The sequence below is a fragment of the Syngnathus acus genome, chromosome 15 (genome assembly GCF_901709675.1).
Source record: "Syngnathus acus chromosome 15, fSynAcu1.2, whole genome shotgun sequence".
In the NCBI taxonomy this organism is placed as follows: Eukaryota; Metazoa; Chordata; class Actinopteri; order Syngnathiformes; family Syngnathidae; genus Syngnathus; species Syngnathus acus.
Window position 1 is genome coordinate 12,661,381 of NC_051100.1, and position 72,089 is coordinate 12,733,469.

The 72,089-nt window shown below is 43.7% G+C and overlaps 2 protein-coding genes, 1 long non-coding RNA gene and 1 other non-coding gene across 4 annotated transcripts; 2 read left to right on the forward strand and 2 right to left on the reverse strand.

Annotated features, from left to right (window-relative positions):
• Positions 1 to 11,559: 11,559 nt before the first annotated feature.
• On the reverse strand, positions 11,560 to 12,570 carry LOC119134800 (microtubule-associated tumor suppressor 1 homolog A-like). Its single transcript, XM_037271856.1, has 4 exons — positions 12,190 to 12,570; positions 11,938 to 12,040; positions 11,751 to 11,824; positions 11,560 to 11,673 (listed from the first exon to the last, which is right to left on the reverse strand). The coding sequence occupies exons 1-4, from the start codon at positions 12,331 to 12,333 to the stop codon at positions 11,560 to 11,562; spliced, it is 435 nt and encodes a 144-aa protein (XP_037127751.1). The 5' UTR covers positions 12,334 to 12,570.
• A 13,597-nt stretch (positions 12,571 to 26,167) lies between these two features.
• Positions 26,168 to 41,031, forward strand: LOC119134801 (centromere-associated protein E-like). Its single transcript, XM_037271857.1, has 6 exons — positions 26,168 to 26,310; positions 26,386 to 26,536; positions 26,623 to 26,719; positions 26,790 to 27,024; positions 27,102 to 27,143; positions 40,471 to 41,031. The coding sequence occupies exons 1-6, from the start codon at positions 26,179 to 26,181 to the stop codon at positions 41,029 to 41,031; spliced, it is 1,218 nt and encodes a 405-aa protein (XP_037127752.1). The 5' UTR covers positions 26,168 to 26,178.
• A 6,874-nt stretch (positions 41,032 to 47,905) lies between these two features.
• Positions 47,906 to 48,024, reverse strand: LOC119135280. The gene has a single exon (XR_005100533.1). It is a non-coding gene; the product is annotated as a 5S ribosomal RNA (ribosomal RNA).
• Positions 48,025 to 64,692: 16,668 nt separating this feature from the next.
• On the forward strand, positions 64,693 to 70,287 carry LOC119134989. The gene is made up of 3 exons (XR_005100465.1): positions 64,693 to 64,913; positions 67,314 to 67,318; positions 70,209 to 70,287. It is a non-coding gene; the product is annotated as an uncharacterized LOC119134989 (long non-coding RNA).
• The last annotated feature ends 1,802 nt before the right edge of the window (positions 70,288 to 72,089 follow it).

A 72,089-nucleotide genomic window follows, 5' to 3' on the forward strand; every position in this document is an offset into this window, starting at 1 on the left:
GGGGGTTTGAGACTTCTCGGCAGTTTGAGTAGACAATGCAAAGTCGTCCCGGAAATGTTGAACGCCGCCGTGCCGGTGAAAGCCGCGAGGACAACCGTTTGCTTGGAAATGTCGGCCTCCTCAGCCAGCCGTGGTAGTCTCTGCAGTATTTTGGTAGCCTCTGCGTGGATACACTTGATCAGATGCGATTTGCCGGTCCCGGCGCCACCGTTGATGTGGTAGAAGAACTGCTCAGTCGGCTTTGGGCTGCACACACGTTTTATGCACCAATCTCTGACCTTGTAGAAGACGGACGCTTGCTTTTGGTTCAGGTTACGATACATGTCGCGTAACACTGCGGGATCGATGGCAGCGGCCTCTGTCACGATGGACATTGGTGTTGTTTTGGACCTGACGTTATAGTCCGGGACATTTTCCTGCACGTTGTCATTCGGGTCCTGTCTCGCGTTGATTTCCTCAACGCATTCGAGTCTTTGCAACTCACTCTCGGGAGCCAGGTGGCACCATTCGTTTATGACGAGCCCACTGTCCTCCACTTGTTGGATGGCATTGTCGATGTCTCGACTGTATTTCTCGTACCTTTCTCTGTTCCTTCTGACAATTTCGCACACACGCTCCACAGAGTCGTTATATGGTAACTGTACACAGGCGTGATCGTGAAACAACTGATACGAGGGACAGCGTTCAGATTTTAACTGGCAATCAGCACGATGAGGCAGGTACAGCTTGAGCAAGGAGCAGTAATATTCCTCCGGATCCTTTTGTTCAGAGTATTTGCAGTATTTGATGACCGCGTGTTTTTCTGTTCTTTTCTGGACAAACCCCATGTCGTTCAGCAGAGGCAAAACATTCTTACCTTTGACTTGTTTGCCATAAACAATTCTGCACGTTGATGCAAAATCAGCCAAGCACATGACTTCGAATTCCTCCGTTTGAGGTCTGCATTTGTATTTGTCCGGCAGGCCAGTCATCCACACTTCATGAGATTCCTCCGTTTTGCCCTCAAGGAGTGAGAGAGGATAACTCATTTTCAGCGCATTGTCACTCGTTTGTACAAATACCACACTGCGGGAGGACTGTTTCATATGCAAGCCGCACGCGCGTGCGACACATTCCTGAGCACTCACTTCTCTTTTCTTGCAGTACGCTTGCATGATTTGCTTCATTTCATCGCTCTCGTTGACATTTTCGCTGCGGGAGTTTTCAATAACCGATTTCAGGTATTGGCTCAGACCGTGTTCAGCTTTGCTGATGTAGCTGCAGATGTAGGCGATGCAAGAGTAGGCATTCAGGATGTATTGGATGTCCAGGTTTCCATCCCACGCAAGAAGCAAATGGCGGTTGTAGTTGTTGACCCAGCAGTCCTTCGGTTCTCGCTTAAGCACCACGGAACTCGACGAGGCCGTCATGCGCAAACAGTTCATGTACTCGTCACCGGTGAGCTTACATTTAGCCAGTAGCTGAGGCAAAGTCAGGGATGACGTCTCAGGCTCATTCAGCAGACTTAGCACGGGAACAAGCTTGGCATTTGACGCCGACCGATTCTCCTTGTGTTGATCTCGACTGTCGTCGTCAACGGGCGCAGGTCTGACGATCATGGTTTCATCGCACGGTTGTTTGGGGAATCCAAAGCGGCAATTCGCACCTTGGTGTTTGACACACGTTTTGGAGTGACTTTTGCTGTGCATCTGAACCTCTGTGACCTTTTTGTACAATTCCGGTTCCTTCTGCGGGTCCGGCAGCTCAGCCGAGATGTAGCGAGACACAAAATGACAGATGGCTCCATCTGTGGCTTCCTCAAATACAGGGGCACCTCGAACCCAGATGAGGCAATGAATGTGAGGACTTCCTCTGTGTTGAAACTCCAGTCGGTAAAAATAGTCGACGACCTCGCCAATCGGTCGCGCCGGAGAGAGGATCAAATCTCTGAACAGAGCTTCCACACGCTTGTCAAACATGCGCATCGTCGTCACAGGATTGCTGCGTAGAATCTCACACTTGGTCGCCCAGTCAAGTTGGGCGAAATTCACTACTTCACCTTGTTGCGCTTTGATGGCAGTGATTACCTCTTGCCAACGCATTTCGGCAGCAGAAAATGTGCAGAAGAACGTGGGTGTGCCCAGCTGCCGGATCATAGCAAAAAGATCTTTGGTGGTTCTCTCCCAATAGGCCGGCGTACCTCTCAGCGGCGTCATGAATCGGACAGCATGTTTGCTGCGCACCAATTTCTCAACTTCACGTTTGTCCTGAAGCATGGCATTGTTTATCCTTCGACCATCCCTGGTAAAAGGCTTACCTTTGCGTAGCTGTATTGTCATGCTCGACGTGGCCTGGTAGATTTCAGTCACAAACTGGGCAAAGAACAAGTAGTTGGTATCTCGAGCAAAACGTTCGTCCACGCAACACAGACGCGTTTTGAAATATTTGCTTGGTGTGAGTTTTATTGCTCTCTGTTCATCAAGGGTGTTTTGACCAGTGGGAAACTGCACTGGAAAAGCCATGGCCTCAAGTTTGGGAGTCTTGAAAAAGCTTACTGGGTTGTTTCTTTGTGCAGGAGCAACACAATAAATGCCCTCTGTAAAACTCATAATTTCCTCTGACACATCATTCGGTTGGAGACATGATTCAAGTATCACTCCACCATTTGGTTGATCACCGTCTTCCGCATTTTCTGGTTGCTGTTTGTTACCGCTGTTGTCATCTTGTGAGTCGCTGTTCATCCCACACAGAGCATCACTCTCAAATCTGTATATCTCCTCCAGAGCTTCCTCATTGTACTCACTGTCGCTCATTTCCGCTTCATCGGAGCTGCTCTCATTGTCAGTGAGGGTTGGGTCGCAAAGGTCCGCATCGTCGCGAATAGTGATGTTGCTGTACTGTGGATGAACTTGTTTCAGTTTAATCAGAGCACTCATTAGCTTGGACCAAGTGACAGTTTGAAACAACTGATGGCCTTTGTAGCAAAGCCGTCTCTTCAGTTTCACTCTCAACATCTGTGACTTACTTCTTAGTCTCGGCAAGACATTGACCGTCTCTTGTACTTCGGATGGCACGCACACCACATTTCCACGAATGGCTCGTTGTTGACCTTTGGGAAGAGGTACGATTTTGGCAAATGATATGCATTTTGAAATGAGGTGTCTCTCCAGTATGTTCAATCCACACAGTTCCTTTGGAATATAAGAGAGTGTGAGATTGTTCGCAACAGCAAGTGCAGGCATTTTACCATCTTTGAGGTGACTATAGCAAGTGTGACATATCCACTCCAGTTTTCTTTCAGCCGGTACGCTGCACGAGGCCTGACATTCATCATCGCAAATATGGACAAATTGTCCCGTGAGACAACTTGCAACAACGTGTGTGTTTTTTTTATAAAACCTACGTTGACAAGGGCGTACTGGGTTCACAAACAATGCTCTGTGGCAAACAGTGCAGACAAATGTGGGGCCATTCTTAATTTGGGCTTTGAATAGCTCAACAGCTTTCATAATCACACAGTCATTTCGCTCCCTACAGAGTTGGTTTATGACTTTGTATTTTTGTAAAAGCGTACTTGCTCTGCGTATTGTTTTAGTCCTCAGTGAATCAGATTTTGTTTTCATTATGCGCCTCATGATTTCCTGATGTTTTAATCGGAATTCTGGGTTGTTTAAATAACGGCGTGTAATGTAATAGCGCTGCCTGTTTCGAAACCCAACATCGTCACGGTAACGTTTTGTGATGTACGAACGCTGTCTGTTCTTAAAGCCAACATCGTCACGGTAACGTTTTGTGATGTACGAACGCTGTCTGTTCTTAAAGCCAACATCGTCACGGTAACGTTCTGTGATGTAAGAACGCTGTCTGTTCTTAAAGGCAACATCGTCACGGTAACGTTCTGTGATGTAAGAACGCTGTCTGTTCTTAAAGCCAACATCGTCACGGTAACGTTCTGTGATGTAAGAACGCTGTCTGTTCTTAAAGCCAACATCGTCACGGTAACGTTCTGTAATGTAAGCCCGTCGTTTCATCGTAAAACACTCATCTGTCCTATAACGACGTGAGAAACGGGAACGGTTTTTCTTCTTAAACTCATGATCCGTCTGACAACGTTGTGTAAAATAGGACTTATGTTTGGAACAAAAACGCTTGTCCTGTTGATAACGGGTTGTAAAATAAGCCAATTTCCTTTGTCTTACCTCGGCATTTTGACTGTACTGTTCCTTCTCTTTAGAGTTCTTCATCATTCTCTTTAGTTCCTGTTTTTTACGTCTCACTTCAGATTTTTCTTTTAACTTTTCCTGCGCTTTTATTCGTCGTTGGAACTTTGCCCTACAAGATTTTCGAATTTTGGACACATTTGGCAGCTGTTTACCTGTTGTTGGGACAACCACTTCACTGTCATCGATACATTTTTGGTAGTGACGTTCACCTGAACACGGTGTAGTCTCGCTCGTCTCAACACATGAGACAATCTCAGCAACAGGTCTGCTTGCGGCAGCGTCGATGTTCATCACGGGAGGTAACCGTGTACATGGCGCCATCTCATGGTTACTCACGGGAACGTCAACAGGTTCAAAGCAGATCGGTACAAGCTCATACGGCTCATTACCAAAGCAGTTCAAGCTTGTATAAACCTCCGTCAACTTATCGATCAGGTCGGACACACATGTGAAGAGCATCATGACCGCTGTGCCATTGTCAGCATGGAGGCCATCTCGTCCTCTAGAGTGGGGATCAAAAAATCCATACCTGCCTTGGCGGTCTCGGAAAACAGCAATGCACGTTAGCCGCATAATCAGAAGCGCATAATTGACCTCAGAGGTCAAGCACTGGAGTCTGTCACGAAGGTTCAGAAAGAGCTCATCTCCGTAGAAAGAGGTGAACAAACCACCCATTGACTGACTCTTTATTAAGACATGCTGCTTAGAAAAACCACGCACAATCCCTGGAAGTTCATCAGCCGTCAGAAATCTGTCCAAGAAGCATCCTTGGGCTTTCAATGCAGCAACAGTACATGTATACAGTTCATTGCCAACATTAAGAACAGCATCAAGGTCAGAGCTGGTCAGGTGATTGAACTCCTGCAAGAAAGCCAGAAATGTAACAGAGTTAGCCACACATTGACTGTTTCTGAATTCTCCATATCTCGGATGAGCTTGGCTGTGAGATGCCAACACATACGTTACTAAATGAGGTTGCACAGAAGCCGTGGCTGCAGCGGGAATGTCAGGCCCAGTGTTACAGGAATCGGTCTCAAATTGTGCAATATTGGCACGGTGATGATCAATCTCAAGATGTGCATCAAGGGCACGTTCAGCGGTTTGACAAAGTGGATCATGGCCACGTTCGTCAGTTTCAAAGTGCGGATCATGACCACGTTCAGTTTGACAAAGTGGATCATGGCCACGTTCGTCAGTTTCAGAGTGTGGATCATGACCGCGTTCAGTTTCAAAATGTGGCTCAAGGCCATGTTCAGGTTCAAAAAGTGCAGTATTGGCACGTGCGAAGTCATTATGCCGGTATAGGTAAGGTTGGATCACTGCATGTAACTGGCGGCGGGGAGCATCGACGTTTGGCACGTCGCTCCCAGCTCAACTTTACAGCCTGGGATCGCCTTCCTTTCCTCGGCATGTCAAGTTATCAAGGATGTGAGATAGAAGGAAGACAGAAGACAAAAGATAGAGCAGCCACAAGAGAGGGTATAGGGGGTCAGCCGCTACAGACAGAAATACAGGTCCACGGAGCGTCGCAGAAATACAGGTCCACGGAGCGTCGCAGAACCACAATTCACAAAGCTCTGCAGGAGAAAAACAACAAATATCAATAAGCCACAATGTAAGTAGTCATGCTTTCAATTTACAGCTACCTCAAAGCAAAATTACATTATAATTGATTAATTTATTTATTAAAAGACATTACATGAACATTGGAAAAATCAGATGCATAACTGTTTTAACTGTAATTTTATCTTGTATACGAAGAGGCTTATTAGTGAGAAGAATTTGGTCCAAATGAATTTGTGGGTGGTATAGCACATCGTGAAAATATTATGGCACAACAGTTACAATAGCAGCAAGGAAATACAATGTAATGATGTACAGTGATGGGCACAAGAGAGGGTCCACGGAGCGTCACAGAACTACAGGTCCACAGAGCGTCGCAGAACCACAGGTCATGGAGCTCTGCAGGAAAAAAAAGAACAAATAGCAATAATCTACAATGTAAGTAGTCATGCTTTGAATTTACAACTAACTCAAAGCAAAAGTACATTTTAATTGATTAATTTATTGATTAAAAGACATTACATAAACATTGGAAAAATCAGACGCAAAACTGTTTTAACTGTAGTTTTAACTTGTATACAAGAGGCTTATTAGTGAGAAGAATGTGGTACAAATGAATTTGTGGGTGGTATAGCACATCATGAAAATATTATGGCACAATGTAATGATGTACAGTGACGGTTTTTATCGCACTAGAGTTTATGAGATGGAGAAAATGAAACTTTGATTATGGCGTAAGCATGTCTAACTTACAGTATACAATGTAACCTCAATGGAAATGGTACAGTGACCCCAATTATAACGTCAAAGAATGCTAAACTAATAATTTGCTCCTGGATGATTCTTTTGTATCAGATCAGGTATAAGTAATTTTGGCATCTGGCATGAGAAAAGAGACCTGGATTTTCAACTTCAGTGCTCAGTACTTAACCAAAAGCACAATAAAAAATACATGAGCAGAGTAGTCATAATTAAACAAGCCATTGACTAAACAAAGAAATTGACTAAACACTGAAAGAGTGACATTGAGTGACCAAAAGTAATCACTGTTTCAAAACTATCATCACAGGAACTACAAGTAGAATCGCTTTATCATGATTATAACATAAAATTGATTGACTGAATCATTGTTATATGACCACAGTATTTTTAAAAGCCAGAACATGTCTACTTTATATCTACATTTAGACATGAGTTTTAATCTCATGACAGCCTCAAATGTCAGCATGATGCCATATGATTACTTTTAATCCCTTCATGATTTAAAAACATCTATTTGTGGAATCTAAGTGAACGCGAGGGGGAAAAAAACTACAGTATGACGTCATATTTGGTCGCCGATTTGTGGCCTACAAGTAAACGCGAGGGGAAAACTACAATATGACGTCATATTTGGTCGCCGATTTGTGGCCTACAAGTAAATGCGAGGGGAAAACTACAATATGACGTCATATCCGGTCGCCGCGCGCCACCGTAAAAATCCCAATGAAATAACGACATTTATATACATATTATTGCGATTATTGAAAGAATCAAAGTTTGATATAAAATATTTAATTCGACACAGCAACCGCCTCTTATGTTGAACGTCTTTACGCCTATTGAACTCCGGAGCCGTTGCTATTGGACGTTTAGCTAATGCTAGCTAGCTAGCTAGCGGCGATGCTTCACTGACAAAATAAACCAAATAAACGACTTCTTATGTGAAGCATCGCCGAAGCTAGCAACCAAACGGCGCACACGCGAAACAATCTGGGATCAGACTAACAGCACAACAGTAAACAGGAGTAACACTTAAATGGCAATACTCACTTTTTGGCAAACACGCACACAATCACAGCAACAGCCTCTCTCGATAGCCGCCAACTGTGACTGATCACTGTGCGCGGGCTGCAACAATCGCGATAAGCGGATATAACTCACGCGAGACTTGGCATGGTGACGTCACTTTCCAACGCAACAATTTAACCCCAAAATGCACATTGATTTTTCAACATAGGACACTGAAACACAACCGGTTGTCAAGATGCGTTGTTTGTCTACTAAACATCAAAATTTATTTATTTTACAGTATGCTTAAGAATAGTGAAAACCATTGCGTTCGATACATCCAAGTAAACGCAAGGGGAGAAACTACAATATGACGTCATATCCGGTCACTTCCTGCTTGCCTAAGGGCACTTCCGGTGTGCCTAAGGTCACTTCCGGTTCATTTGGGGTCACTTACGGTTTGATTTGGGGCACTTCTGGTTCATTCTGGGTTCATTGGGGGCACATCAGGGTCAATCCAAGATGGCCGCCACACTGGAATTGGGGGTCAAGGGTTGAATTGTGGAAGCATAGTGGAAGTGGGGGTGAATTTTATTTTATTTATTGTTTATTATTTATGGTTTGTGCCTTCTTGTTTTTGTTTTGTGTCGCCTACTTGTATGTCTCGTCACCGTGGGATGGAGGAAACGGAATTTCGGTTTCTTTGTGTGTCTTGACATATGAAGGGATTGACAATAAAGCTGACTTTGACTTTGACTTTGAATGGGAGTGAATGTGGGAAGCATAACGTGAATAAAGTGAATAAATGTGGAATGGGTTGAATCGGTCAAAAATGTAGAAATTAGAGTAGCAAAACAAAATTGTAGAGAATTTGGTTGAATTTCAAATTTGAAAGTTAGGAATTTTTGGTAAGTGGGAAGTTGTGGAATAGGTAGGCAAAAGATGAAGAGTTGAAAGTTGGAATGGGTTGAATCGGTTGAAAAATGTAGAAATGAGAAGGGAAAAAGGAATTGGGTGTCAATTTCAAAATAAAAGATGTGAAGTTTTTGGGAAGTTGTGGAATAGGTAGAAAAATGATGAACAGTTGAAAGTAGGAATGGGTTGAATCGGTTGAAAAATGTAGAAATGAGAAGGGAAAAAGGAAATATTGGAGAATTGGGTGTGAATTTCAAAATAAAAGATGTGAAGTTTTTGGTAAGTTGTGGAATAGGTAGAAAAATGATGAACAGTTGAAAGTTGGAATGGGTTGAATCGGTGGAAAAATGTAGAAATGAGAAGGGAAAAAGGAATTGGGTGTGAATTTCAAAATAAAAGATGTTAAGTTTTTGGGAAGTTGTGGAATAGGTAGAAAAATGATGAACAGTTGAAAGTTGGAATGGGTTGAATCGGTGGAAAAATGTAGAAATGAGAAGGGAAAAAGGAATTGGGTGTGAATTTCAAAATAAAAGATGTGAAGTTTTTGGGAAGTTGTGGAATAGGTAGAAAAATGATGAACAGTTGAAAGTTGGAATGGGTTGAATCGGTGGAAAAATGTAGAAATGAGAAGGGAAAAAGGAATTGGGTGTGAATTTCAAATAAAAGATGTGAAGTTTTTGGGAAGTTGTGGAATAGGTAGAAAAATGATGAACAGTTGAAAGTTGGAATGGGTTGAATCGGTTGAAAAATGTAGAAATGAGAAGGGAAAAAGGAATTGGGTGTGAATTTGAAAATAAAAGATGTGAAGTTTTTGGTAAGTTGTGGAATAGGTAGAAAAATAATGAACAGTTGAAAGTTGGAATGGGTTGTATGGGTTGAAAAATGTAGAAATGAGAAGGGAAAAAGGAAATATTGGAGAATTGGGTGTGAATTTCAAAATAAAAGATGTGAAGTTTTTGGTAAGTTGTGGAATAGGTAGAAAAATGAACAGTTGAAAGTTGGAATGGGTTGAATCGGTTGAAAATGTAGAAATGAGAAGGGAAAAAGGAATTGGGTGTGAATTTCAAAATAAAAGATGTGAAGTTTTTGGTAAGGTGTGGAATAGGTAGAAAAATGATGAACAGTTGAAAGTTGGAATGGGTTGAATCGGTTGAAAAATGTAGAAATGAGAAGGGAAAAAGGAATTGGGTGTGAATTTCAAAATAAAAGATGTGAAGTTTTTGGGAAGTTGTGGAATAGGTAGAAAAATGATGAACAGTTGAAAGTTGGAATGGGTTGAATCGGTTGAAAAATGTAGAAATGAGAAGGGAAAAAGGAATTGGGTGTGAATTTGAAAATAAAAGATGTGAAGTTTTTGGTAAGTTGTGGAATGGGTAGAAAAATAATGAACAGTTGAAAGTTGGAATGGGTTGTATGGGTTGAAAAATGTAGAAATGAGAAGGGAAAAAGGAAATATTGGAGAATTGGGTGTGAATTTCAAAATAAAAGATGTGAAGTTTTTGGTAAGTTGTGGAATAGGTAGAAAAATGAACAGTTGAAAGTTGGAATGGGTTGAATCGGTTGAAAAATGTAGAAATGAGAAGGGAAAAAGGAATTGGGTGTGAATTTCAAAATAAAAGATGTGAAGTTTTTGGTAAGGTGTGGAATAGGTAGAAAAATGATGAACAGTTGAAAGTTGGAATGGGTTGAATCGGTTGAAAAATGTAGAAATGAGAAGGGAAAAAGGAATTGGGTGTGAATTTCAAAATAAAAGATGTGAAGTTTTTGGTAAGTTGTGGAATAGGTAGAAAAGTAATGAACAGTTGAAAGTTGGAATGGGTTGAATGGGTTGAAAAATGTAGAAATGAGAAGGGAAAAAGGAAATATTGGTGAATTGGGTGTGAATTTCAAAATAAAAGATGAAAACGTGAAGATTTTGAATTTGGCAAGTTTGGGAATGTCCCCAATGTGATTTGAATGTGTTGAATTGTGTGAATTTCAAACTGGAACAACGTAAATGTGAAATGTTGAATCTGCCATTAAGAATGAATGGGGTAAAATTCGCCGTAAATTTGTGAATTTTGCGAAAACGGAAAATTTTTCGAACGAAAAAAATGTAAGCACCCATGCCATGAATATTTGGAATAAGAGAAAAGTGGAACGGAGTGAATCGGTTGAAGTATGTGGAACTAGTTAAGCGCCAAAGAAAGTTAGCGGAAAGCTAGCGCAAAATGTTGTAGAATAACAATAGTGTGAAGGTCTTCACACTAATAAAGGACAACAATAACAATAGTGTGAAGGTCTTCACCTTCACACTAATAAAGGACAGGAATAACAATAGTGTGAAGGTCTTCACCTTCACACTAATAAAGGACAGCAATAACAATAGTGTGAAGGTCTTCACCTTCACACTAATAAAGGACAGCAATAACAATAGTGTGAAGGTCTTCACCTTCACACTAATAAAGGACAGGAATAACAATAGTGTGAAGGTCTTCACCTTCACACTAATAAAGGACAGGAATAACAATAGTGTGAAGGTCTTCACCTTCACACTAATAAAGGACAGGAATAACAATAGTGTGAAGGTCTTCACCTTCACACTAATAATAGAGAATGGAGTAGAATAACATATGTGTGAAGGCCATCGCCTTCACACAATTACCTTGTTGAATTTGTCTGCTGGTCACTGTTGCTAAACAGCCTTCCTTTGGACAATGACAGTTTTCCACACAAGTTTACAGTCGATACAGTCTTGTAGGGTGAGTGGCGCAATGGATGACACATGACGGCATGTGATGAGAATCAAAACAACAGATTTAAGAGACCCAAGGTAAATTAATTCAACCCGTTTCGTTTCAATTGACAGCCCATGTGACATGCACCTCAGATGAAATGGGGCTAGTTGATCAACAGCAATGTTTTAACGAAGGGATCATCTGGGAGTTGAACCCCGGACCTCTCACACCCAAAGCAAGATTCATACCCCTAGACCACCGGTGTTAAACTCGATGCCCGGGGGCCAGTTATTTTTGTGAATAATGTTTGTGCCTTGTTTTTATTTTGCGTTGTTTTACTTGTATGTTTATCGTGTACTGTGTCTCGTCACCGTGGGATAGGGGAATAAACATCACGATGCACAAAGCAGTACCTGTCCCACCGCCAGCTCTCTCCGCTTATTCTCTTCTGACGTTAGCTTTTCGAGCAGGTCAACGTTTTCCTGAGTCAGCACTTGAATTTGTGCCTGCAGGAAAAAGGCGGGGTTTCTTTAAAATACAGTATCACATGCATTCGTATTGGGAGAAAAACTGTTCAACTTACAATGAGTGCCACTTCTGAATCCTTCGAACTTTCATCCAATGACTCCAGTTGCTGAGTGTGTAATTTCTTGAGCTCTGAAGAAGTTATGGTATAAGATGGAAGAAAACAATTCAACTCACTCAACACACCTCAACTCACTTCACTCACACAACTCAACTCACCCACCTCACCCACCCAACTCACTTACCTTCCAGTGACTGTTCATGTTGTTTAACACATTGCAGCTGTTCTTCATGGCTCCGCTCTAATTCCAGCTTCAGAGTGTCATGACTTCCTTCAAGTTGTTCCATCTTTTGGTGAGACATGGGAAACCGATCAATTACTAGCTCATCCCTATTACTAAAAAGATGTGCATTTATTCACTATTTATTATGAATGTTTTTGCATTTAGTCACTGGAACCCTATCGGCTCAAGACACATTTGGTGAAGGGGACAAACCTGCGTTTGTAGCAGAGCTTTGTACTTGTCTGCCTCGCCCTGGTAACCGAGGTGGACCTTGTCCCACTCAGCCTGGGAGAAGGCCTGCAGTCTCTGCTCCATCTCTTCCAGGTCCTTCTGGTGCTGCTCCTGCAGTCTCCGCATTGCACACTCCAGAGCATCCTGCAAGTCCTGCTTCTCCTTTTCCAGCCGTTCGGATGAATTGACTGAGCGCTCTGCAAAATGTAAAGTGTGTTTAGTACTCCTATTCTTGAGCTCGGTGATGCCCGGCGAGGTTGCGTAGCTGTAAAATGTGAACCTGGTTACCTTAGAAAGGTTGTCATAATTGTGTTGATGTACATAAACAACTTCAGAATGGGGCCCTTACAAAATGTGTTTAGGATGACAAAGGTGGCACTACTTTTTCATGAATGTCAAAGAAACACATGGGTACACTGGACGACAGGATATCTGCCAATTACGGCAAAGTTATTTATGGCCAGAGGTTACATATTTTCACATTGTGAAAACTGGACCATGGGTAAAAGATTTCAGCTGGGGCTCTTGTACCTTTTGAACAATGTTTAAGCAGAGGCGTTAGCTCAGCTTCTGTCGACTAGTCAAACTGTCTCAACACAAGCTGCTCAAGGGTAGTTGTTATTAGTGAGTAAATCTACAATGCAGCTTTCATCAAAGGTGACATATGGACCAATTCATCCCACTGACATTCACCGAATCATCCAAAACAACAACGATGTCTGAGAGTCTGATAGTTTAAACTGTATGTTAAGACAGTGGAAGAGAACATGACCGCAAAAGCGTGAAGCAGCAGCACCCGCGACAGAGTGGAATAACGGCAGCAGAGCCAGGAGTAGAGGCAAAGCCAATACTGGGACCAGCTATCAGGCTCTGGCATGCAGAGGCCAAGAAAGTGCATTCCGCAACAACGTGCAACTGTGATCTGGTCATATGAGCCTTTAGTCCAATTCCGCCCATGGAAACAAACACCATTTGGCTCATATAGTGTCTGCAGGTCTGCTTTATGCCAGAACTAAAGTTAGATGCTCTGGCCCACAGTCTGACATGGGATGGACTTTTGGGAGTAACGGATGCAGATCGTGTAGCATCATTAGGGCTGTATGGCACTGTCAATATCACAGGACTGGTTGACACATCAATGGATTCCTTTAGGAAGAATGTAAATCCGGCAACAGAAAGTTGACGGGAACACTTTCAAACAGTTGTTGCTACAGTGCGTGTAGCAAGGTCAATTTGAGGTTAGGGTATCTGAAGGACCATTCAACAAAAGAATGTGTTAGAACAGTGCTTAGAATTTAATAGCAGTCATGTGGAAGTCGAGAGGCACTTTAAACAAGGTGTGTGTGTGTGTGTGTGTGTGTCTGCATAATATGAGGATAAGATCAAATTAATGCAAATTGATCATTTATATATAATAAAAGATTTATCACAAGGGTCAAGTGGACAGGAAACAATATATAGAATTTTGGCTGTTCATTTTCCTCACTGAATAGAGAAATACTGTCATTACTCCACCACTGTTGGATCACTCACAATTTCATTTGATTCACTTGGCTTCAATAGTGTTATTATTTTCAATCTTCAAGCTACTCAGAGTCACTATTACCCTATCATTTCATACATACAGTTCCTTGATGACGAGCACTAAAAGCTTAGTCAAACACTGATGATGAGGTAGCCCCGCGGCAACATACACACATCTTAGAACATGTATAACTTCAAAATACTGTAGTTCCTTGACACCTCTTAAGTTGCTATGAAGGGGAGCTTTGACGCCATTTGGAACTTATAAGAGCAGCAAAACCGACAGTTTTTCAGTGACTCTTAGCTGAATGCAGTCTCTACAGAAAAATTATTGAATAGGAAAATAGGCAAATTCAATAACTGCATATAGCTGGCGTACACAGGAAGAAAAAGTTCACACTTACAATTTTTTTTAAATAAACAAAAAGTTTGTTTTATTGACGATTGGTTTGGTAAATCATTTTGGAGATCTGCTTGATGCTTTGCACAGAGAGCACGTTTTGCTAAGAATGAGATTCAAGCATAACAAACAAAGTGACAACATTCATTAATAAAAGATGGTACAGATAATGAATGTACCGTAATTTTCGGACTATAAGTCGCGGTTTTTTTCATAGTTTGGGTGGGGGGGCGACTTATACTCAGGAGCGACTTATATGTGGTTTTTTTTTTCCAAAAAATTAAAAAAAAAAAAAAAAAAAATGAAACCGCGATAAACGAACCGCAATGTAGCAAGGGATTACTGTAATTTGAATTTCAAGTGACGACAGCAGCGCGAAACCATCTGCGTCACTCCAATTCATTAAATCCATCAATCGTCCTTTGTCAACAATGCGTGCGCGCCGCTGACGGCTTTTGCACTTAAAAATATTCCACAGGCCCATATAACGATATATAAATTATATATCAAATAACTATTATATAAGCAATAATGTTATCAAACCATCTGTGCACTCTAAATCATTAAATCCATCGATCAAATTCCTCGTCCTTTGTCAACATCGCCGCGCGTGCGCCCTGACGTCAGCCTCGTCGTTATTCCACAGATCTACTATATAACTATATTGTAGCGTTAACAAAGTTCAAGGAAAGACGTGGGTTTGGTAAACGGCTCTTTATTTAACAAAACAAACTTACAGGCGTGTGGCGGCGTGGACGTCCAGCCACGGAAGGGGACGAGAGCTCCATACGATAGGACCGGGCGTGCGTAGAAGCCATGACCGAGCCCCATGCACCGTCCTCGGACAGCCACCCGGCTGAGCGCCGGCCCTCGACTTCCATCCACGGAGCTGAAAGGCAGCTCGGTAGAGTAGGACCGGGCGTGCGTAAAAGCATTGTCCGAGCACCATCCACCGTCCCTGGACAGCCACCCGGCCGAGCGCCGGCGCCCGACTTCAATCCACGAAAGTGAAAGTAAGCTGGACGAGTGACGCGCGACAGCAGCGCGACGCGACAGCAGCGCGACGCGACAGCAGCGCGACGCGACAGCAGCGCGACGCGACAGCAGCGCGACGCGACAGCAGCGCGACGCGACAGCAGCGCGACGCGACGTCGCGGTCGCGCGTCAGCAGCGCGACGGTTGTTTACATAAAGGACAAAGATCGACTCGTCCAGCTTTCTTTCACTTTCGTGGATTGAAGTCGGGCGCCGGCGCTCGGCCGGGTGGCTGTCCAGGGACGGTGGATGGTGCTCGGACAATGCTTTTACGCACGCCCGGTCCTACTCTACCGAGCTGCCTTTCAGCTCCGTGGATGGAAGTCGAGGGCCGGCGCTCAGCCGGGTGGCTGTCCGAGGACGGTGCATGGGGCTCGGTCATGGCTTCTACGCACGCCCGGTCCTATCGTACAATACTTGTAGATTTTAGTTTCCGTTTTTTCCCAATGATTAGATTGCTATTCCTGGTGGTGTAGGTGTGGCTGGGAGTACAGATTGGGATGAGTTGACAGAGTTTATGGTTTCGTTTATGAACAGTCTGATACATGACGCAAGCATTCTGGAAATAGTTATATTCAACAAGCCTCAGAAGATTGTGTTGGTGGAAGATTGTTTTAGTGGGGGCGTTAAACTCAGACCATGTTATGGCACGTATGACCTTTTTCTGAAGTATCTACAGCTTTTTTAGATGGGTTGGGAATGTGTTACACCATATAATATTGCAGTATTTTAAATGAGGTTCAAATAAGGATTTGTACAGAATGAGAAGTGCAGTGAGTGGGAGATAATGTCTCAATTTGAAGAACAAAGCCCCATATTTAGACAGTTTGATTGTGAGGTCATCAATATGTTTTTTAAAATTCAAGAACTCGTCAATGTGGATCCCCAGGAATTTAGTAGAGCTGACTCTTTCAATGTTTTGTCCGTTGATTTTTATGCAAATTTGGTCAATGTCCTTTTTTTTATGGGAGCGGAATACGATGTGGTATGTTTTATTGACATTTAGGGAGAGTTTGTTGCATTTAAACCATGTGTTTATTTTCACTAACTCACTATTTATAATTTGTCCAAGTGTATTTGGATTTTTGTGGGAAAGAAACAAGTTTGTATCGTCAGCAAATAATACTTTATGTAGTATGGGTGAAGTATTAACAATGTCATTTATATATAAGATGAAGAGGAGCGGCCCTAAGATGGACCCTTGGGGAACTCCACAATTGATGGGTTTGTATGAAGATTTATGGTTATTAATAGAAACATATTGATGTCTTCCAAACAGATAGCTGCGGAACCAGTCTAACGCCAGGCCTCTAATACCATAGTGTTGTAATTTATTTATAAGAATGTCAATCGTGATGGTGTCAAAAGCTTTAGACAAGTCCAGAAAAATCCCAATACCATATTCGCCTTTATCGATTGCCTCGTAGATTTTATCAGTCAAGTCAAGTACTGCCATATATGTGGTGTTTTCCTTTCTGAAACCATACTGGGATGGGGCAATGATGTTTAGTTTGTTTAGATAGTTGTTAATTTTATTATAAACTACTCTAGGCAAGATTGATATTGGTCTGTAGTTGCTAAGATCGTTTTTGTCTCCTGATTTAAAGACCGGTGTGATACGTGCTATTTTTGCTATTTGTGGCACTACTCCAGAGAGTAGAGACAGATCGATGCAATGTGTAAGAGGTGCAGTTATTATATTGGAGATGCTTTTCAGAATTTTACTTGAGATACCATCTATTCCAGCTGAGTTTGAATTCTTCATATTCATGATTATTTTATACACTTCATCGCAGTTAGTTGGATTCAGGAAGAAAGAACCCAGGTTACCTGATAGGTAGTCTTTAAACGAGGCATCCTGAGGCTGACTGATTTTACTGGATATGTTGCTACCAATAGAGACAAAGTAGTTATTGAATTCGTCGGCAAGACTATTATTTCTGATGATGTTGCTTGTATTAAGATCATGGTCAGGGAATACAGGAGTTTTTTGGCTTCTGTTCAAGACCCCGTTCAGTACTCTCCAAGATTTCTTGGAATCACCCTGTGATTCGTTTATCAAGTCGGCAAAATGATTACTCTTCCGCTTTCTGATAATATGTGTACGTTTATTTCTATAATTGATATATGCATTTTTATTTTTATGGTTAGGTTCATTTATGTATCTTTTATATAGTTTATTTTTTTGCTTAATAGACTTTAATATGCCCTTAGTGATCCATGGATTTTGAGTAGTTGTATTACATATGATATATATTTCTCAGGAATGGTCCTTTGAATAGAGTCGGATATTTCTTTGGTTAGAGTTTCAAATGCAGCATCAACATTACTACAATCATATATTCCATACCATGTCTTGGTCTGCAGGTCCTCACCTAAACGTCGTATGGTTTCTTCATTGAGTATTTTTAATTTTATTGAATGACGAGTAGGTGGGGGCCTAGCAGGGAGGTCAATGAATAATACAATAGGGAAATGATCAGAAATCTCAGAGAGTACAGTCCCAGAAGTAAGTGTGGCATTTGCAAGATTTGTGATGAAATTATCAATAATTGACTTAGTTGAGTGAGTGACTCTGGTATAAACATCTATTGTGGGAAAGAAGGATGAAGAGTGTAATGTGTTTATGAAATCATTTTTGGCTGTATCATCCTTGGAAAGATCAACATTGAAGTCACCAAGGAGGACACAGCTTTTGTTGTTATCATTTATAGAAAATAATACTTCCTCCAGTTTGGTCCTAAAGATTTCGAAGTCAGCGTCTGGGGGACGATAGATTATACCAACAATGAGGTTCTTCCTGCTTTTCCCGTTTATTTCAACAAAAAGGGAGTCACTGTGGTTGTCTGCTATGGTAATGTCATCACAAATCCTCACGTTGTATGTGGAGGAAATATATAGGCATACGCCACCGCCAGGTCTGCCACATCTGTTCTTAGTCAACAGCTTATAGCCATTAAGATTTAAGATGTCAGTGTATGACCTGTCATTCAGCCAAGTTTCACTGCAGCCAATTACGTCAAAGCTGCAGCCTGTGTTTGTAAGTAGAGTAACTAGATTATCATGATGTTTATTCAAGCTCCTGATGTTTAAATGCAAAAAAGATGAGTTATTTATATTTGTTAACTGTTTTAATTGTTCGGGAGTATACTGATTACAACTTATATTTCGATGATGGTCAATGCAATTTATCACCTCGTCTCCTTCACTGTCCATTTCATTAAGTGCCATGCACAGGGTAACGAGTGAGATTTACTGAGATCCAGCAATAAAGACACACACTTAAGACCATGGACATATACATACACTCACCCATCCCAAAGCTGGCCTGACAGACGTACACACATACACCTACACACTCAAACACACAAGAACACTCTGTAGACATTACCCGCTGTATTGTCACAGAGCAGACGACTAGACAATTGCTTCGTCCTACCCAGTCAGTAGTATTCAGGCCAGTTCCCAAGCCAAAATGAGAAAATAAATGTCTGAGAGAGGAAAAGAGAAAAGAGGGGGGCGAGTGGTGAGATGGGGGGAGAAAGAGAGAAATAAGCCATTCACCGTCTCCAGGTTCGGTGGTTGTCATGACGACAGGGACGCTGCTTTTGGTGACGTCATCATCACGCGCCTGTGTTTACAGTTGTGGGGAGGCGGCATGTTGCAAGTTAGTAGACAGTTCTTCTTGAAGTTGAGAATTTATGTCTCCATCTCCTCCACTCAGCCAATAAGTTGTTCGGGGGTTCCTGTACAGTTTGCCGTCGATGTAAAGTTTGTCAATGAACAGTCGAGCGGTCTTTTTGGCTTTCCTTGCCTCGGCCATGATCGGGTAAAGCAGCCTCCGTCTATTCATGATCTCCGGAGGGAACTGGTCGCCGATGGAGTAGTTGGAGCCTTTTAGCTCTCTGCCCCTCGACATGACGGCAGACTTCATCTTTGAGTCAACGACTTTAGCCACAATGGGACGGGGCCTCCTCTGTTGGTCGGTCCTAATCCTCCCGAGGCGATGTACTCTGGAGAAGCGAACGGCTCCGACGTCCTCAGGCTTCATTTTCAACTCGTTGACAAGAAATGTTTTGACAAGTTCTTCTGATCTCCGGTGAGTTTCATCTTTGGTTTCTGTAAGTCCATGTATAATGATGTTATCCCTCATACTTCGGCACTGCAGATCAAGAATGGAGTTCGCCATGTTGACTTTGTCTCTTTGTAGTTCGGCTGTCAAATGTTTGAGGTGGTTTACTTCAGTCCGAAGTGACGCATTGTCAGCCTTTAGCACCTCGATGAGTGAGTTGTTAAACTCCACAGAGTGCTTCAGTTCTTTTACATCCGTAGTCAGTTGCTCGAGTAGATCAAGCTTCTTGAGTTGTAGTTTTATAGATGTTATAGACTCACTGATGTCAGAGATTTCCTTTTCGTTTGAGTTCGACTTGGCTCGGGTATTCATGGCCTCGGGTTTGTTGTTAGGCGTATTACAGTAAAATGCGTCGATATAGGCTTCCAAGTCCTCTAACGATTCATCAACAGGCGAATCCAGTTTGATTTAAATTCTGATCATTGGTCAAATTAGATGCGATGGCATAATTGGGAGGTTTCCTGGCATACCGTACAGCTCAGCACCTCATGTGGTCGGCCATCTTTTCACGTGGGCGATGAAAGTAAACATCAGGAATGAGGCAAATAAAAGTTAAACTTGTTAGTCTACTCATGTTGAGTGTTAGCTCATCATTTTTGCTGGCATAGTTGCTTTACTTCCAACACTTGCTGCAGTGCTCTTGAAGGTTTCTATTTGACACAACTTAAGAGAAACAATTCTTTAATTATGACACTAGACAACACGTGACATCATGAATGGTCATACATGTAAATGTTAAAAGACACGAGAGCAAAGGAGAGTCAAACGTCACTCTTCAATATAAAACCAACACAAAAGCCTGCCCACTGCCATTTACAACAGTACCTACAAATTAAGTGTCAGTGTAAGTTACCTGCTTTGCAGCACAGGGAGCTGTGACACACAATCTGCTGCCTGTACAACCCATGACAGCCTTTGAGCCCCTGCCACGCACTGGGGTTTGGACCCACTAAGTAAGCCAGGACAAACAGCGGTCCAGGTGGGCGCACCACCACCACTTCCGGGTTCTCTGCCGGACGCCCTCTTCCTTCTCAGCCCAGACTCCCAATACTTTTCAGGCTTGGACGATTTTGTTTCTCCAGCGTGGAACTAACCGTAGATGTGGCGGATACAGACGCGGACTGTAGTCAGCCCGCTAGCCCAGTTAGCATTAGCCCCAAGCGGCTTGCTAATCGCGATGAGCCAGGTAAGATGCATAGCCGTCTAAAGTCATCTCGGTCTACTGGCCCTCGCACTTTGGTCATAGGTGACTCCGTTACCCGAAATATTACGCTTACAAATCCAGCCACGGTAATGTGTATTCCTGGGGGCAGAGCACCCGACATTGAAGCTAATCTTAGGGAGCTGACTCGCAATAGGTCTAGTCAACAGCGTAGTTCCAACAACACTAGCTACTCGGACATAGTGATACACGTCGGCTCCAATGATGTTAGGATGAGGCAATCGGAGATCACAAAGAGAAACATAGCGAGGACTTGTGATCTCGCCAGAAAGATGAGTCGGCATCGAGTATTTGTCTCTGGCCCCCTGCCTGGGAGAGGCACTGATGAGAGGTTTAGTAGATTAGTCTCCCTTAATCGATGGATGGCTGGGTTCTGTAATAAGCAGGGACTGTATTTTATAGATAACTGGCCCTCCTTCTGGGGCCGCCCCGACCCGCTGAGGAAGGACGGCCTTCACCCTAACCGTGAAGGCGCCTTCACTCTTTCTAGGAATCTAGATTACTGTTTGAGCCACACATGACAGGTCACTTTAGAGCAGGCCGGGGCACAGGTGATTAGACCACCTGTCAGGATGGGTTTGGAGTCTGTTAAGCTAAAGTTAACTAGCGCTAGGCTAGACTTCCAGCATGCACATAGCTCCTCGTGTAGACTAGAGCGTGACAGTTTGAATAGTGCTACAGTACACATAAACACACTTTCTACTGGGGTAGTAGACACATCCAATCACTCCACCCCGACCGGTTTTGCTGAGGAAACGGTGCCTGTTTCAGATAATTTTACATGTGTAACAAATATTTACTATCAGATTCCCACGGTCGTATCGTCCCGCCGCGCTAACAAACATTCGAGAGGTGATGTTAGGCCTAGAGAACACAATCTTACTCGCATCTCGTTTAAATATCCTTCGATAGATACGCACCCTGATCGACGATTACGCTTAAACTCGGTTTTATGAATATTAGATCGCTTCATACAAAAGCAGTTCTCGTTAATGACCTCATCACGGAACATAATCTAAACGTTTTTGGTCTCTGCGAGACCTGGTTAAAACCTAATGAACTGCTGCCGCTTAACGAGGCCTCGCCTCCAAATTTTGTGAGCTCGCATGTGGCGCGTCCTCGAAAAAAGGGCGGGGGTGTCGCCCTCATCTCGAATTCTGAGCTTAGACTTAGGCCTCGTTCGATCGACGTATTTAAAACAGTTGAAGTTCTCACTGTCCGATCCACCGCTTTACCGTCATTTTATCTTGCTGTTATTTACCGTCCACCCGGGGCTTACTCTGGCTTCCTGGATGAATTTTCAGAATTCGTGGCTGATCTAGTAACCAATGCGGATAATATAATTATCATGGGCGATTTCAACATCCACATGAATTTACCGTCAGAGCCACTTACTTCGGCGTTTCAGACTTTAACTGATATGTTTGGTTTCACGCAAGCCGTACAGGCAGCAACGCATAAGAATGGAAATACCATAGATCTGGTATATAACCTCAAATATAGCAGTACTGCCATACACTACTGTTTTGTCTGATCATTACTTAATAAAATTTGAAATTCTAGTTTCTTGTCAAAGACAAGAGAGCAATCGGAATTATAGGAGCCGTAATTTTAACTCCATGACTGCAACTGCGCTATCTGAGTTACTGTCGCCGGCAACCGCTATATTTCCCGCATACACCGGCTCTGTTGATAATCTTACAAATGAATTCAATGCGACATTGTTAAATGCCATTGACTCTGTGGCGCCGTTATGTCTGAAAACTCGCCGTAGATTGCCTACTCCGTGGTTCACAGACGAAACGCGTACGCTTAAGCAATTATGTAGACAGCATGAGCGCAGATGGCGTCTAACCAAACTTGAGGTTTTCCATCAGGCATGGCAGGATAGCCTCCTGAAATATAAAGATGCGCTTATCTTAGCAAAAACTCGGTATTTTTCGCAAGTTATTAATCTCAATAAAAACAATCCGAAACACCTATTTGATACAGTGGCAAAGCTGACTCTACGCCAGCCGACCCCCAATAATTCCTTCCACTCAGCTGACGAGTTCATGAAATTTTTTGCTCAAAAGATTGAGTCCATTAGGGACGAGATCAAGAATACCATTCCAATCGCTCGGTCGAGCCCGCCGTTTACCAACGCTGATGATCATGCAACAACCCTCTCAACTCTTAATAGCGTGTCCCTTGAAAGGCTTACACAAATGGTTAGTGCGGCTAAACAAACAACGTTTGCTCGACCCTCTTCCAGCCAAACTACTGTTAGGCTACGGATTTTAGTTATTGATCTGACTCCAAATTATGATCAACACTTAACACATGAATCGTTACGTCCTAATCCACACACTGGTACACCTAACAATTTTGCGAGTTCGTTCTGTCAAAGAGAAGACCAATAAATCAATTAGGCCGAATTTACCAATTGTTTAATCCTGACAAAGCAAACTAATACAGGCGCCTGGGTCCCCCGGGTCCCTCACACTAAGATTCGTGTGTTCTTGTGACCATCAAGAGACAACACATTCTTCCGGGTTGCCCAGTTTTAAAGAAACACAATATGAATATTCAAGCATGCAAAATATTGTGTGGTGATTGGTCGATGGTCGATGGTCGTCTCCTCCTCGTTTGGGTTTTTCCCCTGCTCAGCACAGGTGTCTGGACCACAAAGACGAGTTGTTCCTCACCGGCCTTGAGATATCCTCCCTGTCTGGACATCCTGTTCCACAATACTTTGTAGAGAACAAATTCATTGTAGCCTGCACATTCCTTTCCACTTATTAATCACCACACGAGCACACTAGAAATTATATTGATATGATTATATATGTCTAACGCAGCCTTAATCAAATATGTTTGCAAACTGCCGAAAGTACATTTCCCTTTACTACTTAAAGAATTATTTCAAATTTTAGGACCGTCTGTCTTAAATATAATCAAGCTGTCTGTCTCCTCTGGGATAGTGCCAACAGCCTTTAAAACCGCTATCATTAAACCGTTACTTAAGCGACCAAACCTTGACCCGGACTGTCTCAGTAATTATAGGCCAGTTCCAAACCTCCCTCCCATTCATAGCAAAACTTCTTGAAAAAGTAGTAGCACAGCAGCTTATTGATTACATGGTCGCCAATAATCGATATGACTCTTTTCAGTCTGGTTTTAGAGCTAATCATTCCACTGAGACAGCACTTGCTAAAGTGACTAACGATCTCCTCATAGCTATGGATTCAAACACTTCATCTGTACTGTTACTACTCGATCTTAGTGCTGCCTTCGACACTGTAGACTTTGATATTTTATTAGGGCGTCTTAAAAGTTGTGTTGGTATTTCAGGGTCAGCGCTAGGCTGGTTCCATTCCTATCTATCAAATAGGACGCACCGAGTGGTCCATGGCAATGCGTCCTCTGAGCTCTATAATGTTACGTGTGGTGTCCCACAGGGATCGGTTCTCGGACCAATTCTATTTAATATTTATATGATTCCGCTTGGGGACATAATACGTAAATATAATATTAGTTTTCAATGCTACGCGGATGACACCCAATTATATATGCCGTTATCGATGACAGATCCGCGGGATTGTTGTAATCTTGAGGCATGCCTTGCGGAGATCAAGCAATGGATGTCTCTCAACTTCCTTCGTCTTAACCCAGATAAAACTGAGATGTTGATAATTGGTCCAACTCGTTTTCAACACTTGTTCAAGGAAACCGCTATAACGATAGATAACCGTACTATCACTCAGAGCGATACTGTAACTAATCTCGGGGTAATGTTTGACCAAACTCTCTCCTTTCAAAAGCACATTAAGAATATAACCAGAATTGCGTTTTTTCACCTTCGTAATATTGCAAAGATTCGTCCGATCCTCTCGACCGGTGATGCGGAAACCATTATACATGCGTTCGTCACGTCGCGCCTGGACTACTGTAATGTACTATTCTCTGGTCTTCCTAAGTCCCGCATCAAAAGTCTACAGTTAGTACAAAATGCTGCTGCAAGGCTGCTCTCACGGATAAGAAAATTTGATCACATTACCCCAATATTAGCCAACTTACATTGGCTCCCGGTCCATTTAAGATGTGACTTCAAGGTTCTTCTATTAACCTATAAATCACTGCATGGCTTAGCGCCTTCGTATCTCGTCGACCTAGTTGTTTCTTATGTTCCGTCTCGTAACCTTCGTTCGCAAAACGCTACCCTTTTAGCGACACCGAGGGCCAAGAAATTGTCTGCAGGGTCTAGAGCATTTTCTATCCGGGCTCCAGAGCTTTGGAATGCCCTCCCAATGGATATTAGGACTGCTACCTCAGTAGAAACTTTTGATTTTCATATTATGTATTATTTGTGCCCTCTCTGCATCCATTACAACCTGGTGATCCTGAAAGGGGGATCCGTCCATCTGTGGTCCCTTCTCAAGGTTTCTCATTTTCCCCTGGCAGGGGTTTTTGAGTTTTTCCTTGCCCTTTTGGGAGCTTAAGATCAGGGGATGCTTTGAGAATAATTGTTAATTTTTGTCTATGTGAAGCCCTTTGAGACTGCTTGTGATTTAGGGCTTTACAAATAAACTTGACTTGACTTGACTTGACTCTATTACAACCCTGCCGACGGTGGCTGTTAAATTTAAAGTGCATGATAAATACATTAAATTAGATTCTAATTTGATCCTTCTATTTTTTTCCCCTCGCTGTCTCAGAATTTAGTTGACTTGGCCGGATCAGAAAGAGCAAGCCAAACAGGGGCCAAAGGTAAACAACTCGAGTTTTGCGCACTTGCTTTAATGCTCCGTCGACTTGAGGATAAACAATGCTTGGATTGACTTGACATGAATCCACTTGTTAGGTGCACGCTTGAAGGAAAGCTGCACTATCAATCGCAGCCTTTTCACACTTGGTCAAGTGATCAAGAAGCTCAGTGAAGGAAGGCAAAGGTATGTCAAATGGGAAGATGTACTGGACTTGTTTACATTTTGTATTCTGTCCTAAAATGCTGAATCATTGTTCACATGGCGGTGTTTCCAGACGTTTCATCAACTACAGAGACAGCAAGTTAACGCGGATTCTTCAACCAATGATGTCATTCAAAATGCTGCAATGTTATTTTTGCGAGAACTTTCAATTTACAGGCAATGAAAGTAAGCTTTCAAATGGTATGTTTTTGGAAAATGTCCATTTAAACAATGGTTAAATCCAACTACAAACCTCTACCTTTTTTTTTGTTCAGCTGTAGATGTTTGGCCTTTTTACATTTGCTTTAAATGCAATTACATACCTCCAACAAGATGTTCCTAAATCATTTTTCAGGAGTGTGTGATATCCATAAACACGTTAGACTAAGAACTGAAACGGTTTAGTTGTTTTTTTTATTTCAGTGTTGAAATGATCTTCGTATGTTTTTATTCTACAGTTTGCCAGCACTGCAAAGAAAATGAAAAATGATCCACGTCACAGAAGTTTCGGGTGACTGTGCGCTTCTCAGAAGATATCGCACTGAAATTGTCGACCTCAAGAGACGACTTCAGGAGGCATGACGTTTTTTTATTTATTTATTTTTTATTCCCCCTCGCTGTTCCTCAATCACCACGGATCGCATATCCGAATCATTTTCTGTATTGACCAAATGACTCCCACACTGCAGGTTTCCTCCATAACACAGACCATGGCAACAGAGAAAGAGGGGTTCTCTCAACTTCTCCAAGAAAAACATCAACTTCAAGTGGCGCAAGAGGACAGAATAAGAAACCTCACCAAACTTCTGGTCACAAGCAACAACCTGACTTGTGTACAAAAGGTCACTAAGAATGAAAATAAGAAAATCCTCCCCTTCATTGCTGTCCTAACAACCCTTCCGATTATTGTTTTTCAGGTGCCCAGACGTCGGGTTACCTGGGGAGGGAAACTGCTCCGCTTGGCCCACCCGTCTCCCAGCGAAGACTGTCTGTCAGACCGTAGCTTTGCTGCGTCTGTCAGTCGGCAGAGGAAAGTTCATTTCTCCTCTGTGATGGAGCAGATCGAAGGTAAGGACAAGAACCACTTAGTCGTGCATGTTCGTTGTTTGTACCGCAAGATCGATAGTGACATTCATAATTTGGGATTTTAACAGATGAAGACTTTGATGGTGACTGGGAGATTCCTGATGAGTCGTCAGATGACACAAGCCAATGTCAAGACTTGATGACTTTCCAGAGCATGGCTAGCAGGTACTTGTGCAATTCTAATGATCCTGTCATGAGTTTTCTGGTCTATTCATTTTCTTGGTGACCGTTTTAAGGCAGCTGAAAGAGTGGCAGAGCTGGAAGTTGAACTTCAAACCGTCGGCCAGCAAAATCAGCAAGCCCACGATCAAATCGCGGCAATGGAGCAGAAGGCAGCCGAAGTTGACCTCAAGCTCCAAAGCGAAATGCAGCAGAAATCCCAGGCCGTCGACAAAGTCCAGTTGCTGGAGCTCCACGTGACAGATCTAAAATTACAACTTGAGGAACAGCAGTTGAACTCTGGTCAACAAGTGCGTCGTGAACTGAATTCATAGTCTCTTGTCCGCCGTGCTTCCTTTATTTTACCTCATTTTTTTTCTCGCCCTAGCTGGAAGACGATCCGCGTTATGAGAGTCTAGCCACTGAAATGGTAAATATGATTTTCAATTCTACTGTTGGGAAAGGAAACAGTTTGGCACTGCATAAACAGCCATGTCTGCATGAAAAATAATAAACCATGACCTAATAGACAGTAAGATGGCGGCGCGTGCACACGCAGCGGCCTCTCTCTGTCCCGAACGGTGTTTTGTTTTGTCGTTTAATGTGGGTTTGTCCGACAGTTTTGTGTGTTCGTCTCGTCGTACTGGGTTGTGCTACAAGTACAGCGGGCTGGTTCTGCTCGACATCGGCGAAAGCGAGTTTTGTGGCGTTCTGGACTTTGAAGCGGGGACATTAAAGGTGCTCGGTCTGCTCCGTCCTGAAGCGTCGCCGGATCGCCTGCTATTCCTCCCCCGGCTGGGAAGCGTCGGAAGCGGCCGTGCCTTCCATTCTTCTGGCGAATGTTCGGTCGCTGGACATCAACATGGTTTGCTTTCGCCTGCTGAGATCTACGAACCGGACAGTGCGAAACTGCTGTGTGCTCGTGTTCACTGGGACTTGGTTGACCGTCATCATTCCGGACTCTGCTGTGCATCTGGAGCGGCTAGCGTGCTGTCGGGCGGACCGGGCCATTGTACGAGGGGGAAAGTCGCGAGGAGGTGGGATGCGCGTCTACATCCGTGACGGAGGGTGCCGGGACTCTGTGGTGGTATGCGAGCACTGCTCGCCACTGGCGGAGTTTGTGATCTCCAGGCTGTTAGGGTCCTGAACTCTCTCTCCCCTTCTGCGTGGCGTCCTGTACTTTTGCGCTTTGTTCTGACTGTCTGCTGTGCACTCTTGCTCCGTTTTGCTCCTCTTATTTACTGTGTTATTTGTTTATTTATTATTTATTCATCACTCTTTATTGTTCATTGTCAAAGTGAAATTGTGATACTTTTTTCTTTCAATTTATTTACCGTATTTTCCGCACTATTACGTGCACTTAAAAACTTACAATTTAGAGTGCGCCTTATAATGCAGAGCGCCTTATATATGGATCAATTGATGAATTTGTTGATCCATACTGGTTGTACACAGCGCTCTGCCAAAATGTTTCAGTATGTTTTAGTACGACTAGTAAATTACAAGGTTGCATCGCTTCCCAGCATTACGGCAACCGTGGTCAGGGGTCGTCACTGAATAGCTGTCGTACCCTTGAGGCTATTTCATTTCAAAATAGGCTGTTCCGTTAATGTATTTGAGTACGTTTATGGATCAATATCCAACGGAATCGTAAATAAGCAGCACCAATGTGTTAAATCAGTCTTTAGTCGGTTCTGATCACTTTTATGGGAGAGAGTTTAAGAAACGTGATTGTTTACAGGGGGCCGCCATGACACTTTGCTGAGGCTCATGGGAGTCTGCGAGCTAAGGCTCATGGGAGCTTGTGGGTGGCTAATGCTATAATGATAGCTACTATACGCACGAGGTTATTTCATTTCAAAATAGGCTTCTCCGTTAATTTTTCGAGTAAATTTACGGATCGATATGGAAGGGAAACATAAGTAAGCAGTACCAATGTGTTGGATCGAACTTTAGTCGGTTCCGATCACTTTTATAGGAGATAGTTTGAGAAACGTGATTGTTTACTGAAGGCTCATTGGTTATTGGCTAGTGGATGCATCCCGCAACCCTAGTCAACCTCAGTTTGTTGCAGTATATCTTCTATTTTATGCGCCTTTTAATCCTGTGCGCCCTATATATGAAATAATTTCTAAAATAAAAAATTCAATGAGGGTGCGCCTTATCATCCAGTGCGCCTTATGGTGCGAAAAATACGGTACTCGTTTGTAAAAACCAAACAAACAAAATACAAATCTTTGTGGTGACTGAAGTGTAAGAAGCTCTCACGATCTCAAGCATGCTGACAATCTGGTGTAAGAATCCATCTAACTCCCAATTATCAAGATCACACAGGCAATCTAAATCACTTAATTGGTGGGATTGCAGTGTTCATGCTCATTATCACATCCAAAATCTGTTGATGACACAAAGAATTTGAGTTAAAAAAAACTTTGACTGCACATCACATTCATTGAGAAGTGTGACAAAATGTAATTGGTACAATGTTGAAAACTGTTCAAGATCAAGATTTGCATTTTATAAAATTATATTATTTGATAGAATCCTTACGAAGTATAGCTAAATGTTTCTGGTTGTCACAAAACTGTCTAAAACAAACCTGAATTCGTTTAATTGATTTTTTCAGACAGTAAGCAAAATTACCAACAAAGCATTGAATAGAAGTATCATTTAAAGGGGAAGTCAACTCCAAACTTTTCTATGTAATAATGTCATTTGCATTTTTTTTTTTTTTTTAATGCTGTTAATAAATGCATTTGTTTTCAAAAAACCTGTTTGGAATATCCATGCTTTACTACCTACTAAAGGCCAAAATATTTTATGCAATGACCTTTACAGGTCGCTTATATTACTTCACACAAACACTACGTCCATCTGCTCCTGGTTCGGCCCTCCGGTCCAAATTTAGAACCCAGTTCGGCCCGCGAGTCAAAAAGTTTGCCCACCCCTGGTCTAGTGAGATCAGAGCAGGGGGTGTTTTACGATCTAATGTAAACAGAAGAACTTTGATTGCTTCCTCTGCAGCTGGTCAACCAGGGCAGAGGATGCAAGCACTTTATTTTACTGTGTTGAGAGAACAGGACAAGTTTGTTTAATCATTATAGTCTACATTCCAACATAATCATACGATCAAAATAATATATCAACACTAACGAATGAGTTTAGTCTTGAATTCCAAACCACTTGGGTTTGAACTGATAAAGGACAAACATTTAAAGTAGGTGCAGTTCTAATTATCCGAAACAGAACTAGTTGACAGCAGAACAACAATGACCTCCTTCTTAGTCATCAATGACTCTTGTGATATCTCTTGAGATCTAAGCGCACGTCTTATGCCTTCTTGTACCCTTTCTCTTGTGTCGTCGGGTCTTTGAGGTTTGTAGTACCCATACTCAGAAGACGCCCGTGGTGAGTTACTGCGTTGACCAACTTCGACTAAATTGCTTCATCGCATCTGTAGGAATACTGAAAAGCAGCGCGATGGGCAACTGTTGCAGCAAGGAGTCCCAACCAGAGCAGATCAGCGAGCAAAGTCGCTTACTGCACCCGACCCAGCAGGACCACCCACGTCTATGACAATGTGGAGCAAGTGAGCAACCAGGCCATTGCCGTCGCTCAGGATTTTTGTCCAGATGAAGAAGAGGAGGATGGTCGGAGGATGGTCATCAGCAAGAAGAATGTCCAAGCTCGGAGCTTTCACAAAGAGGAGCCTGCAATTCTTATCCCACCCGGCACAAACGTCGTCGCCGACTCGGCGGATGTGACCTGGCCCAACGAAACATTGTGGAAAATGCAACCCTTGAGGGTCAGAGGCTCCTCCAGCCAGAAAATTGCTGGTCTGATTCCACAGGAACAGACTACGTCTGTTGTGAGAATGTGTCCTATGACCCGTGGTTGTCAAACGTCCCGGGTCAAGTGAGTGAGGACAATATTGTCACAAAAACACAGGGTCATAACTTCCACACGAGGATTGGAAGTTCTACAGCATGAGCTGTCTCGCCTCCTCGCCCGCATAACACGATCCTACTCAATCCCTCCCCGTCTCGCAATACCTGCAATCATTGTTTCTCTCACGGGAAATACACTTCTCACATGTACCCATAATATAATGAAACAAACATTCAAATACACACTTAAAACATTGCAAATATATTATAAAGATGAACACTGAGCAAACAGGAATAACTATGTCTTTGACCTATTTCTGTATTTATTAACTTAAATTATCAGGGCTGCATATGGAAGAACCACACAAGAGACGGTATAAATGATGCTCCCGCGGCAATTGTATTTATTCTCAACAAGTAAGGTGGGGTGTGCAGAACATGTCTACCTTATGAAAGCTTCAGCTGGCGTCGTCTCTGCAAACTGGTTCCAGCAAAGGTGGTCTTATCTCTTTATCTTCACAACGGTCAGCTACAGATGTTTACACTCCCAGGTGGAGTACAACTCAAGTTTAGAGCAAGCACAGGCAGAATTAACAGTTCTAAGTCAGCACTTCAAAATAATCATAAGCTCAAAATACAATGTCAACCCTATCACACATCTTTGGCCTTTTGGGAGCAGGGTGGGAAGTATCTCATTTGCCTTTAAAGACACCGTACCAAAACGGCTTGCGCCAAGCCGCTCCTCAGCCTGTGATGCTATGATGATGAGGAATTCAGACAAAAGCTTTGCTGTTCCAGTTTATATAGACCACAACTGAATGAAGCCCAAACTTTCCTATCCCCAGCCACTCTGTCCATCTTATACCTGGCGATTATACGCTCCATCCTGCCCTCACTTGTGTACACAACCTCATGATACTTGAACACCTCCACTTTGACCAGGATCTCATCCCCGAGAGGGCATTTCACCCTTTTCTGACGGAAGGCCATGAGCTCAGATTTGGAGGTGCTGATTTTGAACTTTTCTGAACCACGCCGGTGAGAGCTGGAGATCATGGCTTGAAGAAGCCACCAGCACCACATAATCAGCAAAAAGCAGAGATGCGATACTGACGTCACCAAACTCAACACCTCGGTTGCACCTAGAAATTCTGTTCATAAAGGTTATGTGTCAAAGTTCTTAGAAAGGGGTCCCACTCACCCGGTCTGGCAATCCAAAGGCACAGTCCCCGATGTCCATGCAATGTTGCAGAGGCTTGTCAAACCAGTACATCCTCACAACATCCAAAGCTTTTAGGAACTTCATCCCTAATCCTAACCTCCGGCCTAGTCACCGAGGAGCTATTTAACCACCTCTGTGACTTTAACCCCAGAGATGGGAGAATCTACCTCAAAATCTCCAGGCTCTGCTTTCTCACTGGAAGGCGTGTTGGTGGAACTGAGGAGGTCTTCCACGTATTCTACCCACTGACTCACAACGTTCCGAGTCGAGGTCCCAGCACCCAATCTCGACTATACACTGTGTTAATGGTGCACTGCTTCCCTCTGCTGAGACATCGGATAATGGACCAGAATTTCTTCAAAGCCGTCTGGTCGTTTTCTATAGTCACACAAAATTCCTTCCACACCTTGGTATTTGCTTCAGCAACAGTCGAAGCTGCGTTCTGCTTGCCTCCGGAGTCCCACAGGACAAAAAAGGCTTGATAGCACGCTTTATTCAGCTTAACGGCATCCCTTACCACAGGTGTCCATCAGCAGGTTCAGGCGTTCTCACCACCTTACGACCACAGCTCCAATTGGCAGACTCAACAATGGAAGCACGCAATGGTCTATTCAGGCTCTATTTCCTCCGCCGACCCCGGGTCGTGGGCAAACTTCTGCCAGAGAAACTCTTTCTGATAAGGGATTCTGCACAAAGTTACCAGCACACCCTCACAATATGTTTGTGTCTGCCTGGTCGGACCGGCAGCTCCCCCCAGCATCTGAGCCAACACAGCACCAGGTGGTAATCAGTTCAAAGAGCCGCTCCTCCCTTTATACGAGTGTCCAAAACATGCGGCCGCAAATCTGATGACACAATTACAAAGTCGATCATCGAACTGCGGCCTAGGGTGTGCTGGTACCAAGTGCACAGCACAGACGTCCAGTAACAGAAAACCACTCGGGGTGGGGGGTGTTCCTCCCATCTTTTGCTTAGGAGGTCAAGAATAAAGTGACATTTAGTTTTTGTTTTAAAGGTTTGAAAAAGCAAAAACAAAACTGTTGTTTTGTTTTTCCATGTTTTACACAGAGTAATAGGGCAAAAAATGTGACATTTGGGATAGTCCGGCACGTATTACTTGCTTTTACATTAATTCCTATGGGAAATGTTGCTTCTACTTACAAATGTTTCTACTTACAAACCCGATCGCGAAACCAATTAAGTTCGTAAGTAGAGGTACCACGGTATATCACTTATCAATTTCCATCCATCCGTCTGTCCGTCCATCCATCCATCTGTTACCTCACAATCCTTAAAGTTAAAGTCCCAATGATCATCACACACACATCTGGGTGTGGTGAAATTTGTCCTCTGCATTTAACCCATCCCCGTGTGATCTTAATCCATCCCCTGGGGGAGAGGGGAGCAGTGAGCAGCAGCGGTGCCGCGCTCGGGAATCATTTGGTGATCTAACCCCCCAATTCCAACCCTTAATGCTGAGTGCCAAGCAGGGAGGCAATGGGTCCCATTTTTATAGTCTTTGGTATGACTCGGCCGGGGTTTGAACCCACAACCTTCCAGCCTCAGGGCGGACACTCTACCACTAGGCCACTGAGCACATAATATGGCTTAATATGTTGTTACAAGTTGTAATTATGTTGTAACTTACAACTGTAATTGAAACACTTAATGACACCCTTGTTTTGCGTTTCCTTCCCGAATCCACTGAGAGGGTGCTTAAGACCTGTGTGCCAAAACCTCCATTATTGCCATTTCATTATTGCCAATAACATTATCCTGATCATTGAACACTCACAAGAAAAATGAAGATATTTGACTAATTGGCCCCAGGAGTGGATCTTTGTGTGAGTGTTTGTGTGTGAGTGTGTTTGTGTGTGTGTGCGTGTGTGTGTGTGCGTGTGTGTGTGCGTGTGTGTGTGTGCGTGTGTGTGTGGGTGGTTGGGGGTGGTGGCTTTATATGTATGTTCTTTGTTGCTTTGTTTATTTGTGTCTTGTCTCACTTGTTGGCAGTCAGAATAAAGACGTGTTTCTTTCACCACAACAGAAAAAAACATTTGAAACAATTCCAAATCCTGTTTTTGTCAGGCTCAGGCAGGGAGAGGACTCGAATGCAGAGTTTCGACAGTTCAAGGTGTTTCATTTCTTCGGCGGATGACCGCTGCAAAAACAAAGGTGCCTCACACTGAGGGAAAAAAGGCAAAAACAAAGGCGCCTCAAACTGAGGGAAAAAGGGCAAAAACAAAGGTGCCTCAAACTGAGGAAAAAACGAAGGCAAGGTCTCACGCACAACCCACAAAGCGTGGACAAAAAAGTCTCTGCGAGCAAGGCAATCAAGGGCTAAATCCGTGGCTATGGAGTCGCTGGTGGTCATGGCTTGCAAGACGCACTGGCAGAGGACAAGGGGAAGACGCAGGCTAAATACACACACACAGAAGGGGAAGGACACAGGTGCAGACAATCAGGGCGGACGACACAGGTGTAAGTGGTTAACCAACGGGGAGGTCAAGTGGGCGACCGTGCAGCGGAAGGACCAGTGATCTGGAATGTGATGTACAAAATAAAACAGGAAGTTAGAACATGACGGACAAGACAAAACAAAACAACCTACAAAACCTGACAGCATGACAGTTTTAATAGGTTTGTCCCAGTGTCAGTGGCTGCTTTGTAAAAAAAAACCCTGTTCTTAATATTTTCTAAACTTCCTTTCATTTCTGAAATACAGACATGATTAGGAATGAACATTTACCGTATTTTTCGGACTAAAAGTCGCTCCGGAATATAGGTCGCATTAGCCATAAAATGCACAATAACGTGAAAAAAAACATATATAAGTCGCTCCGGGGTATAAATTTCATTTTGGGGGAAATTTATTTGACAAAATCCAACACCAATAACAGGCATGAACGAGCAACAACAGGCTAAATGATAGGTATGCTAACGTGACATAAACACAAACGAAGAGCTGAGAACGGGCCTGACGTAACATTCAGAGTTATTCAAATAACTATTACATAAATAACACTTTCATAAAACCATCTGTGTCACTCCAATTCATTAAATCCATCGATCGTCCTTTATGTCAACAATGCCGGCCGGGTGCGCGCCGCTGACGGCGGTTGCACTTCAAAATGTTCCACAGGCCCATATAACGATATATAAATTATATATCAAATAACCATTATATAAGCAATAATATTATCAAACCATCTGTGTCACTCCAAATCATTAAATCCATCGATCGTCCTTTATGTCAACAATGCCGGCCGGGTGCGCGCAGCTGACGGCGCTTGCACTTCAAAATATTCCACAGGCCCATATAACGATATATAAATTATATATCAAACAACTATTATATAAGCAATGATATTATCAAACCATCTGTGTCACTCCAAATCATTAAATCCATCGATCAAATTCCTCGTCCTTTGTCAACAACGCCGCGCGTGCGCCCTGACGTCAGCATCGTCGTTATTCCACAGATCTAGTATATAACTATATTGTAGCGTTAACAAAGTACAAGGAAAGACGTGGGTTTGGTAAACGGCTCTTTATTTAACAAAACAAAAGTTCAACGAGCCAACAACTATTGAACTGTAACGATAAAAACATATACAAGTTTCTACACGAAATAAAATATATCAAATAACTATAACATAAATAGTTAACCGCCACACGGCCCCAAGCACCGGCGTTGACTTCCAGGCGTGTGGCGGCGTGGACTTCCATCCCAGGAGGTAGCACTTCAAGCCACGGAGGTGAAAGAGAGCTCCGTAGAGTAGGACCGGGCGTGCGTAAAAGCTATGTCCGAGCCCCATCCACCGTCCCTGGACAGCCACCCGGCCGAGCGCCAGCCCCCGACTTCAATCCACGGAGGTGAAAGAGAGCTCCGTAGAGTAGGACCGGGCGTGCGTAAAAGCCATAATAGTTTTTCAAACCTTCTGTGTCACTTCAAATCATTAAAACCTTCAAACTCTTCGTCCTCCGTGTCACAATCAAAGCCGCTAATGATGCTGGTAGTACGTGGGGCCCTTCGTCATCTTCGTCATCCCGTGATCGAATCTTTGTCCTTTATGTAAACAACCACCGCGACACTGACGTCACTTGAAATTCAAATTACAATAATCCCTTGCTACATCGCGGTTGTTTTATCGCGGTTTCACCTTTTTCTTTTTGGGGAATTTTGAAAATTTGTGAGAAAATCCACATATAAGTCGCTCCACAGTATAAGTCGCCCCCCCCACCCAAACTATGAAAAAAACTGCAACTTATAGTCCGAAAAATGCGTTATATCAGAGGGACAGCTCAGGTGGGATGTTTTTGAGACAAAGTCAGAGAGGTGGGATTGAGATGGTTTGGACATGTGCTGAGGAGATATACAGTGCTCTGTATATACAGAGAAGTATGCTGAAGATGGAGCCGAAGTATGCTGAAGATGGAGCCACACCAGGCAAGAGGAGAAGAGGGAGGTCAAAGAGGAAGTTTTTGTATGTGGTGCGGGAGGACATACAGGTGGTTGGTGTCAGAGGAAGATACAGAGGACAGAGTAAGTTGGAAACGATCGATCTGCTGTGGCGACCCCTAACGGGAGGACCTGAAAGAAGATTCTGTAATACTGGAAAAGTTGTCCTTGAGTAACTTCAGTCCTTTTTAAATGTTAATTGTGTCCTTGTGATCTTTCAGTCTGGTTTTAAACCCCTCCAGTGCACATAATCAGATCTTTTGAGGGTTTTAATGACCCACTTGTTCCCATAGACATTGAAAACACAGTTTCTGTTAATCTTTTAGATCGCTCACCATGCTTTGACATGGATATTATAACCTCTCATCTGGAGAATTATGTGAAGATTAGTGGTCGGTACTAGAGTAGCCTTACTTATCCCAAAGAAGTTTCTCTTGGTGAATTTTATTCATCATATGCTCGCCTCTTACATGGAGTGCCCCAAGGATACATTCTGGGCCCTATCTTATTTTCTTTGTACTTGATCCCTATGGGTGGTGTTATTAAAAATCATAGCTTCTTATTTTAATTTTATGCAGATGACTCTCAAATTAACCTCCCAGTGGAGATAAAATACCCAGTGCTTGTGCTCAATACTTATTTGACAGCCTAGCTGATACATTCTGGATGGCCCTTAATGTCCTCAGTTGTAACAACAGTAAGATTATATTTTTTGGCCCTGGTAGCGTCCGTAATCGTCTTTTACTTTTTGGCACCCTTACACATTATATGAGGCTTTTTGTCACCAGTCTAGATGCTTGTGTCGACTAGGATTTTAAAATGGTGCAAGCATTTAAGTCTGGAATAAAATCATCTTTCCTTTAGTTGTGACTATTAATGACAGTCAAGCCTGTTCTTTCTTTTAACTCACACAATTTCACATCTTCACCAGTTTCAAAATTTGCACATTAATGTTAGCCAGGCTGCCCTTTGGCTGTGCAGAATACTGCTACGCATCTGCTGACTCGCACACTCAGGAGAGAGCATATAATGCCTGTGCTAGCTACTTTGCACTGGCTCCCAATTTATTTTAGAATACATTTACATATTTTTCCAATACAGTTCTTAATGATCTTGCTGAATCCTACCTCACTGATATTTTTCAAGGTGTGTCGATAAATCTCACTTGGTTGTTCCCACTTCATGGTTGAAACACACAGGTCCGGCAGACGTGTTCGGTTGGTGGCTCCCAACGTGTGTAACCCACTGTCTCCCATATTAGATACTGTTTTTTAATCACTTCTGAAAACACACTTTTTTTCCTTGACATTGCCTAACCACTATGAACTTTCTGTATTCTTTGTGTGGGTATTTGTGTGTTTTAAATGGACTGCACAGCACTTTAGTGAACTTGTTTGTCTTTTGGTTTTACATTTGTCATTCATTTGGATTGGATTGAATGGATTCATAAATTTCTTTCTGCTTAACACTCTTAGGAATGGTCGCCCACTCCAAATATTAGGTATTTTTAGAGCAATGTTCATAAAGGAACTGTCCCTACGCTCTCTGATATCTTTTGATTCTCTTTGATGTCTTTTATGTCGTTTAGTAACATACTGACATTATTTCTTTCTAATGTCTTGTACCATTAGGATCGCTCAAATCCACTTCATCGATATATAATTAAGTCAGAAGTTTTAATAAAGTTTCAATAAACAATGCAACTCTCGATTGGCAGTGATCATCACTTTTCAACTGTTGACCCTGAATGACTTGATGCCACGACGTGAGGCCAACGACTGCCTGCCGTTTCCCAAGGATGACTGCAGCACACCTTCACAGAGACCAGCGACACACCCATTCTGCTGGATGCTCTTCTGCCACCGCAGTCGTCTGTCAGCGGTGCTGTGTGCTTGCTGGTGGCAGTAACGTTGGCTCAGTCAGGCACTGGCCAGCAGCCCAAAGTGCCGCGACATGTCACTATATAACGCATCAGGAGAGTCGCATGCCACAGTCAAGGCCGACCCACCGCAGCCGTCCCGCCCATCCTGGCAGTGCTACGGGGAACCTTCCACCCGCGCCTCAGCGCATGCCCCCTGAATTTTATTTATTCTATGTGATTTAAACTGGTTGTACTATACTGTGTTCTGGTGCACAACAAATTAATTGCTCTAATATCTTCTCTATCATAGGTGTCAAAATCAAAGCCCGGGGGCCAGATACAGCTGCCACATCATTTTATACGGCTTGGACAGGAAATCGGGCGTCAGCATACAAGGGTAGAGCTGGTATATTTCAAAATAAAACCTTCTATTTCTTCCAGACGCCACAAGCGTATTTTCATGAAGCTGAAGAAATTCCATGGCTCAGACAGGAAATTGGGCATCGGCGTACGAGGTGGATACGATATATTTAAAAATGAAACCGTTCTGCTAACTCATTTTTTCTTTTAAGTCACAAAAAACATCACATATCTACAACATGCAGACCTTCCATCTCAGCTAACTACATAGCTTGGCATGAGTCAGACATTTAAAAGTGTCACGACTCGTCATTCCATTGTGTGTACATTTTGTCATAGTTTCGGTTCGCGTGTTTGTGTGATTTTTTTTCTCCTACATCAGTGGTTCCCAAACTTTTGCAGGCTGGCGCCCCCTTTGGCTCTCCAGTGAATTCCTAGCGCCCCCCCCCCCCCAAGGACCGGCATTTATATAAATAAATAATACATTTATATAAATAAATAAATAATACATTTATAATATCATTACCATTATGTTGAATTAGTGGGAGCCCTGAGTTTGTTTCTCAGAAACGAGCCGGTCCCATCTAGACGTAATCGGAGACAATGACACCCGAAGTGATTTAAGGTTTGTCTTTTATTGCAGGATGCTTGGTCTCCATGTGTTGAAGCAGTTTTGAATGCTTCACTGCCTGGTTAGTTAGCCTGTCGCCACATATTAGCTTTGCGGGCTCGACTGGGGAAACATGTCACGTGACCGGGACGAGTGTCTTGACCTGAATTAATTGATCGTCGATAAAAAAAAAACATTCTGTGCGGCTTGGCGGCCCGGTACCAAGTGACCCACGGACCGGTACCGGTCCGCGGCCCGGTGGTTGGGGACCACTGCCCTAACCAGCTCAACACAACACGGCGCGTTCTGGCGAGTCCCCAATTTCATGTTGACTTGAACTCAAGATGATGTTGACCGCCAGAATGCGGTTTTTATTATAAGATAAAATTCTGAACATTACAAGCTTGAAATTACAAACCTGAGCTTTTGCTTTTGTAGTCTATGCTGTCGGATCTGACTGGGCCAGAGCGGCGTGTTGTGTACAAATCGACTGCCGCCCCTCTACCGCCCCCCTACCGCCCCTTTCTTCCTCACCGCCCCCCCAGATCTTTCCACCGCCCCCAGGGGGGCGGTACCGCCCACTTTGGGAACCACTGTCCTACATGAAGATGAATAAAAAGCGAAATACCGATTTCTTTGGTGTACCTAAAGCAAAAAATTGTCAGGAAGAGGATGATGCTTCTCGCGCTAGCTGTAGCATTGGTAGAGTTCCTGAAAGTCGACTCGGGAGCGACTCAGAGTCAGAGTCGAGCAGTGCCAGTGTCACAATCACTATCGAGAATGGTTCTGCATGCACGAGTGGCAGTGCAACGCCAACTGGTACAACTAGTGCTACTGCTGCTGATGAGACCGCTGGTTCTCCTGCTGCTCTTGATGTTATGAATCTCTCTTATGTTGCCTGGATTTCATTATTCTATACCACTCCAATATGAATGGACTGCTGATCTATGTTCAATAAACAAGGTTGTACTTCTAAGAAATTCCAGGTTATTACTGATTACTGAGTTGATTTATTACCCTGGAACTATATGTTAAAAATATAAGTTTTTTTTACATTGAAACATCTGGTTGTGGGGCCTGCCCCTACTGGAAAGATTCCTGGCTACGCCACTGGCTCGCCCCTCCCCTTCTGTGTGCCCATGATCAGTGTAATCACCCTCACCTGCCTCTCGTTGCATGTCTCTTATTTAAGTCCTGTCTGCGTGTCACTCCCTGTCGGATTGTTCTTGTTTCTTGTCATTTTGTCTCATCTTTCTGTTCGGTTAGTTTCTCTGCAAGTTGGTCTGTCCATCTGTCGGTTATCCCTGTCACTCTGCCTCCGTTAAGTTATGTTAGTTTACCGGTTCTGTTGGGTTGAGGGTCGGTTGACAGAAGCTGGTGCTGGCTATACATTCTTCTGGATCGGTCGCACTGAGGCAGAGAGACGGGACGCAGGAGTCAGCTTTGCCATCAAATCCAATTTGGTCAATAAGCTGGCTGCGCTTCCCAAAGGTGTCAATGACCGCCTGATGACACTGCGCCTGCCTCTTCCTGGCAAACACTTTGCCACACTCATCAGTACCTATGCCCCCACGATGACTAACCCAGACGATGTGAAGGAGAGGTTCTACGAGGACCTGACAGCCACGATCACTGCATTGCCCAGGGCAGATAAGCTCAGCATTCTTGGCGACTTTAATGCCAGAGTCGGCACCGACCAGAAGTCCTGCGAAGGGTTCCTCGGCAAAAATAGCACGGGCAGCTGTAACAGCAATGGCACCCTCCTGCTGGACACCTGTCCAGCACACAAGCTCCTGATCACCATCTCAGTCTTCTGCCTTCCAAAGCGCAACAGGACCTCCTGGATCCGCCCCCGCTCAAAACATTGGCATCTACTGGACTATGTCATGGTCAGGCAAAGGGGTCGTCAGGGTCACTAAGGCAGTGTGCGGTGCGGGGTGCTGGACTGACCACAGGCTCCTGGTATCAAAGCTGAACATCAAGATCCGCCCTCCCAGGAGGCCTCAAGGTTCCAAACCCCCAAAGCGTTTGAACGTCTCCAGGCTCGCCAACGCCTCTGTGAAGCAATCCCTGGATGTAAACTGCCAGTAAACTGCAAGACCTGAAACCTTCAGGGAACGTGGAGTTGGACTGAGCTGCATTCAGAGACACTGTTCATACTGTTGCCTTCAAAGCAGTAGGACCTCCAGTCTGCAGGCAGCAGGACTGGTTCAACATGAATGATGACCACATCAGAGATCTTCTCCAGGAAAAACATCGCCGACACGAGGGGTGGGCAATTCCGGTCCTCGAGGGCCGGTGTCCTGCATGTCACCCTGTTGCAACACACCTTATTCAAATGGTCAAATAATTAGCAAGGTCTGCAGAAGCTGCATAACAATCCTGATCATTACCTCATTGGAATTACCTATAAATATGTTGTCCTGACACAGAGCGAGGCGGTTCTTCCTAGTCAGGGCGATGGCTGTGATGCTGCCCGGTGTAAAGAACGCCGTTCAGACGAAGATGGATTTTTCATTCTTTTTGAGATTGAACCAAAATCTACTAAGATGAATTTCCAGTGTCTTAGAATGGGACTTTGTCAAATTTTAAGCTTCGAATTGGACTTTTCAAATTTTAAGCTTCGAGGAAGGCAGAGGAGAGAGCCACTTCGGGCAGAAAGGGGAAGACGCCAATGTTACGGCGTTGGTTAAGCTCCTCACAGCCAGACCTTTCCTCTTTTTTTTAAACAGAATTCGGATTTTGGAACAAAGGAGAACCGATCACTCGACTTGTTCAACCAAATAGGATTTTAGACCTTTTGTCTCCTCTTTTGTTCTGAGACGGGGGAGTGTTGTTTTTTGACTTGTAATTGTTTTTCTTGCTTATTCATTAAATTTCTTCTTAATCCTTAATTCGGTTATTGATTATTTTGTATTAACTATGTTGAGCATGGTTTTATATGCAGTAATTAGAACTTTAAAATTTCTTTATTTCCCTATCATAGTCATTTTTTAAATCCGTTCAATTCTTTTTAAAGTGAAGACAGCTTTAATCCTTAACATCAGGAATTGTCAGATCTACCACTTCACTGGTTCTTTTATCTCAAACAAGATATTTTAGGTTGCATCACCTGACATGTTTCGGCTTGTACTTCCGCCTTCATCAGAGTGTCACTGGTGTGGTTGTGACGCGTCCATATCAGCTGATGGATCAAGGCGTGGCTCACCTGTCAGATTTGACAGGTGAGTCACGCCCTCTGCTGTCCGTTCACCTCTCCAGAATGCTGCTCCAAGTGGTAGAGAGCATGTAGGCTCCCTCGTCCCTGTTGATGGTCCTCGTGCCCCGCTTGCGGATCTCAATGGCCTCCCTGATCCAACGCTGATGTTTGTTTTCTTCGGTGCGGATGACTCTGGCCTTTTCCTAGTCCATGATGTGATTTTCTCTTTTGCAGGGGTCGGTAATGGCTGACTTGTAGTGTTCCTGTTCTGCTTGTTGTTTTATTGCTCTTGTTTGTCTTGTTGCTGTCTCCTTCTCACACTCCTTCTTGTGTTCTGTTTTTCTTGTGATGAAGTTCCTCCCTGTCTCCCCGATGTATGATTTATTGCATGATTTGCATGGGATCTCGTATATAGAGTTGCATTTATTTTCCAGGTTGACTCTGTCTTTTGGGTGAACCAGTATCTGACGGAGTTTTGTGGGTGGTTTGATAGATGTGTTTATGTTGTATTTTATCATGGCTCTTTTGATGCGTTCCGTAATTCCTCTCACATACGGTAACGTCACCATTCCGCTGGGTTCTTGTTTCCGTGTTTGTTTTTTTCTTTCCCCCTGTGTTGTGTATTTTTGTTTTTTTACCTGTTCTGCACCTTTAGTTATTGCCCATTGTGGATACTGACATTTTTTTAGTGCGTGTTGTCTGTGTTTTTCTTCCTGTGTTATGTCCTCCGGGTCCGTGATTATTGTTGTGCGTTCGTATAGTGTTCTGACTATTGACAGTTTATGTATAGTGGGATGTTCTGATGTCCAGAAGAGGTATTGGTCGGTGTGTGTGGGTTTTCTGTGTACTTTTGTTTTTATGTCTCCGTTGTCTGTGTGGTGTATGTTGTCTAGAAAGGCTATGGATCGATCTGTTTCTTCTTCATGAGTGAATTTGATGTTACCAGTGGTGTCTATGGTGTTGAGGTGGTCTGTGAGGTGTTGTGTATGTCCTGTTTTTGTTTTTTCTAGAATGTCATCTACGTAGCGTCTCCATAGCGTGGGTTTGTATGTGTCCGGGGCTGTTAAGAGTGCCTTTTGTTCCAAATCTTCCATAAAAAAGTTGCACATGATGGCAGAAAGAGGGTCTCCCATGGGGAATCCCTCTTTTTGCCTGTAGATTGTGTTTCTGTATTTGAAGTACATATGTGGAGGTGGCGATGAAATGGAGTAGTTGAGTGATGTCCTGTGCTGTTAGATTTGTGCGTTTCTTGAGTGTCCTGTCTGCTGATAGTCTGTCATGTACTATGTGTATGGTGGCCTGTGTGGGTATTTTTGTGAAGAGTGAAATGACGTCGTGCGATATGAACATTTCATCTTTCTGTACCTTTATGTGCGTGAGTTCTGTGGCGAGTTGTTTTGAGTTTGGAGTGTTGATCCATGTCCTAGTAGTGGTTTTATTATTTCTGTGAGTGCTTTTGAAAGGTTGTATGTGACTGACCCTATGCTGTCTACGATGGGGCGGAGAGGTGTACCTGGTTTATGGATTTTTGGTGTGCCATAGATTCTGGGGATGATGTTTGCTGTGGGTATTAAGTGATTGTATGACTGTTTGTCTATTTTATTTTCAATGAGTAGTGGTTTAAGTAATGCTTTGTGTTTATTTTTCTTGTCTTCTGTTGGGTCTTTTTTTGCTACTTCATAGGTGTCGTCCTGTAGTAGCTGTTGCATCGATTCCTCGTAAGTGTCTTGTGTCCATAATTACTGTTGTTCTGCCTTTGTCCACTGGGAGGATTGTAATGTCTTTATTTTTTGCTAGTGTGATCATTGCGTTTGCTTCCTGTTTTGCAATATTACTGGGTGGTGATTTAGCCGTTTTTAATATACCTGCAACTTCATTGCGTAGTGCTGCTTTTTGTCCTGGATTATGTATTCTTTTCGCATGCTAGCTCCGTGGCTAAAATGAAATCATCGAGGGGTATATTTTTGGGTGTGATCGCGTAATTGAGTCCTTTTGCTAGTATGCTGCGTTCTGCCTGGGTGAGTTTGTGGCGTGACATATTGTGAATCCATTTATCGTTGATGTGTGTGTGGTCCGGTTGTGTCTTCTTTTGTGCGATGAGTCTGTCCAATTTCCCGCTGTGTCGGTTTTTTGTGGCGGCAAATTCCTGTTCGTGTATGTTATCTAAATGTCCGTGTAGTGTTGTTTCCATGTTATTGTCCAGGGCATACCGGTGTTTGAATTGCTCCGTCAGTCGCTGTAGTTCACCGTTGATGTTGTTGAGTTTGTTGGTTGTGCAGCGTATCCGTTCTTTGACCAGAGTCAAACGCACTCTCCTGATAATCCTTTCTGCGTTCCTGGTCGGGATTGGGTTCTTGATTGTTAGGCTGGCCGGCGTTACTTCTTCATCCCGGCAGCATAGATTGAACCTCAGGTGGTTCCTGTAGCGAGCTCGTTTCTTCGTCAGCTTTTCGAGGAGGCGAAATTCCTTGACACAGTGACAAGTTAAAGTCCCAATGATCGTCACACACACACCTGGGTGTGGTGAAATTTGTCCTCTGCATTTAACCCATCCCCGTGTGATTTTAATCCATCCCCTGGGGGAGAGGGGAGCAGTGAGCAGCAGCGGTGCCGCGCTCGGGAATCAGTCTGTGATCTAACCCCCCAATTCCAACCCTTAATGCTGAGTGCCAAGCAGGGAGGCAATGGGTCCCATTTTTATAGTCTTTGGTATGACCCGGCCGGGGTTTGAACCCACAACCTTCCAGTCATTGATGGATCAGACAAGTACAAGGCAAGATTTGTGGCAAAAGGCTACAGTCAGAGACAAGGGACTGACTATGAGGAAACATTCTCACCTACAGCCGACATGACAAGTGTGCGAGTAATAATGCAAAAAGCGGCGCAAGAGGATCTTATTCTACACCAGATGGACGTTAAGACAGCTTATTTGCATGCACCAATTGACTGTGAGATATATCTGGAGCAGCCACAAAGTTATGAAAAAGAGTCTGAAAATGGAGAAAATTGTATGTAAATTGCACAAGTCTCTTTATGGTTTAAAACAATCAGGCAGGAACTGGAATGTGATGTTACATACATATCTGAGTGAAAATGGTTTTGAACAGAACCCAGCAGACCACTGTGTGTACACGAGAGAAAAAGATAATGAGAAGGTTATTTTGCTAGTATGGGTGGATGATCTCATAATAGCAGCTAGTAGCGAGAATGTACTAAACAGTGTAAAAGGGATGCTTGCAGACAGGTTTAAAATGAAACACCTTGGTAAGTTAAACCATTTTTTAGGGATAGACTTTAACCAGACAGAGGGCCAGGTAAAAATGTCACAGAAGAGATATGTAAACAAGATACTTGACAGATTTGAAATGCATAATTGCAGGCCCAGAGAGACTCCTTGTGAGCCAAAGGATGCTCAGAAAATGAAAGACCCAAGGAAATATAGGGAAGCTGTGGGAAGTTTAATTTACTTGTCCACATGCACTCGACCAGATCTAAGTTATGTGGTCAGTAAACTATCCCAGCACTTTGCTGATCCAACAGAGGAACACTGGAGCACAGTTAAACATGTGTTCAGATATCTCAAAAACACCACAGGAGTTACGTTTTAAAAGAAGTGAGACACTAGGTCTAAGAGTGTACTGTGATGCTGATTGGGCATCAGATGTAACAGACAGGCATAGTACAACAGGATTATGTGTCAACATAAGTGAGAGGAGCGCTCTCATCTCTTGAAAACAAGAAAACAATCAACTGTGGCTTTGTCTACATACGAAGCAGAGTATATGTCCTTAGCATCAGCTATACAGGAATGTATCTACTTAGAACAGCTGCTGAGAGGCATAGACAAATACGAGTATGCACAAACTAAAGTGTACGAAGACAATCAAGGTACTATTGCACTAGCCAGAAATCCAGTAAGCAGGCAAAGATGCAAACATATAGATATAAAGTACCACTTCATCAGAGAACATGTAAAAAGTGGGAAGATAATCTTAGAGTACTGTCCTACTGAGCAAATGGTTGCTGACGTGTTAACTAAACCAGCTACTAAACTTAAACTAAGAAGGTTTGCTCAGGACATGTTTGGTACTTAAATGTGCATAGTGCATTTGTGTTATTGTTTTATTTGGCCCAAAGAGGCAAACTGTGTTATTGTTTTGTTTTTCTAGATAACACAGTGAGTTAAGTGCGAGTGGGTGTGTTAAGTATTATTGTTTATGTCCGCCCTTAGACTCACTGTGTGTATTAAGGTACCAATTCTGTTTACCTTTTTGTTGTTATATACGGTAATGACGTCACTACATTGATGCTACCGGGGAAGAAAGTCCTGTGACAACGGACATGCGGATTGTTGTATGGGATTGATTGACGGAGAAGTTGTTGCGTTTAGCGCCAGTGTGTTTGTTAAATAAATACGCTGTGTTTTCAGCTGAAAAAGGAACCACGCATCGTCCTACTTTTCTCCACCACGCAGACAGCGGAAAAGTCACCGCTGCACATCATTTGGTTAAGAAAAAGGAACCCCCCCCTTTTTCACTTTACATAAGCCATGATCGATCTCAAAATCATGCATCTTATAGATACATTCGCCCCTGAAAACCAAGACTTGGCGTTTCATGGAAACATGGCTATCATGAAAAGTTATTGACAGCTTTTTATGTGGTAGCACAAATTTGCCATTGCGACCTGCATTTTGCTGTATCAAAGTAAATGTCATGAAAAGTGGAAAAACCCTACACGGAAGCGCAATGTGTTGTTTTGGTTTCTTTTACAAATAAAGACTGCTGCTTTGAGTTCACAGGGAGCCAGCCTCTTTATTCACTGTACATAGTCTGCTCTCTAGCGGTAAAAGACGTGAACTACAATGCTATGGATGACGCCACACAATATAGGTTTGAAACACGGGTTATAGTTTCAATGTCGGTGTTTAAACTCGGCTTGCAGTTTCCGAATGCCATACGTAATGGGTGTTGTCAAAATTTGCTTTAACAATTGAAGTGGAAAAAAAAAAAGAAAAAGCTTACAGCACGTGGTATTCCCAGGCAGTCTCCCATCCAAATACTAACGAGGACCGACCCTGCTTAGCTTCAGAGATCGGGCGTTCTCAGGGTAGTATGGCCGTAAGCCCTGGTTGAGTGCAATATCATGCATTTTATAGATACAATCGCCCCTGAAAACCAAGACTTGGCGTTTCATGGAAACATGGCTATTATGAAAAGTTATTGACAGCTTTTTATGTGGTAGCACAAATTTGCCATTGCGACCTGCATTTTGCTCTATCAAAGTAAATGTCATGAAAAGTAGAAAAACCCTACATGGAAGCGCAATGTGTTGTTTTGGTTTCTTTTACAAATAAAGACTGCTGCTTTGAGTTCACAGGGAGCCAGCCTCTTTATTCACTGTACATAGTCTGCTCTCTAGCGGTAAAAGACGTGAACTACAATGCTATGGATGACGCCACACAATATAGGTTTGAAACTCGGGTTATAGTTTCAATGTCGGAGTTTAAACTCGGCTTGCAGTTTCCGAATGCCATACGTAATGGGTGTTGTCAAAATTTGCTTTAACAATTGAAGTGGAAAAAAAAAAAAAAAAGCTTACAGCACCTGGTATTCCTAGGCGGTCTCCCATCCAAGTACTAAACAGGCCCGACCCTGCTTAGCTTCCGAGATCGGACGAGATGGGGCGTTCTCAGGGTAGTATGGCCGTAAGCCATGATTGATCTCAAATTCATGCATTTTATAGATACAATCGCCCCTGAAAACCAAGACTTGGCGTTTCATGGAAACATGGCTATCATGAAAAGTTATTGACAGCTTTTTTATGTGGTAGCACAAATTTGCCATTGCGACCTGCATTTTGCTGTATCAAAGTAAATGTCATGAAAAGTGGAAAAACCCTACACGGAAGCGCAATGTGTTGTTTTGGTTTCTTTTACAAATAAAGACTGCTGCTTTGAGTTCACAGGGAGCCAGCCTCTTTATTCACTGTACATAGTCTGCTCTCTAGCGGTAAAAGACGTGAACTACAATGCTATGGATGACATCACACAACATAGGTTTGAAACTCGGGTTATAGTTTCTATGTCGGAATGTAAACTCGGCTTGCAGTTTCCGAATCATCGTCATCATCATCATCGGTTTAAAGTCCATATTCCAGGCGCCGCTGGGTTGGACTGGATTCTCAGTATGGCTTTCTTCCACCGGGGACAGTCCATGGCCCTCTCGTGGTTGAGAGTCCTATACCGAGAAAATTTTTGGAGCAAAACTTTTTACAGCCGGATGCCCTTCCTGACACCAACCCAAGGGGAAATTGATTTTCTGTAGGGGCTAACTCCCTTAGCCCATTCCTCTCCCGAGGAGCCCACTGGGCAGTGGTACTATTTAACCCATAGTTGGGGGCTGGTTCGTGGGCACCAGGGCGTGTCCACACACCGGTGGGCCTGCGTGCCGCACGTCTAGGGGCCAAACCTCCTCCGAGTCCCTTGTAGTTTAGCCTGGGTCCGTGTTGTACCCAGTTACCATGTGTCGCCGCGTGGAGGCACTACATAGGGCTTGCTGTTAGAGAGGCTTTGTACTGGCAGGGAGAGACTTACGCACTCGGCTCTCCCGTTCGCATACTGCTAGCCAGCGGTGAGGGTTGACAGTGAGAAGTGACATGCACTGGGCACTCCACCAACACACTAGACGCATCATAACAACCTGACTTGGTCTTATGAAGTCAGACACATTGCAGTTTCCGAATGCCATACGTAATGGGTGTTGTCAAAATTTGCTTTAACAATTGAAGTGGAGAAAAAAAAAAAAAAAAGCTTACAGCACCTGGTATTCCCAGGCGGTCCCCCATCCAAGTATCTAACGCTCGCTGGCGCTGCTCTCTCTCTCTCGTGTAACGTCAGAGCTCCAACTTGGTGTCGTGGAGCCACACCACCATCTCTGGTCCCAGGTCGAAGAGGCCGGCCTCTGAGGGTGGTCTATATAGGGGGCAGGTGTTGATGATGTGGTCGGCTGTCTGCTCGGGGGCTCCACACTCGCATGCCGCACTATCCGCCAGTCCCCACTGCCGCATAGACGTGTTGAAGCGCCCAACACCAGTTCTTAAGCGGTTCAGTGTGGTCCACTGCTGGCGAGGTAGTTCGTCTCCTCCTATGGCGCCGTCTCCTGGTTCCCAGACATAACGGTGCATGAGGGAGGGGCCAGCTGCCTCCCACTCCTGCTTCCAAGCTGCTGCCAGCCAGGCATCTCTGGAGATGTCTTCAGGGATGGAATTGAGCATCTCTTGTGCTGCCATGTTGTAGGGGTGGCGTGCCTTGAGTCTGCTTGGTGGAGCTGGAGTTGTAGTGTTGTGCAGGATGTGCCAGTTGTTATTTTTTGCCTTCCTGGCGAGAACGAGGGTGGCAGCCTCTCGACGAAGGTTGGCCGGCGCTATTCCAGCAAGGACAGGCAGGAGGGACACAGGGGTGGGTTTCAGGCATCCTGTTATAGTTCGGAGGGCGTTGTTAATTGCCACATCCACCTTTTTGGCATGGGGGCTTCTGTTCCAAACTGGAGCACAGTACTCTGCTGCAGAGAAGACCAGCGCTTGGGTTGATATCCGCAAGATCTTAGCAGAGGCTCCCCACGTTGTTCCAGCAACGGCGTGTTTGAGTATGTACATGTTAGGCATGTTGTTTATCGCATATTGAAGCCTAGCTAATTGGTTTCTTACTATCAGCGCGTGTATGATGCTAAAGAAACCATCGGGTCTCCTGTGGTTATTGTAGAGATCCACAAACTCTGGTGTTACCACATCCTCGGTAGTCATGATAAACCTTTTCATCTTTGATTCAACCCACATGATCATAGACGTCAAGTCACATTATACATAACAACCGTCTAGTAAGAAATCATCTTTTGTCGACGACGTATAACACGTCGACGTACGGTACATCGACGAGGTCGACGACAGACACGTTTGTCGACGTACGGTACATCGACGAGGTCGACGACAGACACGTTTGTCGACGTACGGTACATCGACGAACGTCTATCGATAAGATGTCAACGAATTATATAGTCGACGTACAGTACATCGACGAACATTTCACGTCATCGATATCATCGACCGTGTACAACTATCGTTATAACATACGTCCGCTAGCGACAATTGTACATCGACGACGTACAGTACATCGACGACGTACAGTACATCGGCGAGTTTGAGTATGTACATGTTAGGCATGTTGTTTATCGCATATTGAAACCTAGCTAATTGGTTTCTTACTATCAGCGCGTGTATGATGCTAAAGAAAGCATCGGGTCTCCTGTGGTTATTGTAGAGATCCACAAACTCTGGTGTTACCACATCCTCGGTAGTCATGATAAACCTTTTCATCTTTGATTCAACCCACATGATCATAGACGTCAAGTCACATTATACATAACAACCGTCTAGTAAGAAATCATCTTTTGTCGACGACGTATAACACGTCGACGTACGGTACATCGACGAGGTCGACGACAGACACGTTTGTCGACGTACGGTACATCGACGAGGTCGACGACAGACACGTTTGTCGACGTACGGTACATCGACGAACGTCTATCGATAAGATGTCAACGAATTATATAGTCGACGTACAGTACATCGACGAACATTTCACGTCATAGATAGCATCGACCGTGTACAACTATCGTTATAACATACGTCCGCTAGCGACAATTGTACATCGACGACGTACAGTACATCGACGACGTACAGTACATCGGCGAGTTTGAGTATGTACATGTTAGGCATGTTGTTTATCGCATATTGAAACCTAGCTAATTGGTTTCTTACTATCAGCGCGTGTATGATGCTAAAGAAAGCATCGGGTCTCCTGTGGTTATTGTAGAGATCCACAAACTCTGGTGTTACCACATCCTCGGTAGTCATGATAAACCTTTTCATCTTTGATTCAACCCACATGATCATAGACGTCAAGTCACATTATACATAACCGTCTAGTAAGAAATCATCTTTTGTCGACGACGTATAACACGTCGACGTACGGTACATCGACGAGGTCGACGACAGACACGTTTGTCGACGTACGGTACATCGACGAACGTCTATCGATAAGATGTCAACGAATTAGATAGTCGACGTACAGTACATCGACGAACATTTCACGTCATCGATATCATCGACCGTGTACAACTATCGTTATAACATAGTACGTCCGCTAGCAACAATTGTACATCGACGACGTACAGTACATCGACGACGTACAGTACATCGGCGAGTTTGAGTATGTACATGTTAGGCATGTTGTTTATCGCATATTGAAACCTAGCTAATTGGTTTCTTACTATCAGCGACAGTTATGCCGACATTGATGTTTTAATTTTGTATTTGTTGGCTTGTAGTTGATGGTGTTATTATACCGAATGTGTTTGTGTATGAATAAAAGGTTGAACGGGAAAAAAAACGTGATGCCGACATTTGTTAAATTGGGGGACACCAACTCATATTCAAGATTCAAGAGTTTTTTATTCGCCATGTTTGAGCGTGCCAAACAAGGAATTTGACTTCGGTAAATCACACCCTCTGTTCAACATTTAGGTGACTAACAACACTCAGGACATGTGAAAAATGGCAAATATTCTCAAACATCCCCTGATCTTAAACTCCCAAAAGGGCAAGGAAAAACTCAAAACTCCAGCTAGGGGAAATGAGAAACCTTGAGAAGAGACCACAGATGGGAAGGTCCCTCTTCCAGGATGACCAGGCTGCAATGGATGCAGAGAGGACACATAGTACAAACAGTGTAGACAAATTCAAAAAAGGTGTGGAGAGCAGGATGTTATTGCACAGTAATGACTCTGAGACTCAAAGAGTGGTGTGAGTTCATCAGAGCAACAGCCTGGGGGAAGAAGCTGTCTCTGTGTCTGCTGGTTTTGGCGTACCGAGCTCTATAACGCCGTCCGGAGGGGAGTAGTTCAAACAGACTGCAACCTGGGTGAGAAGGGTCTGTAGAGATGTTCCTTGCACGTTTCCTGGTCCTGGACAGGTACAAGTCTTGGATAGATGGGAGGTTGATTCCACTGATCTTTTCTGCAGTCCTGATTGTCCGTTGCAGTCTGTGCTTGTCTTGTTTGGAGGCCGATCCAAACCAGACAGTGATGGAGGTGCAGAGGACAGACTGGATGATGGCAGTGTAGAAGGTCTTCAGAAGCTCTCGCGGCAGGTTGAACTTCTTTAGCTGTCTCAGGAAGTACAGCCTCTGCTGGGCTTTCTTCCGGACAGAGTCTATGTGGCCGGTCCATTTCAGGTCCCGAGAGATTGTGGTTCCCAGGAACTTGAAGGTGTCTGTGGAGAGAATAGTATTCCTGCGGATAGTGAGGGGTAAAAGTGGTGAAGGGTCACGCCTGAAGTCCACTGTCATCTCCACGGTCTTGAGCGGGTTCAGCTCCAGGTGGTTTTGGCTGCACCAGTGGACCAGCCGCTCCACCTCTTGTCTGTACGCAGTCTCATCACCGTCCTGGATCAGTCCGATGAGAGTGGTGTCGTCTGCATAGTTCAGGAGCTTCACAGGAGAGTCATCTGAGGAGAAATCATTGGTGTAGAGAGAGAAGAGCAGTGGGGAGAGGACGCACCCCTGAGGGGCTCCAGTATTGGTGGTCCGGGTGTCAGATGTGATGTCCCCCAGCCTCACACGCTGTCTCCTGTTGGTCAGGAAGCTGGTGATCCACTGACAGGTGGAGGCAGGCACCGCAAGCTGGATGAGCTTCTGTTGGAGGATGTCAGGAGCGATGGTGTTGAACGCCGAGCTGAAGTCCACGAACAGGATCCTGGCGTACATTCCTGGGGTGTCCAGGTGGTGCAGGATGTAGTGCAGTCCCATGTTGACCGCATCATCCACTGACCTGTTTGCCCGGTAGGCAAACTGGAGGGGGTCAAGCAGGGGGCCCGTGACATCCTTCAGGTGGTTCAGCACTAACCTCTCAAAAGATTTCATGAACACAGATGTCAGTGCGACAGGTCTATAGTCATTCAAACCTGTGATGGCGGGCTTCTTGGCCACTGGAACGATGGTGGAGCTCTTGAAGCACGAGGGCACCTCATACAGCTCCAGAGAACGGTTGAAGATCCGTGCAAAGGTGGGCGCCAGCTGCTCAGCGCAGACTTTCAAGCAGGAAGGTGACACGCCGTCTGGGCCCGGTGCATTCCTGGTCTTTTGTTTCCGGAACATCTGGCGCACTTCCTCCTTGCGGATCTGGAGTGCGGGCGCGGCCTCTGCAAGAGAGAGAGTGGGTGACAACGATGATAGAGGTGTGGACAGAGCAGTTGTGGGGAGAGGTGAGTATGTAGATTGTGCTGCAGGAAGTCCCGTTGTGTGGGAGGACTGATCAAACCTGCAGTAGAACCTGTTTAGCTGGTTAGCAAGCCTTGGGCTCTCCACAGGACGGGGGGTTCGTTTCTTGTAGCCCGTGATGCTCTGCAGACCTTTCCACACTGTTGAGGGATCAGGATTGGCAGAGAGGTGTCTCTTCAGGCTCTCCCCGTAACACCTCCTGGCTTTCCTGACCTCTCGGTTCAGTGTGTTTCTGGTCTGCTTGAACAGGTCGCGGTCGCCGCTCCTGTAGGCCTCCTCCTTGACTTTGCGCAGCCTCCTGAGGTTCGGTGTTGTCAAACGCGCACTTTTTATTAAAGTGTCACCGGCTTCCCATCAAAGGGTTCGATAAGCCGGGGTGAAGGGACTCGTCCGTATCTAACCACCCGAGTTAAATTAATTCTACCAGAATCAATCTTATTTCTATATGACGCCAATCCCTCTCAAGTCATCCGACGCCCGAGCCGAGTAACTCAATTCGAGGCGAGTCGTCGAAATGACCGCGCCATAATGATGGCTCCCTTCGGTTGTTTGATGCTTGTGTTATGTTACGGATATTTTTAGATGTCTTTGTTAAGACCTCAACGATTCGTTAATTTACTAGAGCGCCCTCGCCCTAGCTGAGCTCAAGATAACTACTTTGAACCAGATCTGACAATTCCTGATGTTAAGGATTAAAGCTGTCTTCACTTTAAAAAGAATTGAACGGATTTAAAGAATGACTATGATAGGGAAATAAAGACATTTTAAAGTTGTAATTACCGCATATAAAACCATGCTCAACATAGTTAATACGAAATAATCGATACCGAATTAAGGCTTAAGAAGAGATTTAATGAATAAGCAAGAAAAATAATTACAAGTCGAAAAAACAAAATAACAAGACTCACCCACTCAGAACAAAAGAGGAGACTAAAGGTCTAAAATCCTATTTGGTTGAACAAGTCGAGTGATCGGCTCTCCTTTGTTCCAAAATCCGAATTCTGTTTAAAAAAGAGAAAAGGTCTGGCCGTGACGAGCATAGCCAAAAAAGTAAAATTGGCGTCTTCCCCTTCCTGCCCGGAGCGGCTGTCTCCTCTGCCTTCCTCGAAGCTTAAAATTTGACAAAGTCCAAGTTGAAGACTCTGGAAATTCATCTTAGTAGATTTTGGTTCAATCTCAAAAAGAATGAAAAATCCATCTTCGTTCTTTTACTCCGGGCAGCGTCACGGCCATCGCCCTGACCAGGAAGAAGCGCGCCCGCTCTGTGTCCGGGCAACATATTTATAGGCTTCTGGCATTACCTCATCGTAATATGTAGGTGCACCACTGGTTGTCTTGGCAACCTTGCTTCAAGCAGCAACAACTGCGCCTGACCGCAGTCCGTCACCGGATGCAGATGTTTCCTGTTTTGCTCGTTCTTTCTTTCACTATTAGCCCTTAATGTCTCCTCTGAACTTAATACATTCAGGTATGGATGGAACACCAGTGTTAAATACAGGTTGGACAAAACATTGCAACATGAATCACATATATCTTGTCTAATAAAGATCAATTTCAACACATAATAGTACTTAACACAATAATGGGTTCCTCCAACTTAAACACATATATTGATATTGCTCAAGCTGTTACATCTTAAAATTATGGCATAGCAAACTCATATTCCAAAATTGTGCGTTGCTATGTGTTTGAACAGGTCGTGTCCTCCCAACTGCTAACAATTTAATTTATTAGATTTGTTAATTTCCATCAGGTCACCCCTATGTCAAGCTTTAACAAAATCTCCTGCTGAAATTTTGAACTACTACATGTTTTGGGATAGCCAATGTGCCTGGGCCAAATTCAATACCTAATTTTACACCATCTCGTACCACCATGCCACTTGACAGTGTAAACCAAGGTTTGTCGTTGTTGTACGTGCAGAAGGTCTTAGTCTGCACACACAGATCCTCACAAAAACTGATGTATGATGTGACAGTGTCAGTGAGTTCATGCAGGTCTGAAGTTGCAGCTTCGAAAACTCCCCAGTCAGTGCAGTCAAAGCAGGCTTGGAGGTCCTGCCTTGACTCCACTGTCCACTTCCTCACAGTCCTCACCACAGGCTTAGAAGTTTTTAGTTTCTACCTGTAGGCCGGGATCAGATGAACTAGACAGTGGTCCGAGAGTCCTAAAGCTGCACAAGCCACAGAGTGGTATGCATCCTTAATCACGGTGTAGCAGTGGTCCAGAGTCTGTGCCCCTCTGGTGGGACACGTTACGTGTTGTCTGTATCTGGGGAGTTCGTGTGCGAGGTTTGCCCTGTTAAGATCACCCAGAACAATGATTAGTGAATTTGGTAGAAGTTTCTCCATGTCTGTTACCTGGTCAGCCAGCATCTGCGTGGCTTCACTCGCACGTGCGTGTGGTGGAATGTAAACAGCCGCCATGACGATCGAGGAGAACTCCTGTGGTGAATAGAACGGCCGACAGTTTATGAAAAGTGTTTCTAGGAGAGGGCTGCAAAACTCTTTCAACACCGTGACATCAGTACACCAACGTTCATTAATGTAGAAACAGAGACCACCTCCCTTTGATTTTCCGGAGAGCTCCGCGCTGCGATCTGCCCGCGTTAGCCGAAACCCCGCTAACTCCACGGCGTGGTGGGGGGTTCGTTCGCTGAGCCACGTTTCAACAAAGCACAGCGCGGCGGATCTGCTGAAGTCCGTGTTCCTTGAAGTGAGGAGCAGCAGTTCGTCCATCTTGTTCGCCGGGGAGCGGACATTCGCCAGATGAATTGACGGTAGGGCAGAACGGAACCCTCTCTGCCTCAGCTTTACGAGGGCTCCGGCTCGTTTACCGCGCCGTCGTCGTCGCGCTAGCTTGTATAGCACCGCCGCTCCGGCTAGAATCTCCGACAAACAGTCTGAATCAGAGAGAACAGGAGAGAAAATACCAGAAGAAGTTTAACAGCGCTTCTCTGGTAAAAGTGATCCGGGATGGACAGCAGAGGACACAGAAAACACACAAAATAAGACAAAGAAACAGAGAGCGACTCACCGTGGCTGCCATCCGCGGCGCCATCATGATGTGCCAGCTTGTGACTAGGGGCTTCCAGACTTCACAATCCTGCCCCCGTTGCCACTTACTGGTCGCCACAGGACTTTAATCCGGGATGTAAGGTGAATTCCCTGAAAAAGACGCCTGTGCGTGACTTTGTTTAAAGTGGGGAGACTGGTGCACAGACAGTCACCACACTGTCCTTGACAGATCGGGGTCAGAGTCCAGTGGCAAGGAGAACAAGACGACTGGTGACCCTTTTCTGCTGCTGCCTTCATCCGCCTTCCCAGCCGTTGTGACGCCACCCCTTAGGTCAGCCATCATCCTCCGCCTGGTCCACCGTTGAGGTCTTCACTATTTACCCATAGCTGGAGCTGTTTACCCACAGTGGTTGATGGGCAGTAGGGCGTGTCCACACACCGGTGGGCCTACATGCCACATCTCTGGGGCCCACTGCTGCTCCGAGATCCTGCACAACTTAGCCTGGGACCACAAGGTGCCAGTTGCCGTGTGTGGCCACGAGGAGGCGTGTGCAAGTCTTGGCAATGGGGAGGCTGTGTACCGGCTGAGGAGGCTTATACACTCGGCTCCTCTTTTCACCCCCGGAAACTGAGGGCTAGCCGGTGGCGGTAGCTGAAAGCAGAAAAGTGGCAAGCAGAGGCAGCATGCAGCATGCACAAACTACAGGCACTACGACTCCAACACTACTGCACTGACGCATCACACGCCCTGTGTGCTGATGGAACACACACACACACACACACACACACACACACACACACACACACACACACACACACACACACACACACACACACAGGGCAGTGACACTCCAATACACATAGATACCAAATGGTCAGGTGAAGCTTTCCCGCCTTTTCCGGACAGTATAAAACCTTCTGACCTGGAGATGGGGGGTGTTGTTACATCTGCTGAAGTGCCATGTGCAATGACCGCCATTAAACAACCCAAGATCTTGCCAATAAAGAACCAACCGTTACTCCACATCTTACTTTTCCTGACCCAACAACAGACATCATCAACAACATGCAACAGCCGTTGGTGGAATCGAACCCGCACTTTCCTAACTGTGAAGCGGACGTGCTAACCAGTGTACCACCGAGCCGCCAAAGAGTATGAATATTACTATGTTGAGTCAAATACAAGCCAGATTACAGATTTAAAACCACCCTTCGACGAGGATGGGAATCCATGCGTGCAGAGCACAGCGGATTATCAATCCATCGCCTTAAACTCTCGGCCACCTCGTCGTGGACAACTTGTGTTGACACATCACATTATTTACGTTGTGCCAAGATACTTTGGATGTGAAGATAATGAAAATCCGGCGAGGATGTGATATGAAATGATGAGTGGAGAGCACAATGGGGTAGCAACACATCGCCTGAATATCTCAGCCACCGCATCTCATGCATGTTGTATGGGCGACATGATATGGTATGTACGGTGTGGTATAAGCCGCAAGGTAATATGATACGATACTTTAGATGTGAAACGAAGAAGAGGTAAGCCACAAAAGAAGTGACACTGTCAACAAAGAAAAACGTTTTTTCAATGTTGTCTCACCCCAAATCTTTGGGATTATCGGATCTGCGCAGTTGGATAATTCCACCAACATTTTAACATCAACATTCTTTCATGGTCTGCCTGGGTGTCCTGGCTGAAGATCCTAAAGGTTTTGAATTCATTTTATGCTTCCGCATATAAGCCATGATCGTATAGTGATAAGTACTCTGCGTTGTGGCCGCAGCTCGTTCGAATCATTTTTGCAAAAATGTTACACACAAACGTAGCGGGAACAACCTATTCTGGGGCAATGGACGCAATGGATAATGCATCTGAGTACGGAACCGAAGATTTTAGGTTCGATTCCTGGCTAGTTTATAGGCCATTTTTTGGTCAACATTAGCTATGTGCACTTGAATCCTATGCGCTGAAGTGACTCACAGACACTGTCAACAAAGAAGTTTTTCCAATGTTGTCTCATCGCAAGTCTTTGGGATCATTGGATCTGCGCAGTCTGATAGTTCCACCACCATTTTAACATCAACATTCTTTCATGGTATGCCTGTGTTAGAGTGGTGCTCACTCTAACTTATTTTGCAAGAACCACACGGGAGACAGTATGCCCTTTTAAACACCTGCAGGTGGAGAGTCATTCGTCGCTGTGCATACAGCGATGATCGAATGAGGTCTGACTCTGGCCTCTTGCAAGAGCATTTTTATTAAGAGAAACAGGGTGGGGGTGAGAGTGGACTGGATGGAGAGAAAGCCCTTGACCTCTAGTCAAAGCATAGCAGGGGGTGTTTTACGACGTTGTGTAGGATGGGACAAGCTAGGTTATTTACATTACATTCCAACATAAGCATAAAACTAATCTAGCTAGGTTATTTATTACAGATTATATTCCAACATAATCATACGATCAAGATAATCTGGAAGAATCCTGACAGCCTGGGTGTCCTGGCTGAAGATCCTAAGGAAAAGACCCTAAAACTCATTGTATGCTATTGCATAATCGTATAGCGTTGTGGCCGCAGCATCCCCGGAACGAATCTGGGTCATGGCGTAATTAAATTACCTTGCTGAATTTGTCCGTTGTTCACTGTTGCCAAACAGCCTTCTGTTAAACACAAGATTCCAGACATTACGTCCACCTATGTTTTAATATCAACTTTATTTCATAAAGTTTTTCCTAATTCATCTTGGTGAAACTCCCTCAGGCATTCCTATCTTTTTTAGGCCTGGCTGCCACGAGGCAGCGATTGACATACAATTATGACCCTGAAAGGATACGCGCAAACTGGCTATGATATTTATCAAAATTCATTAATCACCGAAATGCAGTACTCAGGTCCATGTCATATTCGCTACCAATCGGAATGTAACGGCGTCAGCTAATTTGATACGGGGCTCGTTGGTCGAGGGGAATGATTCTCGCTTAGGGTGCGAGAGGTCTCGGGTTCAACTATCGAATGAGGCCTACTTTGAAACAGCTGGCTCCTGTTCTCTGCCATTTTCGACAGGCCAATGTCACATGCGCATCATTTACAGGCTGCATTTGTGTGACACGTGATATGAATTTAGACACAGCTAAGAACTACCAAATGGAATGTATCAGAGTCAGCATGGTTCCATCTAAAGTGAGGGAAAGAAGCCAGTTTTCACCCAGTCTCAAATCAGGTACCACAACATAATTGCAGCGCAAAATCGTTTTAATGTGTCATGGACTTTTCATAGGAACCAACAATGGCAAGAAATAGTAGAAGAAGCTGTTTCCACCCAGTCTCGAACTGGGGATCTTTCACGTGTTAGGCCAGGGGCCGGCAACCCAAAATGTTCAAAAAGCCATGTTGTCCCCCCCCCCCAAAAAAAACATACCTGTCTAGAGCGGCAAAAATCTAAAAACTTTTTATAAGGCAATATAGACTGTCAATACATGACCTGTATGCCTACTATTAAATTAATTAACTAGGCTACAAATACAAAGCAACAAAGCGACGCAAGACGTTGCCCCTGGATAGCCGGCAGACTTTGTTGTGCAGCAGGAGATCGGCATATTCGCTCGCTCTCAACTTCATCTAGCAATTCACGGAACTGGTGGTGGTTTAATGCTTTTGCGATTATTTTCTTCACAATTTGGATGACAAGGTTCATTACCTCCATACACTCTGGTGGGAATGTTTACGCACACAACGCCTCTTCGTGCACTATGCAATGGAATGCAAGCAAATTTCGATCCAATGCTTTCTGTCGTAAAGTCACAAACTTTTGCGACCCTCTCAAACTCGGTGTGCCGTCTGTAGCGTCTGAAATCAGGTGGCCAGTGTGTATCGCTGTCATTTAAACACTGCAGCACAGCCTCGCAGATGTCCTCCCCCCGTTTTTGGCCTTTTAGTGGTATCAATTTCTTCTTGCGGCCCATTAGAGTTCACGTACCTGCATAGCAGAGCTGTCTGTTCGATATCGGTCACGTCACACGACTCATCACAGGCAATTGAGAAAGCTGGAGCTGAATTGATGTCCTTGATACATGAGTATCATGAACTCATGCCCTTCTTAACATCTAAGGCCCCATCCCTGAAGATGAGAGGCCAAGTGTACTCAGCCTGCGTCAGAAGTGGTATGACGTACGGAAGTGAGGCATGGGCCCTGAAAACAGAACACAAAGACAAACTAAACAGAGCAGAAATTATGTGTGGTGTGTCAATGAGGGAAGAAAAGACCAGTGCAGAGCTGAGAAAGAAGATGGGAGTGGAGGCCATAGTGGATGTGGTGAGGAGAGGGAGACTGCGATGGTACGGACATGTAGTGAGGAAGGACGAGAACGACTGGGTGAAGAAAGTTATGTCGTATAACGTAGAGGGAACAAGACCCAGTGGCCGACCTAAAAAGACCTGGCAGACGACCGTGGCAGCCGACATGAAGGCGCTCGCCATCAACCACGAGATGGCCATGGACCGTTCCCGGTGGAAGAAAGCCATATCGAGAATCCAGTCCAACCCAGCGGCGACTGGAAAGCGGACTTTAAACCGATGATGATGACGATGATGATGATTTGCTGATTGGTAATATTGTTTGCCATTCAAATTACCATTTCGTTCACTGATTTTGCTGAGAGAGGCAGGTCTTTAATTTTTGGAATGATCTCGGTTTTGTTTTTGAAGTCCGAAAATAGGCACTCTGATATTTTAACGAATGAATCCTTCATGTACTCGCCATCGGTGAATGGTTTTCCGCGCTTTATTATCTCCCGGGCTGCAACAAAACTTGCAGCAGTAGTAGAGTTTGGAGATGCAATGTATTTCTTGAAACAGTTTTTTCGTTCCTCAAATTGCACCTTTCCTCTCAGTTCCAACTGGGTGATCGGCAGCAAATTTAGCATGCTTTAGCTGAAAATGTCACTCCAAATTGCTCTTTTTGTTATATTTGACAACTTCTCATTGCAAATCAAACATTCAGGCAATCCTTCAGCATTGGTAATGAAAGCAAATAGTTGAGTCCATTCTTTCTTTAACCCTCTGTTCTTATCAGCAATCTTTCTCTTTTTGCCTTTAGAATCATGGCCCGTCACTCAAACACCTGTTTGTTTACAACTCGCCTGTGCTGTGTCGCTTGCTATGACGCAATTTTGCGCCATTCTGAAATTTAGTATTTTTAATATATTCACAACTACATACATTTTCTACAGAATAAGAATGTTTGTGTCATGATTACCATCTAAAAACCATATTTAAAAAAAACAACAACAACATCTATTTCCATTTTCACGCATTTTTGCAAGAGCTCCAGGGAGCAGCTAGGATTGTGCTAAAGAGCTGCATGAGGCTCTGGAGCCGCGGGTTGCCGACCCCTGAACTAGCTCCATTTAATCTAAGGTGCATGTCATATGGGCTATCAATTGCAATGAAACGGCTTGAGTTAATTGACCTTGAGTCTCTTTCGTCTGCTATTTTGATTCTCATCATACATAAAACATCACTTAAATCTGCCATCATGTGTTATCCATTGCACCACTCGCCCTACAACACTGTATTGACTGTAAACTTGTGTGGAAAACTGTCATTGTCCAAAGGAAGGCTGTTTAGCAACAGTGACCAGCAGACAAATTCAACAAGGTAATTTGATTATGCCATAACCCGGATTCGAATCGAACCAAAAAACGAACCGAAAGGAACCAATCAGATGGCCCGAATCCATGCACGGTGGATGGCGGTGGTGGTAAACAGTGATATTTGAGAAGTGAAATGAAGTTTATAGGATTTGCAGACAGTGTGGAATCATTATTTCAACAAAAGTAGGCAGGTGCATACATTTGGGCACCCCAAGAGAAAAATGACATAAATATTACATATTTAGTAGATCCTCCTTTTACAGAAATAACAGCCTCTAAACCAGGGGTCCTGAACCCGGAATCGGTCAAACTAGGGGTTCGGTGAGTCGGTCTCAGGGGTTCAGCAGAGCCTCTACTGGGGAGGTCCGAACACACCTGATTTATAAATTCGTGACAACGCATATCTGAACTGGTCTCGCAAAGGCAACAGCAGAAGTCACACTGATTTGCTGGTATGTCATTTGACGTGAATTTATGCATTGTGTTGGTTTTATTCTTTGAACAAGGTGATGTTCATGCACGGCTCATTTTGTGTGCCAGTAAAAAACATCTATGTCTTGAATTTGAAAAAAATATATACATTTTTTTCACTAACGAGGGGTTCGTTGATTGCGCATATGAAACTGGTGGGATTCGGTACCTCCAACAAGGTTAAGAACCACTGCTCTAAACACTTCCTATAGCTTCCAATGAGAGTGTGGATTCTGGTTGAAGGAATATTGGACCATTCTTCTTGACAAATCGTTAACTCCAATAAACTTCATTTCACTTCTCAAATATCACTGTGTCTGTCTGCTATATGATATATTTAACTGAAATTGCTGATCCGAACAGCCAAGGATTTATAAAGAAAATGTTGAAATTGATTAGGGGTGCCCAAACTTTTGCATACGACTGTATAGAGGCTTTGCAGCTGACGTCATCAAGCTACCCACATTAGCTTGGCGGCCATCTTGGCGGTCAACTTTTCAGTGCCGGTCAACGACTCACACACGCTTTCTTGTTATATCTGCTGCTATTTGAGCTTAAAAATGCCGGATACCTGCTGTGCTGTTGGATGTAGCAATAGACGAGGCGATAAACCAAATCTTAGCTTCTATAGATTTCCGGCGAACATGAAAAAACGTGATAAATGGATCGCGGATATTCGTCGTGAACGATGGAAACCTACGATTTACACAAGGATATGCAATGAGGACTTCATATCAGGTATGTAAACAAACTATTCACCCCTGATTTGTTTCACAAAATGTGAAATAATACAATATGGGATGATACAAATATGATTGTTGAAAATGCTGGGTGCATTTTTAGAAAGGCAGCAAGAGCAGCAAGGCAGGGAATGGGATGATTTCTTCAGTTCACCCCCCCGTTTTTATTTTGTGTTTATTTTTTCATGATGCTTCATCTGATTGGCTTGAAAACGTTATCAATGTAAATATTGAACTTCATATTGGAATTGAACAATTAATTCTCGAGTGAATGCATTAGGAAATTTCCCAAAAAATTATGAACCTTGTGAAACAATTTTTTTTTTAATGTAGCATTTTTTAACAAGAGGGTTTTTGTTACTTCATTTGGCACAAGGTAAAATCTACATTGGTAAAGTTTTCAAGCCATTGGCACAAGGTTAAAATTTTTATTGGTTAATCTGCCATATCAGACCATCATGCACAAAACCTGCTGTAAAATACTTGTAGGCATCCAGACACTTGTATGCCTTAAGGTCCTTTTCAGTGTACGGAGATGGTGAATCGACGAGGTAATTATAAATATCTGGATATGAGAGTTCAGGCAGGTCGGCTGTTGCAAAATGCTCGGGCGATTTTAGCATGTTTCTCGGTAAAAGGTACGGATCCGTTGTGCCAACAAGGTTCAACTTCTCTCTGTAACGTTTCTTGGATTCTTCATCCAAATGCCCAACTTCGTTGGATAGCAAACCAGCCATAATTCGGATGAAATCGGTGAAAATGTAGCGCAGAAATCAAACAATCTATACAAACACGTAGGAACGAGCTGACGAGTTGACCGCCAAGATGGCGGCATAACACAAAATCACGTGATAAAACCACGTGACTGCAAAGCCTCTATACAACACCTACACACTGATCCGTTGGCAACAGTCTCTCACCCGGTCGTGAACGAGAAGTTGCGTCACTTATTCGTTCGTGAACGGGAAATTACGTCACTGACTCGTAGAGTCCCTCCTCCATCTAACGCTCGCTGGCGCTGCTGATTGGTCGTTCGCGAAGATTCACGAGTGAGTGACAGACAGCATTGCCGCTGTTAGGAAAATGTATATATATATGTTATCATGCGTTCTCTAATCGATGCTTTACCGCAATATTACTGCAATATATGCTTGCTGTTTGGCCTTGCTGTTTTTATGATGTACCACAGAAGAGAGAGGTTACAGCTGGGTCCGACAGGTCGCAGCGGACAACTCAGCAAAATGAAGACATCTACCAAGACAGTTCCTTTTAACAAAGACCCTTTTGATCTGATCAACAACATGCCTCATCGCTATCTCGCACCCCCCAATGAACCTGCAAGTGATCACTCATGTTTCCTGATTTCATCACAGACACAAAGAATGGTTGCTGATCACTCATACTCCTCATCACACTGTTCCTTTTTTAATATGTAACACCTTGTGATTTTTCTGCTTACGAGACAAAGCCCACGTTCTATTCCCCTCCCCTTTAGGGGCTTTATCTCATTTTGTGGGTAGGGCAAATCCAAATAAAAAGCGCAGGAGTGCATACAGATATTTAGTGTAGTGAGATTGTTGTAAGCGATCTGTACTGCACTCCTCGCGAGAAAAGAACTAATATTCCGTCTCACTTGTGGTTTGTTTGCTGATGCTCTTCTCTTAATAGTTATTCAGTCAGTGAATTAAACCTGACAGAAATTGGGGGCTCGTTCCGGGGTCTCGACACACCTGGCGGTTCCAGCGGACTCTTCGACGCAGGCGAAAATCCTCGGCCGAGGTAAACAAAAGCCCTTTGACGGGACTGTCTCGATCAGTCCGGCTGGACACCGGGAGGGTTGACGAGATCTTCCGAGGAGGAGAATCAGCAGACCGTGAGTAGGAATATTAATTCTACTGAAAAGGAATGAATGAGCTGTGACAAGAGGTCACTTGAAACGAGCAGTGACAAGAAGTCACTTAAAGACCTTGGGAATTCTAGACCCTGTCAAGTGCAATTAGAAACAGTTAAATTCCGCAGGGGCGGTGTGGAGCCCCCTAACTTTTTACGTTAGTTAAATTCCGCAGTTGGAGTGCGGACTCCTCTGTTATTAAAAAACGCGCGTGGTGTGATTGTGTATGGTTTGACTGAGAGTGATCTCATTAGAGCGCTACTCTATATAAACACACAGGATTGTAAACAGTGGCTTTGTGTGGATGCAGAGGCAAGAACTCTCCGCTCCCTTCGGGGAGGTGAAAGGAGACTTACCACACATCGAATTTTTAACCACTGTCCTGTGAATAAAGTTGGTTTTAGGACACTGTAGGTGCCATTCAAACTACCAACTCCAAAATTTAGAAAAATAAACCATGGGAAACTTAAATAGTAAGCGAAAGTCCCTACCCCGACATGAACTAAAATGCAAAGATTGGAAAATAAATGGAAAAGAATTACAAATAGCTTTTAAAAGTAAAATAAAGAATAAATCTGACAAGTAAGACGAGCAAAAAGGTGTTCTTAGTGGGATCTATGTGGTCTTATACGTATGTTGTGCGTCATCCTTTTGTGTTGGTGTGTGCGTGTGTGTGTGTGCGTGTGCGCGCAGAGGATCCTCATGAATGAGTGTGTGTATGTGTGCGCGAGTGAGATGTGTGTCCTATGGAAGACATCAGTAATGGAGAATGTTCAGGAAGCTGTTTAGGAATAATAGGAAAATTGAGAAGTAGGCGATAATGTGTTTAAGTTGGTTGGAGAAATTGAGATGAGCAGTGTGTGGCAGAAAGTGACTAGAACGGTGGCTTGATAGGACGAGAATAAGAGACAGCAAATGTTGTGTAGAAGACAGTGAAAGATGTTGAATGTGAACATGACGAAGGGCGCAACAGCAAAGCTGGCCTGCCCTTTGAGAGGGCGGGACTGATAAGCGTGCCTGCGATTGCGCGTAGTCGCGGGGCGGGGCTGTGCGCTTGGGCCTTTGCTATGCTTGTGTGGGCGGTGGGCCGGCATCATGGTTGTTGCAGGAAATGGCCAGCCTGTGACCAATCAACATTGATGCTGCGCCCCCCTCGCACGAGGGGTGCTATGGCTGCGGGCGAAGCAGGGAAAGTGTGAGTTTCTCAGAGAATGTCTGAATATTTGAAGCAGGGTGATGCTTAAGGAAGATGTGACAATATTTGCTTGAAGGATAAAAGGCACTGATGAGAAAAAAGTATAACCAAAACGTCAGAACAGAGGATGACGTTTGCGCAGCGTTGTTTGTTGGTATTGTTTGTGAGCTGTGTCTCTGCTGTTTTTGTGTTGTCTGTGTGCTGTCAGTGTTATGTGTTAAAATTGGCTAATGTAGGTGCACAAAGGAATTTGGAAGACTGTAGTCTATCTGATTTGCACCACAAAACAGAAGCAATTTTGTAAAAATAAGAAGAAAAGAAAGGCAAGCAATTTTTCTTGTGGGCAGAAACTGGTCCACACTGCATTAATGCCTAGCCCTGATGAAACAAAATTTGAGAGATGGAAAGAACTTGCTTTCTGGAATTGGATAAAGCAAAATTATTAAATAACAACATTTCAAAGCTATATTTAGAAGAAATAGTCGATTGGTTGTGTCAAGACTACACAAGTTTTTACATTTGAGAATAAGAGAATGATTGAGTTAGTTAAAGTTAAGAAACGACAACAATTGACTATTATATTAATTTACTGGCGGTTATTTTGTTGGTTTTTATCTTTTATTTTGATTGGTTTGACACCTTAGGGGAGGAAAGATTAAGATGTGGAACACCGGTTGAGACAACCGGTTACACATGCAGAACGTGTGCACTGGGACACATTTTAAAAGGTGTGTCAAATTAAATGATGATGAAATCATGTGACAATGTCTAATCATTTGCTAGCTGAGTCGCTCCCCTTTCGGGGAAGCCATCCATTTACTTGCTAAGCTAGTTGTGGAAGCAGTAGCTATATGCACGTGCGCAGTGCACACACACGAGACTGATAAGGTGTCAAGGGGTAACAAGCTTGCAGATAGAACCGCAAAACTGCAGCGCAGAAGACAGTTCAAATTGTACATACACAAGAAGCAGATTAAGTTACTGACACATTTTTAAAGATGTAAAGCGACAAAGTCCATAGACTGAAATTCAATTATGGACGAAAAGAGGGGCAAGGGTGGAGAATGGTATCTATAAATGACCAGAAGACTGACCTATCCTACAAAAAACCTATATAAATGGGCAGCAATATTGAGCCATGATGTGTGTCACATGGCTCAAGAGGAGGGATAGTGGGGCAGTTCATTCAGCTTTATACAACATGTGGATTTGATTCATATTCAAAACATTTTCAAAACAAAATTTTTTTGTAGAGTTTGTTTAACATGTGCTAAACACAATCCACAGGGTTATACTGCCTGGTCATAATAGATACATTCTCAAAATGGTTTGAATTGGCTTCAACAAAAACACTGAATGCCTTAACAGTGGCAAAAAAAAGTTATGTAAAGAAATAATACCGAGATATGGGATTTCAGAAATTAATTCTCATGACAGGACTGGTATAAAGTGTGAAAATGTGCATGGAAAAAACTGGAAGATCATGGACAAAATGTTTAGACCTGGTCAAACTGTTCATAAATATTACAATTACTGTGGGTTTAACCCCGTATGAAAAATTGTTTGGGCGACAATATAGATTACCATGTTTTAAAACCAAGTGGGATACTAAGGATGATTCAAATTTGGCATTTACATTTTATATTTATAATTAATATTTTAAAGGCAAAAAGAACAAAGCACGTTCTCATTAAGAGCATTGAAAACGAAACACTGGTGTTCTTCCAACGGGGAAGGGCCACATTGAATATTGATAATTACATCAACTGCCATTAAAATAGCAGAAAGGTCAGTTGAGGTGGTCCTAGCAAATTACAAAAGGGTAATTTCTTTTGAGGTAACGTTCAATCGGAAAAAGTGACCCAAAGAAAGCCTTACCTCTTAGAGAAATGCCGGGAACAAGAAAATGGAACAATGACGTTATTGCATGTAAGGTGGCTATCTTTGTTGCCATTTTGTTAACTTCAGCAATATGGTATTTGTGGGAACTAAGTCATAATGAGTAGGGGAGAGATGAGTGAACAACTTATATTGATCACTCCCAAAAAACAATGCTGCATTGTAGCAATTTAAAAAGATCAATTTGACCTTAGCAGGATGATCTGCTGTGTCGGATCTGGACTGCCATGAAAATATGATGTTTATATGTGTACTTTGTCAACAACCGCTGTAGATGTTAAAGAATGATGTGATATCTAAAATTAATGTGGATATTTTGTTTCAGGTAACTATAAGAGTTCCTGAAAAAACGAAACAATTGATTGCTAATGGCAAAACAAGCTGTAAAGACAAGAAGCAAAAATTGAATATGTCATATGTATGGATTTGCGACCGATTCTTTATGTTGTATCGTTGCCATTGACCATAGATTGTGTGAATATCCATTGAAAAAAGAAAAAAGAAGCCATTGCTTTCAGAGAATGTAGTCAAGCTAAATTGTATATGTATCAACATGCCAAGATCTGGGAAAAAGCTGGAAAAACAAACAAACAAAATGTCTTTAAATTGAGAGGCGACGATGATCTGACTGAAATTGATGTAATCAGAGTCCCCAGAGGAGTTCCTGATTAATAAGAATTAATTGACCAAATTGTAGCAGGATGGGAGTCTTCCATTTGCTGGTGGTGTACGATGAACAAGAACGTCGACATGATAAATTACAACCATTGCAACATGCAGAAATTGGGCAAAGGACACAAGCGGGACTTGAGGCAGTGCACGAACAGCTAGCCACGCCTTCCCTAATGTCACACCAGAACCGCAATGCTCTTGTTATGTTGTTGTCTGAGAAAGGAAGGGTCTGCGCAATGTTCAGGGAACAATGCCGCACCTTCATCCAGAATGACACTGCCCCTGATGGGAGCCTGACGAAGGCGATTGCAAGCTTGCAATCCCTCAAAACGAGGATGAAAGAGCACAACAAGTGGATGACTGCTTTTGGGAAGTATAAAGCCCTTGTGTCCTCAATTACTGCTATACTCACCTTGTGTGGTTGTTGTTGTATTCCATGTCTCCGTGCTCTGTTTAATCGTCTCATCACTACAGCAATATCGCCCATGGAAGACAAGATGGCCGGGGTATGCCTAATGTCTGAACGCCAGCATGTTGATGATAACGATGATGATGATGGAATTTTTGCACTTGGGTTTACAGACTTCTTACCAGATCTGGGTGTTTCCGAATGATAATATCGCAACGTTTATCCTTTCTTGGAGTAAACTTATTTGTGCTCATACTTGTGATCTTACGGCTGAAAATCTTTTTGAAGTGGCCGCTTTTAGGTGATAAGATGGTCTCTGAGAACTTATGATAAACAGGAGGGAATTGTTAGGAAAATGTATATATATATGTTATCATGCGTTCTCTAATCGATGCTTTACCGCAATATTACTGCAATATATGCTTGCTGTTTGGCCTTGCTGTTTTTATGATGTACCACAGAAGAGAGAGGTTACAGCTGGGTCCGACAGGTCGCAGCGGACAACTCAGCAAAATGAAGACATCTACCAAGACAGTTCCTTTTAACAAAGACCCTTTTGATCTGATCAACAACATGCCTCATCGCTATCTCGCACCCCCCAATGAACCTGCAAGTGATCACTCATGTTTCCTGATTTCATCACAGACACAAAGAATGGTTGCTGATCACTCATACTCCTCATCACACTGTTCCTTTTTTAATATGTAACACCTTGTGATTTTTCTGCTTACGAGACAAAGCCCACGTTCTATTCCCCTCCCCTTTAGGGGCTTTATCTCATTTTGTGGGTAGGGCAAATCCAAATAAAAAGCGCAGGAGTGCATACAGATATTTAGTGTAGTGAGATTGTTGTAAGCGATCTGTACTGCACTCCTCGCGAGAAAAGAACTAATATTCCGTCTCACTTGTGGTTTGTTTGCTGATGCTCTTCTCTTAATAGTTATTCAGTCAGTGAATTAAACCTGACAGCCGCTATGCCATTGCCAGCCGACACACTTTATGCCGACGTTGATGTTTTAATTTTGTATTTGTTGGCTTGTAGTTGATGGTATTATATCGAATGTGTTTGTGTTTGAATAAAAGGTTGAACATTTGTTAATTTAAGCAGTTAAGCAAATGTCTGATTTTTATGTTTTGATTGGCGAATATAAAAACAAGAAATAAAACACCAGAAAAGTTATAACACAAATGTTCATTAAAATAATAATAATAATAATAATAATAATAATAATAAAAGTACGTCTCAAACCAGCAATCTAATGTGAAACTGCAGTCGATATATTAGATAACAATATTTAGGCATATATATGCATTCACGTTATTTAAAACCTACTATAAGTCAATCGTAAATCTACATTCTGGCTTGCACAGTTCACGTCAGGAGACGCAACATATTCACTGACTGATCCGTTGATGCACAGGAAGGCAGTTCACTCATTGACTCGTTCGCGAATGGGAAAGCCAGGATTCGTTCCCTCACTGATCCGTTCTCGCGGTGAACTGGAAATGCCAAATACTCAGTGAGTGATTCACTCAGTGAATGATTCACTCAGTGAGTGATTCACTCAGTGAGTCATTCACTCATTCGTTCACTCACAGATTCGTTCGTTGGTGAACGGGAAATGCAATTCACGACTCGTTCGTGAACGGGAAGTTACGTCACTGACTCGTAAAGTCCCTCCTCCATCGAACTTTCGCTGGCGCTGCTGATTGGTCTTCGTGAGTGAGTGACAGACAGCATTGCTGCTCTGCCATTGCCAGCCGACACACGTTATGCCGACATTGATGTTTTAATTTTGTATTTGTTGGCTTGTAGTTGATGGTGTTATTATACCGAATGTGTTTGAATAAAAGGTTGAAAAAAACCCGTTATGCCGACATTTGTTATTTTGGGGGGCACCAACTCATATAACAAGGTAAAACACATATACATATTGTCATATAAAGCTGTTAACCAAATGTCTGATTTTTATGTTTTAATAGGCGAATATAAAAACAAGGAATAAAACACTAGACAAGTTTTAACAAGGTTGACCTTCTGACCACGTGGTGCAGGGACAACAACCTCCTGCTGAACGTCAACAAGACCAAGGAGATTGTTTGTTCACTTCCAGAAGGGTCACACCCAACACCTGCCGCTGACCATCGACGGTGCTGTGGTGGAGAGAGTGAGCAGCACCAGGTTCCTGGGGGTGCACATCAGTGAGGATCTCTCCTGGTCCACCAACACCGCATCACTGGCGAAGAAAGCTCAGCGCCGCCTGTACTTCCTGCGGAAACTCAGGCGAGCAAGTGCTCCTCCGGCCGTCATGACTACATTCTACCGTGGCACCATTGAGAGCGTCCTCTCCAGTTGTATCGCTGTTTGCGGTGGTAGCTGCACTGAATACAACATGAAGGCCCTGCAGCGCATAGTGAACACGGCTGGTAAGATTATTGGTGCTTCACCCCCCTCCCTGATGGACATTTACACCTCCCATCTCACCCGCAAGGCG

Coding starts and splice junctions, on each gene's coding strand:
- LOC119134801 (XM_037271857.1), top strand. CDS start 26,179: ATGGCAACAGAGAAAGAGGGGTTCTCTCAACTTCTCCAAGAAAAACAT. Junction 26,311..26,385: donor ACCTGACTTGTGTACAAAAG/GTCACTAAGAAT, acceptor ATTGTTTTTCAG/GTGCCCAGACGTCGGGTTAC. Junction 26,720..26,789: donor TTCCAGAGCATGGCTAGCAG/GTACTTGTGCAA, acceptor TGACCGTTTTAA/GGCAGCTGAAAGAGTGGCAG.
- LOC119134800 (XM_037271856.1), bottom strand. CDS start 12,333: ATGCGGAGACTGCAGGAGCAGCACCAGAAGGACCTGGAAGAGATGGAG. Junction 11,825..11,937: donor ACATGAACAGTCACTGGAAG/GTAAGTGAGTTG, acceptor TAACTTCTTCAG/AGCTCAAGAAATTACACACT. Junction 11,674..11,750: donor ATTCAGAAGTGGCACTCATT/GTAAGTTGAACA, acceptor TTTTTCCTGCAG/GCACAAATTCAAGTGCTGAC.